We start from the raw sequence: 71,155 nt of genomic DNA on the forward strand, positions 1-71,155 counted from the left end.
TGATCCTTTCAGATCTTTTATGCATGGCTGTTTCACTCGCTATCACCCCTCCAACGACTTTGGGTCTTCGTTTGGATTATGCATGCCATTTCCAATCGTCAAGAGGTCGCCCCGCTCTCCCCCTGAGTTTCCCCACGTTTTGCCCTTGTTTTGAGGGACCAGCTTTTTCTCGAATTTGAAAATGCAGTAAAACGCAGGGGGAGGGCGAGGGCGACCTGACGGTCAGAAACGGCATGCCTAATCCAAACAGAGACCTGAAGTCGTCAGAGGGGTGACCGTGAGGGGAACAGCCACGCATAAAAGACCTCTATTGGCGGATTGAACCTGGGACCTTCTACATTCCAAGTACAGGCTCTGCCACTGCCCTGATTCATAAATTAATATTTGCTTCTAAGTAGGCCGATGGGCTGCACTTGGCTACGAGTCTTGCAGGCCAGGGGTGATGAGGCCTAAGTCTTCCTGGAGGATGTTGCCTTCCTGCAAATTCATAATGTGCATCTGCAGAGGGTAGCTGCTGATTTGATTGAAGGAAAGATGGGATGGCTGCTGTCAGTGAAGGCCAGAAGGCACCTGCCCTTTATGGGACCTTGAATCAAAGAAAGGTTGGGAGCTGGCTGGGGTCAGTCAGTTTGTGTAGGTGTGAGATGCCATTGCACTTTGCATGTGATCAGCGGTCCTCTGGTGATATATTCGTATGGCAATTGAACTTTGGTGGAGACTGCATTCCTCTTGTTGTAATGTTGTCCTGTGAGATGGAAGTACACTTTAGAACGTGCTCAGAGGCAGGCTGAGCAGACTTCTCTTGTTTCATCCAAGGCTGAGTCCAGGCAAGGAGAAATGGTTCTGGGGTGAAAATTTGGCTCTCGTTGTGGTTTCCTTACCTCGTGTGAGGTTTAAGTGTTGCAAATTTTGCGTATGTTCCTCAAATCTCCTTCCTGAGGCATTCGGAGGGTGACCCGATGCCTAATTCCACCCATCAACTGCATTCTCCCTGTCCTGATATCAACCCTCCATAAAAGTGGCACAAATGCACTCTGCACCTACCTGCTCAGAGTCATCCCAGTAGCATTTTACACTATTCCGACTATTTTATAATACTGTTTTACAGCCATATAATCACTCAGGAAATCCGTTGGTTCCTCTCCCTCCCCCTCCCCCCAGCCCTTTTTTCCCTTAATCTCTTCAGGTTTTTTTTTTTTGGGTCTGGTGGTTCAGTTGTAAAATCCTGGCCTGCCATATGGGAGTCACCAGTTCGATTCCTGGCCTGTACAATAAATAATAATAATTAAAAAATTAAAGGGGGCGATGGGTGGTTTCATTCGGATTTGCTCCCTGCTGTCCTGAGGTCACACGCATTGTGTGTGTTTCTCATTCAACAACGGCTTTGGGGAGAGGCTGTGGCTCAGTGGTAGAGCATCTGCTCAGCATGCAGAAGGTCCCAGGTTCAATCCCCGGCATCTCCAGTTTAGGCAAGTAGGTGATGTGAAAGACCTCTGCCTGAGACCCTGGAGAGCTGCTGCTGGTCTGAGTAGACAATCCTAACTTTGATGCAGAGCTGATCTTGTATCGAAACAAAACTTGATCAATTGACTTTGACGGACCAAGGGTCTGGTTCGGTATAAGGCAGCTTCGCGTGTCCGCACGTTCTACGATTACAGCTGGATTAACACAGTGTATGAAAATAATTCACAGCGGGTAGCCGTGTTAGTCTGCCTGCAGTAGTAGCAAAGGGCAAGAGTCCAGTATCACCTTAAAGACTAACACAAATATTTTCTGGTAGGGGATGAGCTTTCGTGAGCCACAGCTCACTTCTTCAGATCTGAAGAATGAAGAATCATATCGGAACAAGTGAGCTGTGGCTCACGAAAGCTCACACCCTGCCAGAAAACATTTGTGTTAGTCTTTAAGGTGCTACTGGACCCTTGCCCTTTGCTACTACAGTGTATGAAAAACACTGTAGAAACGTCCCGTCCCGATCTCGGCTTTAAATACCCCCCTCCCCACTTGCTTTCTGCACTCGCTCAGAGGCCCTGCGGCGCCCGGCGTGGCGAAGAAGCCCTGGCCCCCCCCACCCTCCTGATGTCAGCGCCGGGGGCGGGGGGGGGGCGTCTCCGGGCCGCCCAAATATAGCCCCGCCCGGCCTCTCCTGCGGCGCCGGAGCTGCAGTCAATGGGCAGCGGCGACGCGCGGCGAGGCGGCGGCGACGGCTCCTCCTCCTGCCGTGCCAGCGCCACTGGCGGGGCCCGCCTGGGAGGCGGCGGCGGCGGCGGCCTGAGAGCGGAGGCAGCGGCATGGTGGGCTGTGCGCGGCGGCGGGGGAGATGAGCCTGCCCGCCCGCCATGGGTACGGCCGTCTCCAAGCGCCGCGCCCTGCGTAACGAGGCGGTGGCGTCGGTGGCGGCCAAAGTCAGGTGAGGCGCGGCTCTTGGGGGGGGGGGGAATGCGGGTCTGGGGGGGGGAAGGGGGTGCGGGGGTGTGGGGGTCTGGCCGGAGGAGGGTCCCGGGCAGGGGGCGCGCCGGAGAGGGTTCGGGGGCGCCGGAGGAGCCGTGCGTAAAGGGCGAGTCCGGCGGGTGGGCGAGGGCGCGCGGGGGAAGAGGGCCGGCGGCTGGGGCGGGGGGGGGGAGTCCCGTCTCTTCCTCTCTCCCCCCCCCCGGGCGGGGTGGCGTGCGGAGGGGGCGAGCGTGCAAAGGGGATCGTGAGTGTGCAAGGCGGGGGGGGGGACCCGATCGTGCCCAGAAAGAACGCGGGGCGAGGGCGGAGGCGGAGGGTCTTGGGGAGCGCCTGGAGGGCGCGGGGAGCGGCGCGGCGGGGTGCCGCGTCCCGTGGCCGGCAGCAGTGTGGCGGCGTCCCTGGGCATGCCAGAGGCTGGGAACAAAGGACGGGGGTGGGGGGGCTTCACGTTTCGCACGTGCGTTTTCGGGAGGCATGTGCCTGCCCGCCGGCTGCTGGCGCCAGGGCGCGGGGCTCGCGGGGCTCCCGGGTCCCTGCGCCGAAGCGCGTCCCGGGCCGGGGTCCGCGTGGGAGGGCTGCTCGCGCCTTCACCCGGGCCGAGAAGCGCTGGCTGGCATCGGGCGCAAACGCCCGGTCGCTTGACCCTCCTTTAATCCCGGTTTCAGCCAGGATTGGACGCGCGCGTTTCACTTAATGTGCATTGGATCCTGGCTCCATCAGGGTTTAAAGGAGGATCAAGCGACCGGGCGTTTCCGCCCATCATTTCAGCGGGCGGCGCTGCTTCCCTTCTCTCTGCCGGGGGGGCGGAGGGGCAGCCCATCGTGGTGGAGTGGTTAGGGGCGGTGGGGCTGGAGAAGCGGCGTCGATTCCCCGCTCCTCAGCCGCGGAGGCTGACCTGGCGAAGCGGGTTGGGTGCCCCGCTCCTACGCACGAAGCCGGCTGGGTGACCTTGGGCAAGTCGCAGCTCTCTTAGAGCTCTCTCAGCCCCACCTACCTCGCAGGGTGTCTGTGGTGGGGAGGGGAGGTGCTTGTAAGCTGGTTTGAGCCTCCCTTAAGTGGTAGAGAAAGTCGGCATATAACAACCCAACTCTTCTTCTTCTTCTTCGTGTCCCGAATGGCAAGTCTAGCACGGTTCCCTCCCGACAGCATGGAGCCGTTCCCCGAGCATTGTGTCTTCCCAGTTTGCTTAACATGTATTGAGCCTGGATCGGGTGGGTGGGATGGATGGATGCTGCCACCACCCTCCCTGCTCTCCCGCCATTCCAGGGAGTTGTGCACGCTGCTCTGTATTTTTAGTCCGCTTTGCCCCAGGTCGAAATAGCATCTGACGTGAGGTGCGAACTGCGTGGCACGCTGCCCGGCCAGGGACCTTCGCTGGCCGAGGCCCAAAGAGCCCACGGCAGCTCCTGTGAACTTCCAGCTCCGGGAATGCAGCATGGGGCTGCGGGTGAGCCGAATGCGCAGTCGTGACACTTCCTAGGCAGAGAGCGGCAGCTGCTTTGGCTCCTGGATCTCGGGACCTCCTCTGCCGGTTTCCTGCAATCCACCTGCAAGGAGACCTCATCGCGTTCACCCACCAAAGGGTATATGTGTGTGTAGGTGGGAGGCGGCAGGGTCTCTCCCTCGCTGCTGCGTTCTGCACTTTCTTAGCACATGCTGCGTTGTATGCACCTACTGCCACCGTTGCTCAGCCGAACCAAAGGTATGGAGAAGGAGGAGTAAATCTGCAGGCGCAACAAAACAAAAAGAATGGCCAACTCTGCAGAGGGTGGTTTAGAAATGTAGATGTGGCCTTACCGGGAAGATGGACACCGTCAGAAATAAAACTCATCCTGGACAGGCGTAGGCTGCTTAAATTTGTGTTGTGACCTTTTAAAGAAATATATGAATGGATGAAAGGATGGGTTTTTTCCCCCTTTAAAAACAATAATAGGTTGGGTTTCTATAGGAATCCTACATAAATTCCAAAGGGGTAGATGTGTTACACCCTGACCTGGATGGCCCAGGCTAGCCTGATCTCATCAGATCTCAGAAGCTAAGCAGGGTCGGCCCTGGTTAGTATTTGGATGGGAGACCACCAAGGAATACCAGGGTTGCTGTTCAGAGGAAGGCACTGGCAAACCACCTCTGTTAGTCTCTTGCCATGAAAACCCCAAAAAGGGGTCGCCATAAGTTGGCTGCGACTTGACGGCACTTTACACACACACACAGATGTGTTACAGTGTAGTCCTAAATAGAGTTACACCTTTCTAAGCCCAATGGACTTAGAAACGCCTACAGTGTTTAGGACTGCACCGTTGGTCGGATGCAGCCAAAAGAATAAAGAATCTTTTGGAACCTTAAAGGCTAATGAATTTGTTATGGTAGACGCTTACATGAGTCAGAGCTCACTTCGTTAAATGCATGATGTAGGAGCCCTGTTACAGTAGGGTGTTGGACAAGATGGCCCTTGAGATGTCGTGATGCTAGGATGCTTTTTTTTAAAAAAAAAAGCACTGAATTGTAAGATCTTATGTTGATCGCAAACAGATGTAATCTCTCCCACTGTAAGAGCAGAATCCCTAATTTGTTCGTGCAAAGCAGGTCTCTGACGGCACTGGTTTTCATCAAGCATGGGAACTTGATTGAGAACGCAGAATTCTCCTGTTTAAATGTTTAAAAATCTAGCTCCACTGGATTCTTGCTCTTAGGCTTGAAAACGTGTGGAGGGTGCTTGGTGGAATCTCAGAGACCGCAGAGCAAATTAGACAAAATCAGCGCAGGATGAGCCAGATTTCCAGAATCTGCAGGGCAAATAGGAGACCCATAGCTCAGTGGTGGAGCAAATCCTTTCCATTTAGAAAGACCCAGGTTCAAATCCCAGGCATCTTTTAGTTAAAGGCTCTTGGGTTTTAGGAAAGACCTTTCTTTCTCTGCCTGAGACCCTGGGGAGTGCTTGCCAGTGAGGGGAGAGGAGACTGAGTTAGCAGGACTGCATAAAGGCACCTTGCAGTATCCAATGTTGACTTTTCGTGGTGCAGAATTTGACTTACCTTGGTGCAACATTAGGACATATTTATTTTAGTACAAGGTGTATGCTGGTTTTGACTTTGACAGCATTGTGCAAAATTGGGAAAAGTAAATGCGCACCTCTAAGGGAGCCAGCATGGTATAGTGGTTAAGAGTGGTGGTTTGGAGCGGTGGACTCTAATCTGGAGAACAGGGTTTGTTTTCCCACTCCACATGAGCGACGGAGGCTAATCTGGTGAACTGGATTTGTTTCCCCATTCCTCCACATGAAGTCTACTGGGTGACCTTGGGCTAGTCACAGCTCTCTTAGAACTCTTTCAGCCCCATCTACCTCACAGGGTGTCTGTTGTGGGGAGGGGAAGGGGATTGTAAGCCGGGTTGAGACTCCCTTAAGCGGTAGAGAAAGTCGGCATATAAAAACCACCTCTTTTTTTTCTTCTAAGCTGAGAGGAGCTGGGGAGCCCAAGGCCTGCAAAGGTGTGCTTGCATCATGAGGTAGCACATATGCAGAACCCTCTTGCTGGTAAATAGACCATACCAATTTCCCTATTTAGATGCAGGCAGTGCTGAAATTATGCAGGTGGTAGTACCATAAATGTGTGTGTCTTTCAGAAGGACCAGTAGAACGCTCAATAGAGTCCTGATCATCTTCCAAGAAACTGTTTTATCACTCTTTTATCACAGCTAACCCTACCTGCCCAAAGAAAGTAAACCGTGAGCAGGAAGGGTGTGTTTTTGATTCTCTGTGTCTTTGCCCACATTTGCCCATCCTGCGAAGCAGTCCAGTAGGGTTCTCTATGGGATGAGTGGTCATACACATGGATTTGTCCCTTGATGGCTGTAAATGAGCTGTTGCAAATCAAATGTTACCCACAGAGTTTTCACAGAATCTCAGGCAGAGCCGTCCCAGGGGTAGGTTTGTGCGTGCGAGACATGAGAGGATGACTTGCTGGTGTGAACAGGCCAGAGACCACAGAAAAAATGTTCATGAGACGTTTGTTCACCAGCTGCCTGATGTCAAGTAATTAAAAGGTAGAGAAATCAAAAGAGAGAAGGCAGGTGTGACCCATTGCCAGTTGCGGAGCAGTCAAGTAATGTTCACGCACAGTGAACAGGACACTGTGGGTTTGAGAAATATAAGAGGTAGTCGGAACCAAGACACGAAATTTGATCTGTAAAAATCTGTTGCGGAAGCAGAATCTGGATTGAGGCTCTACCACTGGGAAAGGAGAGTTATCTATTTTCCCACTGCCCCTAGTGCAATTCTTTTGACTGGGAGCCAGTGTGGTGTAGTGGTTTGGAGCGGTGGAGTCTGATCTGGAGAACCGGGTTTGATTCCCCCACTCCTCCACATCAGCGGCAGAGGCTAATTTGGGGAACTGGATTTGTTTCCCCACTCTTACACACGAAGCCAGCTGGGTGACCTTGAGCAAGTCATTCTCTCTCAGCCTCACCTACCTCAAAGGGTGTCTGTTGTGGGGAGGGGAAGGGAAGGTGATTGTAAGCTGGTTTGATTCTTCCTTAAGTGGCAGAGAAAGTCAGCATATAAAAAACAACTCTTCTTCTTCTTCTCTAATCGGGAGAACCGGGTTTGATTGCCCACTCCTCCAGATGTGCAGCGGACTCTAATCTGGTGAACCAGGTTGGTTTCCCCACTCCTCCACATGAAGCCAGCTGAGTGACCTTGGGCTAGTCACCGCTCTGTTAGAGCTCTCTCAGCCCCATGTACCTCACAGGGTGTCTGTTGTAGGGAGGGGAAGGGGATTGTAAACCGTTTTGATTACTCCTTAAGTGGTAGAGGAAGTTGGCATATAAAAACCAACTCTTCTTCTTCTAGATTTGCTCCCTCTTCACACCAGCTACATTAAGGAAATAGTAAAACCACCTATACTCTGCCTGTCCTTCACCCCCCCCCCCTTAGTGGGGCTTAAAACCATGGAGGGACCCTTTCCTAGAAGAAGAGTTGGATTTTCTATGCCGACTTTCTCTATCACTTAAGGAAGAATCAAAGTGGCTTACAATCACCTTCCCCTCCCCACGACAGCCACCCTGGGAGGTGGGTGGGGCTAAGAGAGTGTGACTAGCTCAAGGTCACCCAGCTGGCTTCATGTGTAGGAGTGAGGAAACCAACCCAGTTCACCAGATTAGCCTCTGCCGCTCATGTGGAAGAGCGGGGCATCGAACCTGGTTCTCCAGATGAGAGTCCACCGCTCCAAACCACCGCTGTTAACCACTACACCACGCTGGCTTTCCTAGTGTAGCAACAGCACAAGAGTGTTGTTGGTTGGGGGGGAGTTACTGCTTTCTTTCTACAGCAGTAGCCCTGGTCCTCATTGCTTCCCCTGTCAGTTGCTTTTTAGGGTCAAATTACTGATGGTCCCGTCATGGAATTCCAGCGTCCGAGGTAGTTGGCCCCCATGGCTGCTCCAAGGCAAAGCAGTGTTCCCTTGGACTTGAACTTTGTATATTTGTGGGGCTTGAACTGCATTTTTGAGTTGGCAGCAGAGTAGCAAGGTGTACTTCAAGTGTATGGAACGGAGTTGTTTTCAGGGATATTGACAGAGTTCAATACAGCACTGTTTCATAAATGGGTCCACAAGCGTACCCCGGGGGCAAGGGAATATTGTCTGACAATTGCAGCGGGATTAGGTGACCCTCCGCCAGAAGTGACGGGGAGCCACTTGCCTTTAGGGTGCCACCCCCCCAACAGACCATGGTGGGAGGTGGAATACCCAGGACAGCAGCCTAGGTGGCCTCTGTAGCCTGCAACCTGCACCAGGTCTCAGAAAAGGACAGAAACCTCCATGACACATACGCAGCTTGCCGCGCATGCTTTGAAAAGGTCTGGGAGGTGGTCGAGCAGGAAACGCTCTGCATCCCACCAAGGCAAGCAGGCAAAAAGAAGGGAATGAGTGAACACTTTCCTTTTCTGTTTCTAAGGGATGTCCGGTGCAGGGTGGGTGCTGGCAGAGGGAGGAGAGAAAGACTTGGGACTATGCAAAAATATTTTTAATCAGCATGTGGGTCTTGGGTTAATAAACTTGGAAATCCATTGCCGTGGAGTAATCCTGAGACAGGCAATCATTAATGCCCAGTGTCAGCTCAGTAACTGGTCCAAGGCAGCGTCTCCTCTTTTTCCCCCTGCCCCGCAGCCCGGGGCAGCTCCATCTCTCAGCGGGAAGGCAGCATTAGCTGACTGCTCAGAAGCACTTCTGGAAATCTCCGGGTTCGCTCAGTCGCTTGGTTTTCAGTCCCTGCATAGCTGATGGGAGCCCTTCCCAAGATGGTTAATTAAGTTCGGCACAGCTTTGCTTTGCCCTTGTAAACAACCAAATGGAGACGCACCGATAAATCATTTTTTGCCGAGGCAGGGAACGTTTCTGAATGCTGGGCCTTAGCTATAGGTTGCAGCTGCTTCTCAGTTGGAGCATTGGGTGCACCGAAAGGGGGGAGGGACAGAGGGCTTCCCAGGTTAATTTTGCACATACAAACAATTTGACGAGCCTTGCACGTTTACAAAAATCTGACTCTGAGACGTTTGTGTAGCCTCTGATTCAGTCAAGCCTGTATCAACTGCTTATTACCAGCGTAGTGTGGCGGTTAGCATGTTGGACTAGGATCTGAGAGACACGGGCTTGAACACCACTCTGCCTCAAAGTTTGCTGTAACCTTGGGCCAGTCACACACACTCAGCCTAACCTAAGTACAGGGTAGAAGAAGAAGAGTTGGTTTTTGTATGCCAACTTTCTCTACCACTTAAGGAAGAATCAAACAGGCTTACAATCACCTTCCCTTCCCCTCCCCACAACACACACCCTGTGAGGTAGGTGGGGCTGAGAGAGCTCTAAGAGAGCTGTGACTAGCCCAAGGTCGCCCAGCTGGCTTCATGTGTAGGTGTGGGGAAACCAACCCGGTTCACCAGATTAGCCTCCGCTGCTCATGTGGAGGAGTAGGGAATCGAACCCAGTTCTCCAGATTAGAGTCCACTTCTCCTAACCACCGCTCTTAACCACTACACCATGCTGGCTCTCACTGGTAGTTGTGAGGATAAAATGGAGACGAACACCACATGCCACCCTGAGCGCCTTAAAGGAAGGGCGGCATAAAAATGGACTAAATAAATAAGTGCATTAGTACATGTTTACGGAACTGTATGTATTAATGATTGAGTTAATATTAAAGTGTTTGAACCCTTTTGGGGGAGAAGGAATTAATCAGACATCTTCAGTTATGTTTCTTTTTTTAATGTGGTTAGCTCTGCAGGGAGAGGAGTGGGAGAGAAACAGGCAAAGGGACAGAAGAGTCAGTCGTGGGTCTCAGTGCATGTAGGTTATGAGCAGTTGCTGTTTCCAGCTTTGGTGGTGGAAAGTGACGTCAAGTCACACACACGCACACATAAACCTTTATTGGTATAATAATAGCATTATAGCATACATTAGCACAAGCACCATGAAGAAAATCATATTCTATCATAAACTGCTAAAATCAGTGCATAAATAAAATTGCTAAGTCTCTCCTTCTCGTATCACAAGTGATGCCATCCAAACCCTTTAATGTCGAATACACTGAAACTTAGCCACAGTTCTTATCCTATACCACATTCTCTTTCTCTCTCTTATCTTTATAACAATTGCAAGAAGCCCGGCCACCTGCCCAGTGACCTCCGGAATTCTATCCATTAATAAAAATTTAGTACTCATGTCTACTGAGTTTTCTTGGGCTTGTAGATGAGGATTAATTCATTTTGAACACTGTTGAGTATGGAGTGGACAGCGCAGAAGGATATGATGGACTGAATCTGGCTCTTTAAGCCTTTTCTCGCGTGGTGTTTTCTTATATCTGCCACTAGCCATAGCGGATGGAAATGTATTCAGCCTAGCCAACATAAAGGCTCTACGATGTTGGGGGAGAACTAAATTTGAGGTGCCATCAACTCACAGTCAGTTTATGGTGACCCCGTATGGTTTTCAAGGCAAGAGTAGTTTAGAGGTGGTTTGCCATTACCTGCCTCTGTTTTGGGATGCAGGAATTTCTTGGAGATCTCCTATCCTAATACTAACTAGGGCCAACTCTTCTTAGCTTTCAGGATCTTATGAGATTGGGTTAGCCTGGGCCATCCAAGTCAGGGGGGTTCTAGCTTTAGCCGTCTCTTGTATTCTTTAAGCTGTTAGCAGCAGTGGTTGAAAACCACTGTGACTTTATGTTTTGGTGCTTTGCATCCTTAGTTGGGAGACCACTGGATCCCTAAAGAGTCTCCAACTGAGGGGCCATGGTACAGTGACAGAGGTCTTAGGTTAAATCCCTGGCATCTCCATTTAAAGGATCTCAGGTAGAAGAACTAGGATGCCTGAAACCCTGAGGTACCACTGCCATTAGGATCAGACATTGCACTGAATAGAACTGGTCTGACTCAGGATAAGGCATCTTCTGTCCATGCTCTAAAATGGGGTGAATTGCTCCCCCCTCAGGCCATTTCAGCTCAGGAAAATGGTGCAGAGGGGAGGGAGGAACCTCTCTTCCCCCCATGTTGTGGTCCCAGGCCAAACCTGCACCCCCCCCACAGACTTTTACAGTGCTGTTCCCATCAGCAGCTAAGTGATGTGGGGTGAGTCGGGTTCAGGGAACCTGGATTTGACTTGTTAGAAAATGTAACTGTGTAGTTTGGCCCTGGGGGCTGTGGTTGAATGTATGTTTTGCATGCAGGAGGTCCCTGCTTCAGTCCCCGGCATGTCCAGTTAAAGGGATCTCAGGTAGCAGCTGCTGAGAGAGGCTCTGCCAAAGTCCTTGGAAAGTGTATGGCAATCAGAGAAGATAACACTGAGCTAGTGGATCAGTGCTCTGACTCTGTATAAGGAAGGATCTTTTAATTTCCACTGTTGATTCTTGACCCCCAGTCCCTTCGTTTGGGAGTTTTGGGTCTGCCACAGCAACATGTTTGGTGATTCATGTCTCTTCACATGAACACATGAAGCTGCCTCATACTGAATCAGAACCTTGGTCCGTCAAAGTCAGTATTGTCTACTCAGACCGGCAGCGACTTTCCAGGGTCTCAGGCAGAGGTCTTTCATATCACCTACTTGCCTAGTCCCTTTAAATGGAGATGGCGGGGATTAAACCTGGGGACCTTCTGCATGCCAAGCAGATGCTCTACCACTGAGTTACGGCTCTTCCTCACCCCTGCCAGCATTTCACTTCTAGAAATTTTTTTCCTTGTGGGGTTCCACCCTTGCATGGTGAAGGGGTTGAACTTGTAAAACGCTTTGTGGAAAAGGAAGGCTTAATTGATAGAAGAGATCTGAGAAGGTAGTTCTAGGCTGAAGTGGGCACCACAGCGTGATGGCTTCAGGGAGTTGGTGGTCTTCGAACCAGCAGAAGGACTGAAGGTCACAAGCAGGGATATTAGGACAGAGATAGACTGGGGTGGAGAAGAAATCCCCCACCTTGTCAAATTGGTAGGAACCCTATTTTGCCTTCCTCTTTGAAGCACATGGCTGGTCTCGCTTGTATCTCTGGCCTTTTATGCACGAGTTGTTCCCATCACAGGCACCCCCAACTACTTGTTTTAATTAGGCATATGTTTTCTGACCTTCAGAAGTCACCTCGCTGTCCTCTCTCGTTTTCCCTGCATTTTCTGGATGCTGTTTTACCCCGAGTTGAAAGTCTGCCTCGATCCCAAATCAAAAACCAGTACTGTTCATACTTGTCACTTCAATTTTTTCTCCCCACACTCATTCTCACTTCTCCCTCCCATGTGTGTGCTCCCTCATCCAACTCCTCCCCTCGAAGCCATTATGGAGTTCACTAGCAAGAAAATAATGCTGGAATACCATGAGGCTGCTCATTTGGTCAGTTTCACAGCGAGCGTGGGTCAGTTTCAGTTCTGGGCAGGGTGGAACAGAGTCAGCTGCCCTCCCCTTATGCGCTTCCTCTTATAGGCATGTAACCCTTTTTTCTGAGTGCGAGACTACTGATGGAACGATGAATGTCACAAATGACTATTCAAGTGTTTTATATTCTTATGACCCTACACTGGGGGGAAAGCCGACAGGAGCTGAGAAGCATCCGGTTCGGGCAAACTCAGTGTACATGGACAAAGGGAAAATTGCTTCAGATTGCCCACATGAGAATTACTTGGACATGAAAGGGAATGGGGAAAAATGATGGATAGCCACTTAAAGATGCCCAAAGGCACATGCCAGGCAAGTCGAAAGAGAGAAACAGTGTGGAGGTGTTTCTATGCTAATGCTAGAAGCCTCCAAGCAAAAATGGGGGAGTTAGAGTGCATGGTTTTAAGGGAAAACATAGATATAGTGAGCATTACAGAAACCTGGTGGAGGGGAGAGAACCAGTGGGATACAGTCATCCCTGGTTACAAACTGTATAGAAATGATAGGGAAGGGCGTATTGGAGGGGGTGTTGCTATGTATATCAAGGAAGGCATAGTGTCTAATAAGCTAGAGACCATAAAAAGGGCAGACTCGTCCACAGAATCCTTATGGGTAATGATTCTGGGCCCCAAAGGTGATTTAGTACTGGGGACGTTCTATCGGCCCCCTGACCAAATGGCTCAGGGTGATCTTGCGATGGAGAATGAAATTAGGGAAGCATGTAAAGGTAATGAAGTAGTAATAATGGGAGACTTCAACTTCCCTCATATTGATTGGATAAATGTATGCTCCAGTCAAGCCAAAGAGATAACATTTTTAGGCATCCTAAATGACTATGCCCTCGAACAGTTGGTCATAGACCCAACCAGAGGGGAGGCGATCCTGGATTTAATACTCTGTGGTGCTGCCAGGGGTGTGGATGTAGTTGAGCCAGTTGGCAATAGTGATCACAATGGCATCAAATTTAATTTATATGTAAGTGGGAAAGTGACTGGGATATCTCACACAATTACCTTTGACTTTAAAAAAGGGAACCTCTCTAAAATGAGAAAACTGGTAAAGAGGAAGTTGAAAGGAACAGTTAGGAGGGTTAAATCTCTTGAAAAGGCTTGGGGGTTACTCAAGTCCACATTACTAGAGGCTCAGTTAGCTTGTATACCGCAGGTCAGGAAAGGTAGTAATAAGTCCAAGAGGTCACCACCATGGCTAACGGGTAAGGTGAAGGAAGCAATTAGAGAAAAAAAGTCTTCCTTCAGAGACTGGAAGGTTTGCCCAAACGAGGCGAGCAGAAGCAAACACAAACTTGCACAAAGGAAATGCAAGCAGATAATTAGAGATGCAAAAAAAGATTTGGAGGGGCATATTGCTAAACACATCAAAACAAACAATAAGAAATTCTTTAAGTATATTAGGAGTAGGAAACCAGCTAGGGAAGCGGTTGGACCATTGGATGACAATGGGAGTAAAGGAACTCTAAGGGAGGATAAAGCGATTGCTGAAAAACTAAATGGATTCTTCTCATCTGTCTTCACTGTTGAAGATACAGGGCAGATTCCTTCTCCTGAACAGAGATTTTGGAGAGGGGAAAATAAGGAACTGAGGCAAATAGTGGTAACAAGGCAGGAAGTCCTAGAACGTCTCTAGACAAACTGCAAACTAACAAGTCACAGGGACCAGACGGTATTCATCCTAGAGTTCTTCAAGAACTCAAGTGGGAAATTGCTGAACTTCTAACAAAGATATGTAATATGTCCCTTTGATCAGCCTCTGTACCAGAGGACTGGAGAATGGCCAATGTAACACCCATTTATAAAAAAGGTTCCAGGGGGGACCCAGGAAATTACAGGCCAGTTAGCTTAACGTCTGTTCCGGGTAAATTAGTGAAAAGCATTATTAAAGATAGAATTGTCAAGCATATAGAAGGGCAAGGTCTGCTGGGCAAAACCCAACATGGCTTCTGTAAGGGTAGGTCCTGTCTCACTAACCTATTAGAGTATTTTGAAAGCGTCAATAAGCATGTGGACAGGAATGAGTCTGTGGATATTATGTATTTGGATTTCCAAAAAGCTTTTGACAAAGTCCCCCACCAAAGACTGCTAAGCAAACTTCATAGTCGCGGGATAAGAGGCCAAGTCCTCTTATGGATTGAGAGCTGGCTGAAAAATAGGAAGCAGAGAGTAGGAATCAATGGTCAGTTCTCACAATGGCGGGATGTGAGCAGTGGGGTGCCTCAGGGATCTGTGTTGGGACCGGTGCTTTTCAACCTGTTCATCAATGACCTGGAGTTGGGGTTAAACAGTGAAGTAGCCAAGTTTGCAGATAACACCAAATTATTTAGGGTGGTTAAAACAAAATTGGACTGTGGGGACTTCCGGTGGTGTGCTGGGACGAGTACGACGTTCCCTCAGGCTGTCCTGGGGGAAATCCAAGTTTGCGTTAATTTAGGGGTGATATATGCACCCCAATCCGACCCTTGCAAGTGGGTCGGACAGCAGGAATTCCCTGCAGCCCGCAAACGCAGTTTGACCTCCCAAAGACTCTGAGGGAGCTTTTTATAAGTCCCCCAGAGCTTTGGACGCCGGTCCTGCGAGGGCAATTAGGGAAAGGAATCGCCAAAACGCAACTTTGGCATAAGGCTCTACCCTCCACCATCTTAACACCAACATAAGGACTATTTTAAGAAAAGAACCTCACCTCTCGATGCCCAAGTGAGTACAAAGAACCCTTCGTCTTTTACTGGCATTACCGAATAACCGGGGGGTAGATGAAGATATTCCCAGTACCTCTGCTCCTCCCTTATCTCAATCGGGAAAGTTTGATTCGTAAATTCCATCAGGATTAGCAGCAGGAGCCTTATCAAATAGATCAGCTTAAACCAAAACAAAGAGTTGGAAGGACGCTTAGATGATGGACTAAAATTTCCACCAATGAGAAGCAACTTTGAGGGAAGGGGAGGGTGAATTTCTTCCTGATTCTCTGGTGAAAAAGAATTTCCTGCCACGTTAGCAGCAAGGGATTCATCAGACCGGAAGTCCCTCTATACCGCCCTCTCTATCATCTGAGTCACAACAACAGGAAGCAAGTCGTAGGACTGAATACACGTCGCACTTGAGTAACACAGAAACAATCCCTGAAGGAAACAACCATTGAGATGAGGCGGTAGAAGGTCCACGGCAAACTCAACTTCCGGAATACTTCCTGGTAGATCCGACCTAGAGCGTCCAGTAAAACTCGCTGGTATTTCAAAACTTTATTAAGCTTTTTTAAAGCCAAATTTGGCTCTTTTCAATCCGAAAAAATTATTAAGCTGATCATTGAACTACCCACTATTATTTATCACCTGAAGTGGTCTCCTGCCAGATGAACATCAAATTTAATTAAGCTATATATTCTGGAACCTCTCCCTGATCTGGCTAAATATATAGCCCTGCTTTTAAGAAATCAAAGGGAATTTTACAGAATTCAACCATGGAAAAAAAAGTACAGGATATGCTTGCTAAACATTCTGAGGCGACAATTAAACAATTACAACAGATTTCAACACAGATGGCTCAATTGATTTCAATGATGATGATTCTTGACCAATCATCACAGGTATGTAATCAGAAGTTGAATCTGGTTACAGAAGACATAAAAGCCTTGAAAATTCAAATGATGACTACAAATACAGACATACAAGCAATGGATCCTTCTGCCCAAAAAGTTACGGAAGAACACAAGGATATAAAGAAGAAGACAGAAGTTCAAGAAAGTAACCAGCCGGCGACAAAGAGATCAGACATACATGAAATGGACTTTTCATCTAAAAAAGTCATGGAAGGACGTGTGGATATAAGGAAGAAGAGAGCAGGTCAAGGAATACAGATTGAAGCCACGATGAAGATGAAGCCCAGAAAGAATTATTTTTGGATACGCACCTTGTCTGAGGAAATGAGAGAGAACAAAAAAATCCTGTTCCCATACCTGACTGGCTTATTTCAGTTACAGAAGGAAGTATTAGACCATGGTTAAAGGATTGACTTTAATATGATTGCTGGATTGGAAGGTTTTGACAGTGTGGATGGGTGGCATGGCTATTAATGAAGTAGTGGAATTAAGATTAAGACATCACTTTTGGATTATATAAATAAGTCCTCCTAATATAGATTATCAATTGATATAAAGGTATACTGGAATGGGTAGACTTTTGATATGGATCTGGGATATGATTTACACTGAAATAAGATTGATTATACAGGAAATATCCCCAAAATACTGGAAAGAATGTTGTTTAGTATGATTAAATTTATGTTATAATGGCTGCAATTTGATGCAGCCAAATGGAAAGGGACAAAGGTTTCAGAATAAAGGGATTAAATTATTTTAATGTTAGAACTGGTGGAGTTGGAGAAACTAGGGAAAAGGGGAGAATTGAAGGAATCATTGTGATAATGTATAAGATCTGGGAATAATAGAAGGTTACTTTTTATTCTGATCCAGAATGTAAAACTTTATAAAATATGCAACTTTAGAATGAAATTAATGCTAGGATCAGTACATGCTAACGAAGGATAATAATACTTTATTAAGAGGTAGATGGAGGTGATGGGGAAGTTGTTATACTTTTGTGTTTAATGGTAATTAAGACAACAATCAATATAATTGTGATTGTGATATTATTTTTACACTGTTGTCAAAATTATGGAGAATTTATAGTTTTAAAAAAATCAATAAAATTTATTTAAAAAAAAAATTGGACTGTGAAGAGCTCCAGAAGGATCTCTGCGTACTGGAAGAATGGGCATTAAAATGGCAAATGAGATTCAATGTGAGTAAGTGTAAAGTGATGCATATTGGGACAAAAAATCCCAACTTCACATATACACTGATGGGATCTGTGCTGGCAGCAACAGACCAAGAAAGGGATCTTGGGGTGGTAGTGGATAGCTCAATGAAGATGTCAACTCAGTGTGCGGCTGCTGTAAAAAAGGCAAATTCCATGCTGGCCATAATTAGACGAGGAATAGAGAATAAAACTGCTGATATCATACTGCCCTTGTACAAATCTATGGTGAGACCACACTTGGAATACTGTGTACAGTTCTGGTCACCACACCTAAAAAAGGATATTACAGAGCTTGAGAAGGTGCAGAAAAGAGCAACCAAAATGATTAGGGGACTAGAGCAACTGTCCTATGGGGAGCGGTTAAGACGCTTAGGGCTGTTTAGCTCGGAAAGAAGGCGGCTGAGGGGAGACATGATAGAGGTCTATAAAATTATGCATGGTTTGGAGAGAGTGGACAGGGAGAAGTTTTTCTCCCTCTCCCATAATACTAGAACACGGGGTCATCTGCTAAAGCTGGAGGGTGAGAGATTCAAAACAGATAGAAGGAAGTATTTTTTCACACAACGCATAGTTAAATGGTGGAACTCCCTGCCCCAGGATGTGGTGATGGCTGCCAGCTTGGAGGGCTTTAAGAAGGGAGTGGACATATTCATGGAGGAGAGGGGTATTCATGGCTGTTAGTTAGAATGGATACTAGTCATGCTGCATACCTATTCTCTCTAGAATCAGAGGAGCATGCCTATTATTTTGGGTGCGGTGGAACACAGGCAGGATGGTGCTGCTGCAGTCGTCTTGGTTGTGGCTTCCTAGAGGCACCTGGTTGGCCACTGTGTGAACAGACTGCTGGACTTGATGGGCCTTGGTCTGATCCAGCAGGGCCTTTCTTATGTTCTTATGAGTTACACAGAAACAAATTGTTCCGGGGGGGGGGGGGGTGTTGTCCGGGCCCTTCTCTGCTTTGGCTATAAAATGACCACTCGGTTCAGATCAAATGAAATAATGTGGGGCTGGTGACGTATTTAAAAAAACACCACAGCCAGTTACAAAGCGGTGTTTTCGTAGGTGGGGAGGGAAACCGACATGTGGTTCAGAAGCTCCTCATTTTCACTGGGCATGCATAATTGATCACAAGGTACTCCTGGAATTTCTTTGGGGTAAAAAGCCCCTGTGCATAGTGTTTTGAAAATTTGACTGCAAATACTGTGTAGTTAGAGAGCAGCAGATCCAGAGGAAACAGACCGTGCATAAAAGGCCTCATAGAGCAATTTGCTCTTCCGACTGCTTTCCTGCAGGGCATCTGCTCTGTGATTCAGGGCATATCATGATCTGAATTGTGTTGGTCACTATGTAGCGTGGCAGGAGTGTAGGTGGTTTTGGGAAGTAGGAATGAACTATACAAAGCCTTTTGACCCCTCCTAGCAAGAGCAGAAGAATATAATTAACATTTCTATGTGTGTCACTGTGTAGTGTCCTGACAACCAGGCATTGTGTGATTCTTTTTTTCTGTGCACCTAAGGCTGAGATTCTGTATTTACATTACGCATTGCCTCATCTTGCCCTGGATCATGAATGCTTCAGTGTGCAAATGCTCCATTTGTGGAAGCTATGTTGTTTTCCTTGATTTGAAAAGCACCTTCCATCAAAGGGCAGCTTCAGATCTCTTCGCTGTGCGTTTTAGTCGCTGTGTTTTAAGCACGGGAGCACTGTGCCTTTGAAACATTGCAGACTTCATAGGGTTGAAATGCATGGTTGAAACAACCCTCGCGCTGCTTCCGTGTCTCTGGAAGTGATAACTTTGTGCTCATCTTTCTCTCCCCTCCAAGCAATCTCCACTCTCAGATTGCATCAGTTGTACACAATGGGTGAGAAAACCCAATGCGTACCCGCTGCCTCCCTCCCAGTCTCCCTTCTTGGCTGCTGTTTCATCTGCTTTCATTTCCTTTGGGTGCTGCAATGCAAAGTGTGTTGCTTTCCCTTAGGCTCCGTTTTGTAAGCGGAATTGCCTCTGCCGCAGAAGTGCCTTCCGAAGCCTGAGTCTGGCTGGTCTGCGGAACGTCTCCCGCTTGCCAAATTAATGACTCTGTCATAATGAAAAGAGATGATTTCTGCCCAATTCCCCCTAGGGAACGTCTCTCCCCATCAGCCCCATTGTTGAAATTTTGACCAGTGTGGCTTTGTCTTGCTCCTGTGTTACTTCCCTGCATTTTCCTCTTGGGATTAAAAGCAGTTCTTTTTGGGAGGGATGCTTTAAAAAAAACAACTCAATATGCACACAGGCCGCCGCACCTTTTGAAGATGCCAGCAACTTTGCTCAAGTGCCCAAGAAAATGCAGGAAGGATGGCACCTGGAGCATCTATGTGGGATTGAAAAACAGCCAACGGAATGAGTTTTTGTTCAGATGGAAACTGATGAATGGACGGCCAGTTTTTTGTCTAAGCGAAGGACAAGACAGACTGTGGCTGTTATGTTGAGCTTTGCAAAATGTTTGCCTGAGCAAAACGTAAGGCGCCATGATTAGCATTGATGGAGTACTTTGGAGTCTATTGAGCTCACCGTGTACTTTCCAGGATCCTTATAACCACCTTGTGACTGTCGCGTATTGTAGACATTGCAGTAAAGCTTGTACTTAATGTTGCGGCTCTGACTTCCAATCTGAGAAAACTAGAAATGGCACACTAATTAGGACATCAGGACAGGCTTATGGACTGCTTGTGTTGTACGTGAAGGGAATGTGATCCTGAATGAAAGACGGTCCCCTTAAAAAAGGATTGCACACAGAGGTTTTTTATTACTCTGCATAGCTGTAACCTGTGTGCAACTGTACGATTGCTGCCTCTTTTTCTTCATGGCACATGTGGAAAAAATACTGGTTAGTGCTGAGCAAATCCCCCGCCTCTCTTTGTAAAATTGCTAAATATTATTATTGTGCTTCAGATTATTCAGAGCACTTCACATCCCCTGAAAACAGCCCCTTTAACCTGGATGGTTATGATCCCCATATAGTGTGGTGGTTGATGCTGAGAAAGTCGGATGAGAAGCATTCCCTTCCCTTCCTCACATCACAAAAAAGGCTCATAGAATGGTTGTGCAAACCAGGAAACAAGATTGCAGGCGCGGCCATACCTGTGGGGGAAGCATCTAAAGAGTTTGTTCCTGCATCCGTACCGTGTTTCACCCCTAATCTTGGCTGGTCTGATTGCTCCCCACTTGGTGAGTTTATGGCAGAGGTTTGACTTGAACAGGGGACTTCCTGGTTTACAGCCCATTTTCTTTGGCCCAAACTATACATTAAGTTTAACATGTGACCCCCCACCCATAGGACTGGCAGCAAGACACCATCTGCGAGTTCCTCTTGGGAACTCAATTCTAAAGTACTTAAGGGGCCTGATTTGGATTGGAACTGTAGCGGGGAGGGAGGAGGGGCTCCAGTCTCCCCCCCCCCACCTGTTCTGTATTCCTACTCTGCGGACTGCACAGGTTCATCACTGTGCTATTGTAGCTTTCCTTAAGAGTGTTCACAGCAAGCAGGTTTCTTGTCTGACCCTTTTCTCCTCCTGGTTGTTCCTTCCCATTCAAGATAATATAGCTTTCTGTGCATGTGAAAGGGCCTTTAGATAATACCGATCGGAGCCCGTATGCATGTATCCTTGGTTTTGGATCTGTTTTCTGTGATGCTCTCCAGAAACATGCTTTGGTCTTCTGCTACACCACACAATTGGGAAGGGCCAGCAGCAGTCTGAGTGGTTGTTACAGTTGGCTTCCTGCAGTGAGCATGAGATGTCCTGGGAGAGAAGTACCTTTCCTTCCTTTCCTGTCATCTGATAAAAGCTCTATGATGCATAGATCTTGAGCAGTGAATAGTTATTTTAGATCATTTATTACCCAACAGACAAAAGGAGTAAAAGAAGTTTTTCGGGGGGAGTCCTTATGGGCAAGTAGAGATGTAACCATAGGGATGAGACAAAAGTGATAAATGTAGTATATTCTAAAGTTAATATACAGTGGACACTCCAGGAGAATGTATGCAATGGTACCAATCTTGCCTAAAGAACAGGAGTGAATATTTAACAGTTTCCACAAAAAGAATAAGAGTAAATGGTTGACATTTTCGTTAACCAAAGCAATAATTATGGCTACTCCATAAAGAATTATAGGGGGAACTATTAGACTGAAAACTTGGGCAGCACCAGGATCATAATTCCCATCTCCATTTTGGGGGGAAAAGATGAATATGCCGCTAGCACAAATGCTTGTTTTATTCCTTAGCAACTGATACGATCTCTATTTCAAATCTGATGAAAAAAGCGTACTTAAATATGAAAAATCCTTTACTTGTTGGATTTATTCACTATTAAATGTCCAGGATTGAATTGTAGGATTTCTTTTTTTTAGAGAAGGCAACTACTTTAGATTTCTGGTGGTTTATTCTCAGGGCTTCCCTAGCACGATATTACAAAAAGGTTTTTAAAGATCTCTGACGACCAATTTCCATCGTAGATAATAGGATAATGCAGTCGTCTTGTTTGTAGCTTCCTAATGGCACCTGGTTGGCCACTGTGTGAACAGACTGCTGGACTTGATGGGCCTTGGTCTGATCTAGCAGGGCCTTTCTTATCTTCTTATGTTCTTAGGATAGTATCATCGGCAGAGAGTAAAACTGGCATATTACAATTGGCCAAACGAGGTGGGTGACAAGACTCATTAAAATGAGTCAAAAGATAATTCATATATAGATTAAATAAAAATGGGGCCAAGAGGCATCTTGTCTGACACCATTGTCAAAGTTTAATGATTCGGTCAACTCATCGCCATAACCACAGCAACCTTTTGACAATCATACAATACAGCAGCTTTTCCAAGAGTCTTTTTCTAGCAATAGTGTCAAAGGCCCCTTTCAAATTGATAAATCCTGCATAAAGACAGCTGGTATAACACTAAACAGTGATTCAGAGCTGAGCTGAACCCTATCTGTTCCTGGCCCAAAATGTCACCCTGTTCAAGCCAATCGATTAATATTCCCAATAAATATAAAGAATATAATTTACCCAAACGCGATAATATACTGATTCGTTGGAAACAGCTTGGGTTTAAACATTGACCCTTCTTAAAAATCAGAACTTTGTATGTCTCCAGGAATTTGGGATAACCCCAAACATGTTTATCTGTGAAAATACTGGAGCAAGGATCTCTGCCCACCAAGATGGATTTGATTTAAATAATGCATTTGTGATAAGACCTACTCCAGTGGAACTACTTCCCAAAGCAGAAGCAATGGATCAAACCTTCAACTTGAGAGAGGGTCACCTCAGCGAGCCAGTGTGGTTCAGTGGTTAAGAGCGGTGCTTTGGAGCGGTGGACTCTAATCTGAAGAACTGGGTTTGGTTCCCCACCCCTCCACATGAAGCCAGCTGGTGACCTTGGGCTAGTCATAGTTCTCTTCGAGCTCTTTCAGCCCCACCTACCTCACAGGGTGTCTGTTGTGGGGAGGGGAAGAGAAGGTGATTGTAAACCGGGTTGATTCTTCCTTAAGTGGTAGAGAAAGTCTGCATATAAAAACCAACTCTTCTTCCTCTCCTTCTTCCTCCTCCTCCCCCTCCTCCAAGCTGGGAAAGAAGAGAAGTACCCTTGCTTCTAGTTTTGCATTGGAACACAGGCAAAGACTGTCCAGACAGTGTCCTTCGTGCATGGTTTGGCAACTGGTGGTGTAGTGGTCAACCTCTGGCTACAGGTGCCTTGCTGCTGGCCAGCCTGTTTGTCCCCTGTCCTTCCTCTTTTCTGGACAAGGGAGCTGGAGGGCATGCATCTCTTTTCACTACTAGGCTATTTGGAGAGGAGAACAGGGGAGAATGCTCTATTTCTATCTGCATATATTCTTTGCTGTGTTCTTCTCTGGTTCTGTTTTCCCTGAGTGGGGCTGTGGCTCAGTGGTAGAGCATCTGCTTGGCATTCAGAAGGTCCTGAGTTCAATCCCCGGCATCTCCAGTTAAAGGGACTAAGAAAGTAGGTGATATGAAAGACATCACCCTGAGACCCTGGAGAGCCACTGCTGGTCGGAGTAGACAATACTGACTTTGATGGACCAAGGGTCTGATTCAGTATAAGGCAGCTTCATGTGTTCATGTGAGTACCCAAAGATTGGGTGGAGAAAGACTAAATGATATAGAGAAATGTATTTATTTTAAGGGTCTGATATCTATATTAAAAACATTAAAAGTCATATTAAAAGAAAGCACAATGGCTACTAATACAGGTTGATATTTACAAAGTGTGCGTACTGGAATCAACCAGATACTAGTTTATCTGGTTGCTACTAGTATGCACACTTTCTATGGGAGGCTAACATAGCCCAGAAAAGAGCAACTAGTATGTATTCCACGACAGTGGGCTCTTAAATTTGGTCAAATATATTGGGCACAGAGTCAAATTGGAATATAGCCCTAACATATGTATCTGGGCCCTTGTAATTCTGTTATAATACTGTTATTCATGTTGTATAATGTGTTTGTGTGCATTACAAGGGATTTTATTATACCACTGATGAAGGCCAGTGGGCCGAAACGCGTTTGGTTTGTGGTTAAAGTTTATCAACCTGTATTAGTTGCCATGGTGCTTTCTTTTAATATGACTTTTAATGTTTTTAATAAAGATATCAGCGCCTTAAAATAAACACATTTCTACATATTATTTAGTCTTTCTCCACCCAGCCAGCTTTTGTTTTTTAGGTTGGCTTTTTCTTTCCCCCTTTTTGTTTGTTGTCTGCTTTCCCTGATTCAGGGATGGGAATGATAGCGGAGACCCCTCCCCCCACAAAAGAAGTTGCGGAAACCACGGGATAAGAGGACAAGAGGGGAAGCATCTAGGGATTTGGCCCTTGTGTCCACATTGCGTTCCTGCCTTTGTTGACCTCGTTGCTCCCCACTGCCTTTATCTGGGGGAGAATGGAGCCATGCCAAGATATTCAATGTTGCCAGAGAGGCATTATTACTGGGGTCGGGGTGGGGGATCGGGCTTTCGACACAAGCAGGAGTCAGCCAGCTCCAAACAACTTTTAGCGAAGGAGTGGGTTGTGAAATGCTAATTAAAGGCTTATATTTCAAAGCCTCTTGGATGAGAAAACCCTCTCGGCAAGCGTGGCTTGGAGGTGACAGGCTCCAGGGTGCTGAGCTTCGAGATCTCGGGCCACCGCTGGGATTCTTCTAATTTACCTCCTCAATTAGCAGAGCCAACAGCAGCACCTGCAGATCGTGCATGCATGGCCGTAACAGGCTGCTTGCTAGAACCAAGGGAGGTCAGAAACAAAGACTTGTCTTGAGAGGGGAGATCAGACCCCGTGTGAGCAGAAAATTCTCAGGACATTTGTTCAGCCAGGCAGGCTGCAGCCACAACCTAGAACCGGGGTGGGGGCGGGGAGGCGGGGGTCGATGCATTCCACAAGCCTTATTTTAAAAATCAAAGCCTTAGCATCATTGAGCTGTCATGCTGAGTGTGTTTGCACAAAACGAACAGAGAAACTGCCTTTCTTTTGCAAAGGGAAAACTAATCGGAAGAGGGGTGAGCTGAAGCTTGTGATTCCTCCCATTCACCTCCGTGAGCAGAGTGAAATGGATCTTGCTAGTCAGTTTCACCTCTCCAGTGTGGTGTAGTGGTTAAGAGGGGGGTTTGGAGCGGAGGACTCTGATCTGGAGGGTTTGATTCCCCACTCCTCCACATGAGCGGCGGAGGCGCATCTGGTGAACTGGATTTGTTTCCCCACTCCTACACACGAAGCCAGCTGGGTTACCTTGGGCTAGTCACAGCTCTCTTAGAGCTCTCTCAGCCCCACCCACCTCACAGGGTGTCTGTTGTGGGGAGGGGAAGGGAAGGTGATTGTAAGCTGGTTTGAGTCTCCCTTAAGTGGTAGAGAAAGTCGGCATATAAAAACCAACTCTTCTTCCTCTTCCTCCTCCTCCCTATTAGCTGGGTAGCTATCCCTTTAGGGTTGTCTTTGGTGGGGGATCACTGAGGAAGACCAGGGGTGTTGTGCAAAGGAAGGCAGTGGCCAACCACCTCTGCTCCACTCGTGCCTGGAACACTCCATAGATTGGGTCTACATGAGTCAGTCATGAGAAGTGTGTGGGTTACCTCTTCCTCCTTTCATCATTTCCCCAATCACCCCCTCCACTTGGGCTGCTTTAAGTCCTGGTAGGGGAAAAAGACAGGCCAGATTACTGTGCATGTCTTCCCCCCGCCCCCACTGGGGCTAAAACTAGACCAAGGTGGCATGTTTGACTGAGGACATGGCACCAAGGGGAAAAGTTAACATCACTCTTCTCCACCGCCAGTTTACAATCCATATTGAGGGTACCCCAGGCGGCAGCTGTTAGAGCAGATTAGATGTCTGTTGTATTTATAGTGGAACTTCAACATGCTGGGTGGTTTTGCCCATTTCTGAAGTCTGTGTGATCCCTTTGCATGCATTGGGCTGAGCTGGGAAAATGTTTTGGAATCCTAATTGTCACCATTTACTTCTTTTTACAGCTTTGCCTAGAGAAAATTGCCGGCACCAAACATTTGGTTAATCAAGATTTTTGTTGCTTATTTAATCCTGTGTTAGGAGGTGGTTGACTCTCCCATTAAGAACATAATAAGAGTCTTGCTAGATCAGACCAATGGTCTATTAGGCCCAGCATCCTGTTTCATTTAGTGACCAAACCAGCTGCTCTGGGGCCCAGCAAACAGGGAATAGAGCCCAAGGCCTTCTCCTGATGTTGCCTCCTAGCACTGGGATTCAGAGGTTTACTGCCTCTGAATATGGAAGTTCCCTTTAGCTCCTTCTCTCTGACAGTCACTGGCTGGCAGTGACTGAGAAAAGGGCTGTGTGTGTTCCACGACCATTCTGGGGGGGCCCTCAGCAAAGCATGCTTGGTGCACCCCCTGAATCTGGAAGAGAAGGGATGTGCAAATTCTCCATGCGCCTAGTGAACGTTTGGGGGCAGAGGATTCCTTTCCTGGTCAGTGTGTGTGTGTTAGGGTTGCCAACCTCCAACTACGATAGCTGGAGATCTCCTGCTATTACAACTGATCTCCAGCCGATAGAGATCAGTTCCCCTGGAGAAAATGGCCGCTTTGGCAATTGGGCTCTATGGCATTGAAGTCCCTCCCCTTCCCAAAGCTTGCCCTCCTCAGGCTCTGCCCAAAAAAACCTCCCGCTGGTGGCAAAGAGGGACCTGGCAACTCTAGTGTGTGTGTATATGTATGTATGTGTATTCCCAGTGAATGTTCCTCCTGGCCAGCTGCTGGATGCTGCCCACAAGTGGAGTTACGATGCCACTTTTCATGTCATTGGCACCACAGTATTTGCATAAACATTCACGTCCCAGGGGCCCACGTATTTGAGGGACAATTTTTCCTGGTGTAGACCTGTGTGTGTATGAAGGTCCCCCCCAGGAATCTCTCCTAACCATCCCTTCTTATCAGGCAATATGGTTGGTGTCAGATTGGGCTTTTTCTGTAGTTAAAAAGATCAAGGTCCCTGTGCAAGCACCGGGTCATTCCTGACCCATGGTGTGGCGTCACATCCCGACGTTTACTAGGCAGACTATGTTTATAGGGTGGTTTGCCAGTGCCTTCCCCAGCCATCTTCCCTTTACCCCCAGCAAGCTGAGTACTCATTTTACCGACCTCAGAAGGATGGAAGTCTGAGTCAACCTTGAGCCGGCTACCTGAAACCGACATCCGTCGGGATCGAACTCAGATTGTGAGCAGAGCTTCTGACTGCAGTACTGCAGCTTACCACTCTGCACCACGGGGGGTCTTTTTCTGTAGTTACTCTCCCCCTTACCCAGGCTCCAGAGCAGCTTCCCTGAAGTAATATGCCAAATTCTGACCTGTCTGCTGTCATGCAGGGGCAATTCTCTGCGTGGGTCTCATTGCTTCTACAAATGCAGATGCACTTGCGATGGCAACAGAGCACCCACACCAATGTTTTCCTGGTATTTTCCTTGCACTTATGAAAACCCTGCAACCACCATTCCCTCTTTCACCGAAGAGCTTTTTGTAAAAATTGTAATTGCTATGGCATTATAGACGGGTATTGTCACAGTCTACTACTTCCCAGCGTTCTTTTTTTCAAACAAAAATAATAAAGTAAATCTCTAGAACTTTTTGTTGTGGAGTGAAAGCAGTGAGAAAATGAAAGCTGGCAACTACTACATTGTATAAATAGTCCATTATATTGCTATGGTGATCTAGCAATTACCATTTTTAACCCCCCCCCCAAAAAAAACCCTGGGTGGTGGGAGGAATAGCAGCTGTGACGCTGGGGTAAGGAAAATGATGCTGATGTGGGTGGGCCCCCAAAAATGTACACCTTCTCATCTACATGGCATTCAAAGACACCTTGGCTGTGATCTCTGCAAAAAGATCACACAAAACCAAGTTCAGGGAAAATGCTAGGAAAGTTGGGGGAGGGCGTAGATGATGAAGAAGAAGAGTTGGTTTTTATATGCCAACTTTCTCTACCACTTAAGGCAGAATCAAACCAGCTTACCTTCCCCTCCCCACGACAGACACACTGTGAGGTAGGTGGGGCTGAGAGAGTGTGACTAGCCCATGGTCACCCAGCTGGCTTCGTGTAGAGGGGTGGGGAAACAAATCCAATTCACCAGATTAGCCTCCACCACCCATGTGGAGGTGTGGGGAATCAAACCTGGTTCTCCAGATCAGAATCCACAGCTCCAAACCACCCCTCTTAACCACTACACCACGCTGGACAAATAGAGTACAGGGCCATGTGGATGCTCCTGAAAACTGCACTACTGTATGGAAACAGCCCCACTCGTCCTTTAGGGATATGTGCAAGTCCCAGATTACCAGAGGTCTTTGCTGACAGTACTAGATAGTGAGTGGGCATTGTTGTTTCTCTGAGTGGCAAAATTTGCCTCTTCTTGAGGTTTGTGGGGGTATGATGCCTTATTTATGGGTGAGGCTTTAAATGTTGATTCCTTTGAAATGTGGCATTGGAGGAGAGTTTTTTTGGATACCATGGGCTGCCAAAAAGACAAATCAGTGGGTTCTAGATCAAATCAAGCCTGAACTCTCTGTAGAAGCTCAAATGACTACACTGAGGCTATCATACTTTGGTCACATTATGAGAAGACAAGAGTCACTGGAAAAGATAATAATGCTAGGAAAAGTTGAAGGCAGCAGGAAAAGAGGAAGCCCCAACATAAGATGGATTGACTTTATAAAGCAAGCCACAACCCTCAGTTTGCAAGACCTGAGCAAGGTTGTTAACGATAGGAAGTTTTGGAGGTGATTAATTCATAGGGTCGGCATAAGTCAGAAGCAACTTGATGGCACTTAACACACATGCACTTTGAAATGTAATGGCTGTTTTTAACTTGGGCTGTTAGCCTCTTTGAACTTTGCTGGGGCAAGCATGATATAAACGTTTTAAATAAAATACATAAAAAGTAGAGTGAGAAGAAGAGAGCATGCACTCCTACAGCCGTATTTACGTGTGCACTACTGCTAGTTTTTAGCCGTTCTAATTTAACTGTTAATCTACCTACACACCCAACCCTCTAAAATCCTATGAATTGTAGCTTCATGTTAGTGCTAAGAATTCTCTTTGAGATCTCTACTTCTTCCTGTACACACACAAGTACAATACTCAGGGTTCTTTTTGGAGAAGGAAAGACTGTTAAACCAATGTTCATATGCCTCAAGAAAGACAAGAGAGTAGAATGTATGTGTGTGTTAAGTGCTGTCAAGTCGCTTCATGGCGACCCTATGAATCAATGTCCTCCAAAATGTCCTATCTTTGACTGCCTTGCTCAGATCTTGCAAACTGAGGGCTGTGGCTTCCTTTATCGAGCCAATCCATCTCTTGTTGGGTCTTCCTCTTTTCTTGCTGCCCTCAACTTTTCCTAGCATGACTGTCTTTTCTAGTGACTCTTGTAGGATGTATACACAGAAGAAAAATTAAAACTTGATCCTAGATTTTGTTGGAAGGGGGGGTTGTCCTGGGTCAGCAGAGGTTGAGACCTGCTGCATTACCCCATGCTGGATGAGTAGGAATGAAAAAGAATTTTGGAACAGGACATTCCTGGTGTGGCTGCTAACCTTTCTCCTTTCTCTGTTGTTCTTCTCTCTCTCCTTTTCCATGCGCTAACACTTGGCTGCATCAAGAGCGGCCAGGGCCTTTGGAGACTACCTGTCCCAAAACCATCCTGAAGGCAGGAATGGCTCAGGTAGGAGGCATCACAAATGCAGGGGCTTTTCATTTATGGGGTGGGCTGTTTTTGTGGGGGGCTGCTGTTCATATGATGCAGAAGGTCCCAGGTCCAATCCTTAGCATCACATGAACGCATGAACACATGAAGCTGCCTCATTCTGAATCAGACTCTTGGTCCATCAAAGTCAGTATTGTCTACTCATACCGGCAGCAGCTCTCCAGGGTCTCAGGCAGGGGTCTTTCACATCACCTGCTTGCCTAATCCCTTTAACTGGAGATGCCAGGGATTGAACCTGGGACCTTCTGCATGCCAAGCAGATGCTCTACCACTGAGCCATAGCCCTTCCCCCATCTCCAGTTAAAGGATCTCTAGTAAATAGGGGTTGAGAGAGATCTTTCTCTGCCTAGGACTCTGGAGAGCTACTGTCAGTCAGAGTAGACATTATTGGTTTACACAGACCAAAGGTCTGACGATATAAGGCATTCAAATGTGGTTTTTTTTTTTGCTGTTAAAAATACATTCTGGCATACTAAAATGACTTCTGCATCACTCACTGCATTCTTAGTGGAAGCTGTATATATGCAATCTACCTTATGCTAATATGTTTGATCTGCATAATATATGCACATGGTTGTATTTATGATGTGTGGTGTAATTCTGCAAAAGTGTAGCAAAAAGGCAGAATGGGGGGGATAATTTGGCTTCCTGAGGATGTGGGATTTTGGCAACAGGGGAGTATTGTTAAAGCAAATTTCTAGTCATTATAGTTGCACTTGCAAATATGTGCTTGCAAGTATCTGAGCAATGCCCGGGGAGGTCTCCAAGATTTTGAGTGGTTGGGTATGGAATTCCTTGCCCCTCTTTCTAACTAGCGAAAGCAGATGAGAAAAAGTGTGTGAATCTTCTCTGTTTGCATGATTGATACAGATCTCAGAATCCAGCCCGTTATCATTGCAGAAGCTGTTGCCTTTTGTGTAGCGTTTTCTGTTCAGTGCAAAGAGTTCTGATTGCATTTTTAAGATCACCTGTTGGCAGAATCCTACATGGGACCAGAAGACTCTCCAGAGATGCACCAGGCTGCCCAGAACAAGCGCCGGCTTTCGCTCATTTCCGATGGCAAGTTTGAAAGGAGCTTCTCGGAGGAGCGTGGTGAGAAGCTGACAGGAGAGGGCCCCAAGCCCCGGGTTTACACCATCTCCGGCGAGCGGCCCATGCTGTCCCAGCACCAGAGCGAGAGCATGGAGCTGGTGGTCATCAAAGGGCCTGAGGCCGAGGAGGAAGAGGAGGAGGAGTGCTCCCAGGGGCAGCCCCTGCAGAACGCTGGCAGCGCCCATAACATTAGCAGGCATTGCAAAGATGGCTGGACCAGCAACCGGCAGGACTCCAAGGAGTGTCCTGGCTGTGTCCAGTTGGCCCCTCCTTCACAGCATACCTTTGATCTTGAGCATCATCACCATCACCATCACCATCAGGCTGGCGAGACCGGCTGGCGCCGGAAAAAGTTGGAAAGGATGTACAGCATTGACCGTGTGTCAGGTGAGTGAAGAATCAATAAAAAGGGCTGCCGTTTTAGCTAGACCAAAGGACCGTCTACTCTAGACCTTCTTGCTGACTCCAAGAACGGGCAGCCAGATGCCCTTTGGAAGCTCATCCTCCATCGCTTATACCCGGCATCCAGTCCTTGGAGGTAGACTGCCACAGAACAAGTAGGTTCCTTGTAGTTATCATGGCTGACAGCTGCAGATAGACCTAGTTTTATGAGGGCGATCTGGCTGCGACATCTGTCACCCCATTGATCACCAGGGTTGATTCGGCTGATCTGGCTAGGCGGGTGTCCCCTGCCTCCCTCACCGCTCCATGTGCGTCCCTCCCGAAGCTGCGCGCTCGGTGGAAGAGGACGACCATCCCAGATAGAAGGAGTGTACCGTTCTTTGGTCAAGGGTATACGATAGCTGCGCTCCCCTGCTAGAACCTCCAAACAAATATGTATGTATGGCCTAGTTTCATCTATTCCTTTTAGAAATCCATCTGCATCCGTCGCAGTTAATTCCACAAGATAATTATGCATTGAGTGAAACATGTGTCTGAAGGAGTGAGCTGTGGCTCATGAAAGCTCATACCCTTCCAGAAATTGTGTTAGTCTTTAAGGCGCTACTGGACTCTTGCTCTTTTCTAACACGGCTATCCATCGTGGTGTCTCTTTGGTTTGCTGTTGGCTAGCTGCCAGTCATGGACTGTTTTTGTCATCATAACATTTTGTAATGTGTTTGTAATCCACTGCATTTGGACCCACCTAGGATGCATTTTGAGAGGCTGGTGGAATACATTTTCTTACTGAAACATAGGATCACAGAATGAAGTTGATCAGCAGTTGATTCAGGACAGACAAAAGAAGTAATTCTTCAGACAATGCACAGTTTGCTAGTAGAACTCACTGCCACAGGTACAGTGGTGGCTGAAACTTGAAATGGCTTTAGAGAGATGAGGAAAATTCATGGTGGGGGTGTCCCTTGAGAACTGGTAGTTGTGATGTCTAAATCACACCTCCAGGTTCAGAGGCAGGGTGTGTGTGTGCGTGTACGTGCAGCAACAGGGGTGTTTTCTCCGTGCTGTGGAAGGGCTGTGGCTCGGTGGTAGAGCCTTTGCTTTGCATCCAGAAGATCCCGAGTTCAATCCCTGGCATCTCAAGTTATAAAGGCCCAGGCAGTAGGTGATGTAAAGACCTCTACCTGAGACCCTGGAGAGCCACTGGCAGCTTGAGTAGATACTATACTGACCTTGATGGATTGATGGTCTGATAAGGCAGTTTCAGGTGTGTTTTCATGCTGTTCTGTAGGCCTTTGGAGGGAACTGGTGGCTGGGAAACAGGGTCAGCCATTGGTCTGATTCTGCAAGACACTTCTTATGTTCTTCCTAAGAAAGGTGAAAGAGTCCCGTGGCGCAGAGTGGTAAGCTGCAGTCCTGCAATCCAACCTTTTCTCACGACCTGAGTTCGATCCCAACGGAAGTTGGGTTCAGGTAGCCGGCTCAAGGTTGACTCAGCCTTCCATCCTTCCGAGGTTGGTAAAATGAGTACGCAGCTTACTGGGGATAAAGAAAAGATGACTGGGGAAGGCACTGGCAAACCACCCCGTAAACAAAGTCTGCCTAGAAAACTTTGGGATGTGACGTCACCCGATGGGTCAGGAATGATCCGGTGTTCGCACAGGGGACCTTTGCCTTTTTAAGAAAGATGAGTGCCCCTGCACCATTTTAATTGTTCTTCTTTGTACTTGCTTTGTCTCTGCTAGATCCCCTTTTAAGGATCCTTACGGTATTCTAAGCTGGTTCACGCCGGCCCTTAACCATTGTGCAAATACCTGGAAGGCAGCCTAATGGAGGCCCCAGCGTCTTCCTTGACAACGCATCCATTGTGCAGCGCTGTGTGTTCTGACACTGAATTTGTAATTCTGCCAACAGTGGCTCAGCCTGGCAGAGCAGGGGGTGAAATTGTCATCCTGTGTGGAATTGAACAGCTCGTTCTATCCTTGTGCTCTCTTAGGCATTGTCGGCTGAAAAAGTTCTGGCTAATTTTGGATTTAAAATTCAGGTGCTGCATCCAGGAGTCAAATCTATGCACACTCAGCAGTCCTGTTCCAAGTTTCTTAAAGAAGTCAAATTTATATTCAGGGTGAGAGAATATGCCAGCAGTGCCTATTGTGAAGTACCATTAAAAGATCTCTTTCCCCCTTCTCAGTGGCCTGAAACACCTTGCTAGCAGAATCTGAGTAAGATCTGTGCAGAGGGTGCGTCTCCCTTATGCTCCTTTGTGCTCGCAGGTACTTGGTCTAGGTGGAACCAGAGGCGCGAGCCCTTGGCCACAAGCCAAAGGGCTCTTGACTCTTAGCCCGTAGGTGGTGCCAACCTCCAGGGGGTGGCAGGAGATCTCCAGCTATTACAACTGATCGCCAACAGATAGAGATCAGTCAACCTGGAGAAAATGGCCGCTTTGGCAATTGGACTCTACGGCATTGAAGTCCCTCCGCAAACCCCGCCCTCCTCAGGCTCTGCCCCAAAATCCTTCCGCCAGTGGCGAAGAGGGACCTGGCAACCCTACCGTAGCTTGGAGTCTGAGGCCTGCATTGGCCCACCCAGTGAATTGGAATCCACCAAGGATGTGTTTAGTATATCTTTTGGTTGTTTGAATTGTATTTTGGTACTTTCTGTTAAAGCACTTTCTGAGATGGAATTTGAACCTGCTACTTCATGGCTCAGAGCCCACCCGTCTAACTACTCTGTTGCTTATCTAGCAATGGAGCGTCTGAATTGGTCCTCCTGCTGTTTGCCAGACCCATATCTGCAGGAAGGACTGCCAGTCTCCTGATCTGGTGCTTCATTATGTGGTTTTAAGTTGTCATTAGCAGTGGAAGAATATATTTCCAACTCACATGTCCTCAACTGGATCCTGAACTTCTGTGGGCTTTTTTAGTATGTGTGCCAGTTTGTGTGTTTCTGAAAGAATGCTCTTTTTTGTATTCTTTTGAACTGTATTCCTTGGGTTGGATCCTACCAGCTTTTCCACAGGGGCAAGACGAAGTGGAAGTAGAGGCAGGCTTCTCTCCTTCAACTCTGCCCTGCATGGCTTTTGTTCATGAGGGCTTTACGATCTCCCCAAAAAGCATTTTCAGGGGTCAAAAGGGGCTTCCTTTTCCCTCTTGTGCCAGTGGAAAAGCTGTTAGTGTCCAACCACTTGTATGAGTTCCTGTGGTTGGTTATCGGTCTCTGTAAAGATTTAAGCAGTACTCTGTATTTTTTTAGCAACAATTTTATCATGCCTTATGGGGAACACTTTTTTTAAAAAAATACTAGCTTCCATTCACACTGCATATATTATGTAAATTACATTAATATATTTGTTATAAATGTACAATGTATTCTGCATTTACTACCCATGGGGACTAGTGAAGGACACTGAAACGCCATACACACAAGCTGGCACACGCAGACTGGAAATCATGTTCAGTCATTTGGCTTCTGAGACTATATATTGTTGCTTGCAAAGTATAAAACCTATATTTGTAGTCACCAGGGCTAGATACTTAGGATGTAATCCAAGGACACTTTCCTAGGAGTAAGCACCACTGACAAATATGGGGCTTACTTCTAAGTAGATCCTAAGTACATGCTCCTTGAGTCCTGTACACAGTGGTGAATTCACAGCCTGTGTAGTGTGATTATTAAATACAGGCAGCCCTAGATATCTCATTCCACAAAGGTTCTGGCATGATGTCAAAAAGCTGATCTGGAAGCTATGTTGGGCTGAGAATGTAGATCAAAAGTGCACAAAACAGAATTTTTTTGGCCAAAGCAAAAAACAAATGGTGCAACTTTTTGCATTGCCTTGTTACTGCTTGCCATCAGGAAGTCAACTTTCTGCGAGTCTAACCAGGACTCTTGTCCACAGCTGTAGGAAACCTCTCTCTCTTTGAGTCAACTGCTGGGCAATAAAAAAGGAGCGTGTCTAAAATTTCTCCCAATATTTTAGTTCCAAGTTATCTGGTCGTTTTTTCTGCACTGGAAATGGTTCATTGGGAATTATCCATTGTTCCATTTATAAATTTCTGAATTTTATACTGAGCGCTGTGTGCACACAGCTTGCTACAGTGTTCAGTTCCTTCAATGCATTTGTGTATCTCCCCTTCCATTGTTACTGTTAAATAAACAACACTGAAACAACCAATGTTGATATGAGCGTTCACATAAATGCACGAAGATCCTTTTGTGCAATGTTTTATCAATACTTTGCAGGTGTCAGTAAAGCACCATTCCGAAAGAATCCTTATCCATTCACATACAGTCAAATCAGTATTGCCTTTGTGGTATTTTGTGGATGCACATGTGCACAAGTCATTAACACACAACAATACAAATGGATTGCAGGGACTCCAGGCTGTGACCAATTGTGCGTGTTCTGATTTCAGAAGTAATTCTGGAAGTTCTCCTAATTACTCTAGAAGGAGCACAACATGGGTCAGAGCAAACTACTGAAGCAATAAAAGGAATGGAATAGGCAAACTCTGGTCATCCACAAAACCTAGACGTTGAGATATCCGGCTGTTGCCAGTACAGAATTTAGAGTCACAATAACTCTGCAATATACTGGTACATAGAATTTAACCACTTTCATTGAGAAACCAGCATGGTGTAGTGGTTAGAATGTCAGACTAGGAGACCGGAGTTCTAATACCTACTTTGCCATGGAAACGTGCAGGGTGACCTTGGTTCCCCATCGGGGAGCAAAGCAAAGTGTAAATGTCTAAATAAATAAAATATCCTGCAGTGCCCTGGTCTAATGTGCTGAGTGCCAAAGACCAAACATAATCACCGTGTGGCTCACCAAGATTTTGATTGCTCTTCTGATTAGGGCTCCCTGTTTCTTTTCCCAGAGGTTCACTGATGTTTGTTTGTTTTTTTCATCTTCCAGAGGATGTCCCGATCAGGACCTGGTTTCCCAAAGAGAACCTGTTCACTTTCCAAACAGCTACAACAACTATGCAAGCGTAAGGAAGACCATGGTCAGGGAGGGAGGGGTCCCGCAAGCTGCTTTGGCAGCGAAAAGTCTACATGCTCAATTCCTTACCCAGTTTTGTCGTTATCTTAGTTGGTCTCTTTATATAATCCCATCCACATTCATGGCATTCACAGACCAGCATCACAAGAAAGACAGGTGCCAAGTTGTTTTCTGTTGCCCCAGAAGGTCGGACCAGAACCAACGGGTTGAAATTAAATCAAAAAAGTTTCCTTCTAGACATTAGGAGGAATGTTCTAACAGTTAGAGCGGTTCCTCCATGGAACAGGCTTCCTCGGGAGGTGGTAAACGCTCTTTCCCTGGAGGTTTTTAAGCAATGCTGACTATGACCTTAAGCAGATGATGAGAGGGAGGGCATCTTGGCCATCTTCTGGGCATGGAGTAGGGGTCACCGGGTGTGTGTGGGGGAGGTAGTTGTGAATTTCCTGCATTGTGCAGGGGGTTGGCCTAGATGACCCTGGTGCTGCCTTCCAACTCTATGATTCTATGATACTAGGTTGTTACCCCTCATTGTAAATTTCAACTGGGAGGGAGAGGCAAAGGGAGGATGAGCAAAGGGTAACAAGAATGAATGATTTCTGCCTTTTGTTAGTCGCTCCTGCTTTCCTACGAAATGTCCTTTGTTTTGGTTCTTCCCATTGGTTGAGCTGTGTTTTCTTGGCTCACAATGAGTGTGTTTCAACTCTAAGTGCTTCTGCGCTCTTTGGAAGTGGCAGTGGTCACCATTTCCTTGCATGGTAGCATCTGCGTGAATGTTTGCTGAATGGCACTATCTCCCCATATATTACATGCTAATTCCAACAGGAAAGCCACATGCCCATTAAGTTCTGTTTGCCAGAGGTTTGCCGCAATATGATTAAGGATGGCGTGTATTGTGTTTTGTGCTGTTGGTATAGTGATTCCCTGCTGCAGTTTTGACAGACCTGAAGTCAAATTCGGTCAGTGTTGGAAATATAATCCTTCCAAAATGTAGTGGTTTTTTCCCCCTTTTTAATTTTAAAATGGGTTGCTTCTGCAGAAAAAAAAATTGACCTCGCTTGGAAGAATTTCTTCACTAATACCTATCTTTTTCTCTCCTTCCTCCCTCTGCTTTTTTCGGGATCTTCAGCATCTCGTAAGTACAGCCATTATTGCTGCCTCCCCAAACATATCCCTGTATCACTTGTCTTTGGAGAAAACCCCCAGTTTCCACACTGTTTTGTTCATATGTAAATGCACCAAAATGAGTTAATTAGTGACAGTCTAGCTGAGCTTGTTTCATATCAGAGATCGTGGATCAAACCCAACTCACAACAAAGAGTCACAGCTTGTGCATCGAGCCAACCCTCTCTCTGCTTCCTCTTCTGACTCCTGACTCCCTTCTCCCCTCCTCTTCTTCACCAGCAGTCTATTCCAGGGAGATTGGGAGGAAAGAAACTGACAATCCTTCCCTCCGGCTTCTAGACTATTTGCTTTTTGGAGCAGTAGAAGGTGAACAATGGGAAGCTTCCCCCTTCCATATGCCACAGAGGGGGAGCATACCCAAATGAATGTGGCGAGATGTAGGGTCAACGTGTCCTTGGAATCTTTGAACCCCCTTTCCCCGTGTTTTGGCAAGATGCAGTCTCCTGGTTTTCCTTTCCCTAGGACCAATATGTGCCATACATTCAGCATCCTTGTCTGTTCTTTCAGCCTCTCTCCCGTCTTGTTTGTGAATCATTTTGTGGCCTGCGTCGCCTCCTCCTCCTCCTTTTCATCTTGAGAGGTTCACCTCTCGTCTAGTGGGAGCGCTTCCGCTCTCTGTCCTGTGTTATTTTTTTTCCCATGTTGTTTCCCAGTTTTGAAGCTGTTCTAGTTGGTTTAATGGCTTGAAACTGGTTTCCCAGGGCATTCAGGGGCTACGCAGAGAGGAAGAGGAGGAAGCGGGAAAATGATTCTGCAGCTCTGATCCAGAGGTAGGGGGGCATCTCTTCCTCGCACGGGTTCAATCCTTGCCTTGTTATTTGCATGGGCCACCTGCAGGGGGCACCAGCGCTACTTTTTTTTTTTAAGCTGATGGGTAAATTGATACAGATGCCCAGTATCCATGCCGGGAATCTTTTCAGAGAACATGCTGCGGGACATAAGTATGGCAGTTCCCGTATTCTTAGTGGGACACTGTCACAGTGGAGTTCTAAACCAAACTTGGGGAGAGCTTGATGCCAAATATCTGCTGAGACTCCAGCGTGTAGAACTTTATTTTTTGCTCTTCCTGTAAATAAATGGGTGGCTGAAAATAGAAATGCCTAAGCAATGTTTTCATACACCCATCAAGGTGAGAAAGAAATAAGTGTTTCCTTGGATTCAGTTAGTCAATGTGCATCTTCATGGGCTGAACCTATCCCTTCCAGAGCTATTTTATTTGTCCCCTGGCAACCTGACAGAATGTGTAACCCAGCTGCGGTAAAAAGTTTGTTCAGTTTCCTTCCAAAGAAGAAGGGGGGAAATGGTTTTTTGTGCTGTAGGAAACAGGTATCCCATAGTTTAATGTTGTGTCTGTATTTTGGGTTTGTTTCCCTGGCTACATGAAGGAAGGACAGATATGTAGGGCAGCAGTAGCAATCTGCTCCATACTGGTGAAGCCCTAGTGGGGTAGAGAACATCAGCTTTATTATGGGCCCTGGCCACTTGTGTGGTAGGCTGTCTGTGTGGCAAACATTCTTCGGAGACCTTGTGGCTCCAATAGTATGGAAGTCTATCATCCTTGCCCCAGAATGAAAATGTGTTCTTTCAAATTTGCCGTTACAATGGCTTTGGATTAAAAAGTGCCCTCGTTTGAACAGTAGATGCCTTCCTGTGAGCACAAAAATACCTAGCAACAACTGTGGTTTAGAGCCAGCCAAAGGCTTACCATTTGTGTAGCATTTCAGAAGTGTTTGGTGCTCTTCAGATACTTTTGTCTCCCTAATCCAAAAAGGTAAAGGTCCCCTGTGCAAGCACCAGGTCATTCCTGGCCCATGGGGTGACGTCACATCCTGACGTTTCCAAGGCAGACTTTGTTTACGGGGTGGTTTGCCAGAGCCTTCTCCTGTCATCTTCCCTTTACCCCCAGCAAGCTGGGTACTCATTTTACCAACCTCGGAAGGATGGAAGGCTGAGTCGACCTTGAGCCGGCTACCTGAACCCAACTTCCCTTGGGATTGAACTCAGGTCGTGAGCAGAGCTTGGACTGCAGTACTGCAGCTTACCACTCTGTGCCACGGGGCTCCTTCCCTAATCCAAAGCCGGTACTATTATCCACGTATTGCTGATACAGTGGCTGAAGCTGAAAGCTGTCTGCCTAAAGCATAAAGTGAGCAGGTTTGTGGCAGTGACAAGGTTTGAAGCAGCTCATGCCCCCTAAGTCGCCATTGTATTCCAACTCCTTTACAAAGAAAAAAGCCACACATTTTCCTGGGCTCTGACGAGCTTGGTTTTGTTGTGCAAGGTGGGGAATTATACTTCGGTTTTGGTTGAAAAAATAAAGGATGGAAAGCTATCTTGAAAGTTTCCCTTTAAGAAGGTTGTGAGGGAGTGCAGAGTTCCTCCAAATGATGTTAGTTCCATCTAGGGGAAGTTGACTCCTTTCTGAGCAGTTGTACTTAGGACGCAACCAGGAGGTTGTGGCGGTTCAGTCCTCACTGCTTTTGCCTTTCCAGCTGGGAGGGAGCGAGGCTGAGCGCATGCTACTGTGGGGGGCCGAGGAAGGGCTTAGCTACCCGCATCACCTCCTGAAGCCTGGCAGGGTCAGACCTTGTGAGTGGTTGAATCTGAAACCAGGCTGGCTGGCTGGTCTCTGCTGCCTGGCCTTGGCAGGATCCCAAACTGCAGTGCTACACTCTTCCCTCCTCTCCTGTATCCCAGATCCTTGCTTTGAACCTAGTGCATGTTTGATAGGAGATGTGAGCTTGAAACACATGCTGTCTCTCCCCCTCCCCTTCTGGTGCTAGGCTGGCCTGCTCAATCTCCTTGGCTCTGAAGAAGCGCTTGTGCCAAACTGCGCCTGGTACAGTCTACAGGAGCAAGCAAATGGGGTTATTGCAGCTGCGTTGTTAGGGTTGGGAGGGGGCATTGCTGAATGTGGCTGAGAAACTGGGTGGTGGCAGCTTGTTCTCGGAAGAATTTGAAGAGACCTTCAAGTGGCTACTCCCCAGGAATCCTGTGCAAAAGGGCTTTGTGAGGGTATCTAGATCAGGGGCGGGGAACTTTTTTTCCGCCAAGGGCCATTTGGATGTTTATAACATCATTCGAGGGCCATACAAAATTATCAACTTAAAAATTAGGGGTGAAATGAGGATACACTGGCTAAGAACTCTCCCCCACACACATTCTGGCTCCTCCATTGTCGCCACTTCCGCCCCCAGCCCTCTTGTAGTACAGAGGGAATACATTTCTCCACGGCCCTGGTGGGAAAGGGTTAACACGGTTTCTTGGGCGGTCCTAGCAGCTCCATAGCTAATGACTCTTCTGCAAGGGGAAAAAAGGTTCCTTTTCTCAGCTAAACAAACTCACATCCGCCTTGAATAGAGGCTATTCCTGTACGTGGGAGCGGGCGGATCGCCAATCTTAGATCCTTTTGAGCTAGAGATCTGCCAGGACTCATGAAGGGCCAGACCAAATGACTTCACGGGCCTTAAACGGCCCCCGGGCCTGATGTTCCCCACCCCTGATCTAGATGAAAAGGAACCAGGCAGATGGTGAGGCTTTTCCTTTGCACATGTCAGACGTTCCATGGAACGTCTCACTAGGCAGGTGAAAAGTCCAAGGTAGAGTTTTTTGTGTCTTGTATGAGCCCTTCTTCCTCCCCCAGTGCCCCCTAGTTGGGACCCACAGTTGATATCACATTGCTGTGCTCATATTCTTTGGTATCTTCCTTGCAGAGATGGGCAGAGTGCATGGCTCTCTGAAGGATGGAGGGGGGGGTTTTGGAAGAGGCAGCACAGTGAAGCTCTGCAGAAGATAGATGAGGGAATGGCTAAGAAAGACCTTTGAAATACCTGTTGCCCGGGCATGGGATTATGCATAGGGCCAAATGGGTCCAAGCGTGTTTCAGCCTGGCCCGGTCTGTTTGTGACTCATGCTGGACCCAGCAAGGGGCCCATGTGCATCTCTATGGTAACCAAGCCTAGCATGAATGTGGCGATAGTGGGCTATTGTGTTCTTTTGGAAGAATGGGCTGGTTTTGGTCTCAAATTACGTCTTTTCTGTGACTGACATCTGTTCTTTGAGCTTGGATTTTTTTAATGCTGCCACCCACGTGTGGTGAAGGGACTCCTGCGTTGTTATAGAGCCGTTAAATTAACTCAGTAACGTTCCTTCTCCTCCCTTAGGGACAAGGACTGTGGGGTGCCATTTTCTCTTCCGTTCACAGTTAGAGAGGTGGGGTTTGGATGGCTATTCTTCTGCATCTCACCGCTCAAAAGTTGTTGAGGTCCTTCATATTCTCACAAATCTTGGCTCTGAGAAGTAGTGGGGTGTCCTTGTTTCCCTTCTGTGGAAAATATCTTGGATGTTTCCTGCTTCAAAGGAGTCCCTTTTAAAATTGTGCGTTGTCAACATACTCATGTCCTCCTGTGGTTATCAGTTTACTTGGAAGAGTACCAGCCTTGTGGAACCTCATACCAAATGGACTTGTATCTCCTATCTTTTTTTCCCTTGTGTGTTTTGAGATTTGTGCCTCAGAATCCTTTGTGATGTTTGAAAGGATTTGGGGACGTCCTGTTTAGATGGACTATTTGAAGTCACATATGGCCCAAAACGTTTTAGTATATGAGGTAAAAAATCTGAATTATCCGCCCCCCCGTGATGAGCCCCCTTCCTCTTCAAAATCTTAAGACTGGCCCTACTTGGACTTGGAGTGGTACACTGAGCACACACCCCCCAATCCTGATGTATTAATCTCTGAGCAGAAAATATTGAAAGGGATATACATTTTTCCTTTTCTCACAGAAAATGTTGAGAGCGATATACGTTTTTCCTCTTCTCTCTCAACAACTAATAGATCCTGAACTTGCTTTTGTGCAGAGTTGTAACAAGTGGCCCAGTGATTATGGTGCCAGATAAAGAAATGCTGTCAAGAGTTACATCAGTGGTTTTTTTTTTTTAATTTATTTATTTACTTGCAAATTCTTTTTTCTTTTTTCTTTTGCAAGATGCCCTCACAAGGGCCACCAAGGGGGCTAACAATAAAAAAAAAACCATGATTAAATCACATTTTGAAACCATTAAAATCATTAAAACAAATTCAAAATAGAGTTAAAATATGTACAAATGCATAACAGTTAAAACATTGGTCAGGAAGGAGGGAATCATTGAGGATTCAAGAAAGTCTTCACTCACAGTTGTCTGATAGAGATAGATCAAGACATTTTGGTCCGTGAGCTCAAAAAACCAATCGGGGACAGGGTTAATAATAATTTTTTAATGAAATAATAAATAAGAATCGGCTACTGTATACTGAAACGTCCGAATCTGCCACTTGAGACTGCTTCTCCATGGTGAATGGTAGGCTCAGTCTTGGTATTAGGCTGTACTTTAACCACTACTTATTTTGAGGTGTCCGCCATTGAAATTAACTAATTTGTTAATTCAAGGAATACCTTCAACCTAAAATAATCAGCAAAGGGGTCACTCCAGAAAACCATTTCTGCTCTTGACAGAGGTGGTTATCTCAAGACTATGGCTTTAGGAGCAGCCCTCTGGACAGGTAGCATATAAAATATCTTTTAAAAACTTCTGAATCTTGAGTGTGTAAACAATCCCTCAGTGCTTGTAGGTTATCCGGGCTGTGTGACCTTCAGTGTTACTCCTCTGAAGATGCCTGCTACAGCTGCTGGCGAAATGTCAGGAAAGAAAATACCAAGACCACAGTTACACAGCCCGGATAACCTACAAGAACTGATGAACTCTGACCGTGAAAGCCTTCGACAATATTTTTAATCACCCAGTGATTGAATGGATCTCTCTTTTTTTCTTCCTCAAGTGGATGAAATACAGGCAAACTTTTCCCATTACTATTTCCTCGTTATTTACTGCTTTCCTTATTTAAAAAGAAGCCCAACAAAACAACAACAACAACAACAACATGTATATGTGTTCCACTACATCTGATTGTTTTGATGCGCAACCTGTACTCTGGACAAGAGGCCACAGTTAGAACAGAATATGGAGAAACGGAATGGTTTCCAATTGGCAAAGGTGTCAGACAAGGATGTATTTTATCTCCCTATCTCTTCAGTCTATATGCAGAACATATAATTAGGAAAGCAGGATTAGATTTAGATGAAGGTGGAGTGAAAATTGGAGGGAGGAACATAAATAATTTGAGATATGCTGATGACACTACATTATTGGCAGAAAATAGTGAAGATTTGAAACAACTACTGCTGAAAGTTAAAAGAGAAAGTGCCAAAGCAGGACTGCAGCTGAACATCAAGAAAACAAAAGTAATGACTACAGGAGAATTACACAACTTTAAGGTAGACAATGAGGAAATTGAAATTGTTCAAGACTTTCTATTCCTTGGCTCCACCATCAACCAAAAGGGAGACTGCAGCCAAGAAATTAGAAGGAGATTGAGACTGGGAAGGGCAGCCATGAAGGAGCTAGAAAAGATTTTGAAGTGTAAGGATGTGACTCTGGCCACCAAGACTAGATTAATTCATGCCATCGTATTCCCTATTACTATGTATGGGTGTGAAAGCTGGACAATGAAGAAAGCTGATAGGAAAAAAATAGATTCCTTTGAAATGTGGTGTTGGAGGAAAGTGTTGCGGATTCCGTGGACTGCCAAAAAAACAAATGAGTGGGTTATAGATCAAATCAAGCCTGAACTGACCCTAGAAGCTAAAATGACTAAACTGAGGCTGTTGTATTTTGGTCACGTCATGAGACGACAAGAGTCACTGGAAAAGACAGTCATGCTAGGAAAAGTTGAGGGCAGCAGGAAAAGAGGAAGACCCAACAAGAGATGGATTGACTCAATAAAGGAAGCCACAGCCTTCAATTTGCAAGATCTGAGCAAGGCTGTCAAAGATAGGACATTTTGGAGGACTATATATACACACACACACACACACACACACACACACACACACACACACACATTAAATTTACCAACACATAGAACATTACAGTAAAACTTCACTCAGCAGTAAAATTGAATATTAAAATCTGTTCCTGCAAAGGAAGTCTTAACCGTCTTTCTGGACTTTAACATTCAATATTTGTATAGTGATTTCAGTATTCAAAGCACTTCATATACATGATCTTATTTTAATTGTGGATTGATCTCAGTTTGTTCTCTTAGCCACTGTGCTACATCAACTCTGCCAGGGTTGGGCATCTGTGTGAGTCACAGGGAATGCCATGAGACCAGAACAGCTACTTGAGTGATCCCATTCCTTTTCTCCATCAGATCACAATCCTTCAGGGGAAAAAAAGATTTGGATCCCCAGATGTGGGGCAGTTTCGGACAGACAGATGCAGCAAGGGAGCCCTCTGGTGGTGGTGGTTGGCATGAACACGCTCACGAACCCCTCAAAGGCTCAGAAGGTAGCCGTCGTGTTGGTCTGCAGTAGAATGGCTAGATTCGAGTCCAGTAGCACCTTAGAGCCTAACAAGATTTTGGGAATATAAGCTTTCAAGAGCCAAAGCTCCCTTTGACTCTCGAAAGCTTGCTATCTGATGAAAGGAGCTTTGACTCTGAAAAGCTTATACTCCCAAAATCTTGTTGGTCTCTTAAGGTGCTACTGGACTTAAGTCTAGCACATCACAGGCTGCATCCACACCGCAACAATTTTCTGCTTAGCTCCTATTCCTTCTGTGAATGCAGAGTTGCTGACTGTGGCAATAGAGCAACCCCATGGCAGTTTTCAGTGCACCCTCCTTGCCTCGGATGTTCCTGTGGCTGCCATTTCCCCCTGCCCATGCCACCGGAGGGCTCGTTCCGGCCTCTAAAAAAAATGGTAATTGCCTTTTTTTTTTTTAGACCTCCAGTGGCATGGCAAAGGGTAGAAATGGTGAACACGGGTTGAAATGAGGGAAATGGCACCAATACTGGCAGGACCTTTTTAAAAAAAGCATAGCTTCCCATTCATGTGGTATGCAAGTACACTTGGTCTGTGGTCTTTATAGAAAGAGTGTACCAAGCCAAAGTAAAAGGGAAACCTGAAAACTGGACGATTACAGGATGATGACGTGTGGCGGCTCCGTCTGCCTCCCAAAAGAGCTCCGGTTTGGGTGACCAGCTGGAACAAAGCCTTAGTGTGAAAGGAACCACAGCCAAGTGGTGTGATTGTGGCTTTCTGTCTTAGAATGCCTGTGAAATGGATGGGGAACTGCGGTTGTGCTGATTGGCTCTAACATTAGCACAAGTGTCTTTATGAATGGTTGTCATCTGAGACATCCATTTAGGTTTGGAGTGTCTTTGATCAGGATCCTGGGCAGTTCCAGATGTTTCTGCTGGAGAGCTGGAGAAAAAAATTTCTGCTTTCCTGACTCTGCTTTCTGCAAACTCAGCCTGAATCAACTTGGATCTCCCCGTATTGACCTTATCTTCTTTGGGATGCCTGGTATTGACAGCTTTCTCTTTTTCACATTTCTTCCAGAAATTTCAGGAAACATCTGCGCATGGTGGGGAGCCGCCGCATGAAGGCACAGAGTGAGTGAGGGAACTGAGGAGGTGGGAGGCCATGCTGACCTATGTCCCAGGTCCCTGCATCCCCTAGACATTTGCTTTTGCCTTGCTTTGGATCAACCCATGTAGCAATTTAGCCTTCCTTTTCTGCCTGCTGGTATATCTCTAACAGAGTGGTTTAGAACATGAACTTTTGAGCCAGGGGTGTGTCTTCATTGGTCATAAAGCTGTAATAGTTGTTGTTTTTAATCTTTGTAGCATTTGCCGAGCGGCGAGAAAGGAGCTTCAGCCGGTCCTGGAGCGACCCGACTCCCATTAAGCCTGAAAACCTCAATGACTCCCGAGAAAGTATGTCCTGGTGATTGTGTCCTCATCCCCTAATTCAAACTAGCTGGCTTGATGTGGCCAATGTCAGAGGAAGAGATTTGGATAGACAGCATGTGTCATCCCCTTCAACGGGTGCTTAGGTTAGCCAGGGGCCTGTTCTCTCCAGTTTGCCATGGCAACTAAGCTTTCTGCATGCTGTGGTTAACATTGGTTGTTTGGGAGCAAGGAAAGACAGCGTGGTAGCATGCTGATCTGTGAAGAGTTGCAGGGGTTGGCCCACAACTGGCCCACAACTGTGGTTGTCCTCTGCAGGAAGTTCTCTGTGTGTGTTCATAATACACAGTACCTCTCTTAGAAGATGGTGTCTCTGCCCCCTTCGGATATTTTAGAAGCAGGTATAAGGCAGATATTTCCTTCCATGGCTGATAGTTTCTAGTGTTAGCTGCCGAGTGATAACAGGGGGGGGATCTCTTACCAAATAGAACTAGATATTAGGTGGGTTCTGAGGAGCAAGAGAGAGCTGAACCTCACATATGAAAAGGCAGAGCATGGTAAAGTGAAAGGGGTAGGTGGGAAAAGGGATGATGGAAGATGAACCAAGCAAGAGCTGTGGCATAGCATCAGAAGAGTCCTGCTGGATCAGACCAAAGATTCATGTGGTCCAGCATCCTGTTTCCTACTCTAGCCAATTAAATGCCCTAGGAGGCCTACCGGCAGGACCTAAAGGCCAAGGCCTTCCCTCTGCTTATCTTTTCAGAAGCTCATATTCAAACGTATACTGCCTCTGAATGTGGAGGTTTCATCCATCCCTCATGGACCTTGTTCCTTTTTAAAGCTATATATGTCAGTGGCTGTCACCACATCCCATGACGGCAAGTTCCACAAATTAACTATGCCAGTACATTGTAGTGTTGTAGTGGTTAACAGCGGTGGTTTGGAGTGGTGGACTCTTATCTGGAGAATCCAGGTTTGAGTCTCCTCTCCTCCACATGAGCGGCCCAGGCTAACCTGCTGAACTAGATTTGTTTCCCCACTCCTCCACATGAAGCCAGCTGGGTGACCTTGGGCTAGTCACAGCTCAATTAAGAGCTCTCTCAGCCCCGCCTACCTCACAGGTTGTCTGTTGTGGGGAGGGGAAGAGAAGGTGATTGTAAGCCAGTTTGATTCTTCCTTAAGTGGTAGAAAAGGTCAGCAGATAAGAACAACTCTCCTCCTCCTCCTCCTCCTCCTCCTCCTTGGTTATGGTTGCCAACTGCCTGTACAGAGCTGAAAGGGCCTGTTTGTTTTCTCCCAGGAACAAACCTGGGCCTGCCATGTCCTCCGAAAAGGCAGCAGCCGGTGGGTTCAACAGTAGGCAGCCTTGACTATCTACGGGGCAGCCTGGTTGCTGCCCCATTTTGACTAGTAAAGAGAGCACTAAGCACATAGGACCTGGATGGTCCAGGCTAGCCTGATCTTGTCAGATCTCAGAAGCTAAGCAGGGTCATCCCTGGTTAGTATTTGGATGGGAGACCACCAAGGAAGTCCAGGGTTGCTGTGCAGAGGAAGGCACTGGCAAACCACCTCTGTTAGTCTCTTGCCATGAAAACCCCCAAAAGGGGTTGCCATAAGTCGCTGCGACTTGACGGCACTTTACACACACATACAAGCACGTAGGTCCCTCCTTAAGGGTAGCTTAGGACTGGTGTGTGCTCGCTTAAGGCCCCTCATAATACTCCTATTGATTTGAACCCTGCAGGCCATGAGCTCCAGGACTCCTGCTGCGCACTTGATAAGAGCGTTGACTTGAACTGGGAAGCAGAGAAAGAGCTTGAAGCAGCAGCCTGCAGTGGGGAGGACTTCATCCCACCCAAAATCATGGTGAGTGATACATCCAAAATTCCAGGAGCCCCTTCACCCACTGCCCGAGGCCTCTGGACCAGTATGGTCTGGGGTGGGGAGGACAGGTGTATCCCTCTCACGCTCATTTTCTCAGTTGCAACCTTTTCCTTGCTCCATACAACTGAATGGGGCAAAAATCCCCATTCATGTATGGAGTATAGAACAAAGGTTGTCCTCAGAAGGAACTCTCCAAGAGGGGAGCACAGTAGTTTCCCCTGTGTTTGACATGAAGATTTTTACCAAAGCAGCGAAATAGCTTGAGCCAATTATGGTGATATGGCTGTAGCTTTTGCTGTATTAATACGGAGAAGCACTAGTTGGCTTTGGGCACGGACTGTTGTGAAACTGTGCAGCAGCAGCCCAGAGGTTGCCTGCTTTCTTCCTTGGAAACACAAATACATCGCACTCTCCAGCAGACCCTGCATGGGCAAAACCGCAATTGTGAATGTTTTGTTTGTTTAAAAAACACAATAAATTCAAAGGTTTGCCCCAAAGGCAGTCCAGCTTCTGTTCCAGGAAAAGCTGGATTGTGCCACTTCTAAATACATGTATGTTAATTCTACAAGTAGTGTTGATCACTGAAGCTTCCATGCCAACTACAGTTTTGCCAAGCATTGCATATTCTTCAAACTTACTTTTTCCCCCCCAGCCTTAATGGAGAGAAATTTGCTTTAATCCAGCAAAAAGCTGAAATGCAGAATTTGCATCACCACCACGTTCTGCACTTGTGTAGCACACTCATGGGATTCACAAAGCCAACTCTGGCGACAACCAAAGAAGTAAAAAAGAGCGGAGGGTGAACAGGAGTGTTTGGGGCATGAGGGATGTGCAGTACCCCTGCCTTGATATTATTTGGATGCTAAACCAATTATGTGGAAAGCCAGTGTAGCAAAGACTTGTAAAAGCCATTTACCTTCCATTAGTTATTTATTTTAGATATTTATACCTGTTTTCCCCAGGTTCTAGTCCAGCACTCTAACTACTACATCATGCTGGCTTCCGTTCCCACTCTTGTCTGATCTCTGCCCTTTTTCCAGTGGAGTTTCCCTACTTCAGGCTAACTGGAGTGGTTCCTGCCAAGGAAAGATTCCTTCTTATTTCTGGGGCCTGGCCTCCAGCATTTCAGCATGCCCTTTGATGTGTGCAAGTTTTTACTTTGGAATTGTCACACTCTTAAGTTAGTTGATGGGTAGGAAAATATTGCTAGCACATCTACAATAGCAAAAAAAAAGTCCTGCCCTTGGTGAATGATCTGTGGCCTGCACACGAGGTGCCTCAAGCACCCACAGTCGTCTGTGTTACTCGGCCCTATTATAATGCATTCTCTTCCCCCCTTCCTTCCTCTCTTCCAGCTCATTTCCTCCAAGGTGCCCAAAGCAGAATATGTTCCAACAATCATCCGCAGAGACGACCCATCCATCATACCCATTCTCTATGTAAGTTAGTCCAGAGCGGGTACTTTGAGGGTACTGTGCCCTCCCAACTGCCCAGGCTTGGGGAGGGAGACCATTCTTATGAATTTCTCTCTGGCATGGGGGCTGCTGGATGCTGATATAGTCACAGGTGCTATATGGCATATGTGCAAAGCCTGAAGGCACACAGGGAGCTTAGTGCCGATGTTGGCCCTTTTCCTTTATCTTGTGATCATCTCAACATACTGACTTCTGCTGAATCACTGGTCTGTGCATGAGTGGAAGCTGTACCCGTGCTTCTTGAAATATTTAACCAAATTAGTTGGGTGGGTGGCTGTGTTGCCCATCCCCATTGGAGATAGATCACAATGGGTAGCCGTGTTAGTCTGTCACTAGCAGTAGAAAAGAGCAAGAGTCCAGTAGCACCTAAAAGACTAACAAAATTTCTGGCAGGGTACTGAGCTTTCGTGAGCCACAGCTCACTTCTTCAGATACAGCTAGAATGTGATTCCATCTAGATGCATAACTCCAAGGAACACATGGAAGTGGCAGTGGAGGTGATGCTGAGTCTGCAAATGCACCCTTTCAAGCTGCTCTGAGTGTCAAGGGGAGAGAGGAGTGGGTGGACTAGTTGAGCTAGCCTCAGAAACTGCAGCTCCTTGCCTGGCAAATATTAAGCAGCAGTAACAACAGTGGGTGTGGATTTGCTCCTCTACTGACCCATGTTTCAGGCTCAGAATAGTACTCCATACCAGCTTTTGCTTCTTCCCCTGTGCTTCAGGGAGGAGTTGCCTTGTAGTTCAGCTCTCCCCCCCTCCAGAGAAACTCAAAAAGCCAGTGGGTTTGCAGCCCTTTAGTACAATATAAGCTGTAGCTGTTATGAATTTGTGGACATTTTAGACAGGGGAGGATAATACAGAAAACAATGTAAAATCGGGGTGGGGTTAACAGTGTATTTTACACCCTTCTGAGCTCATTGATTTCAGTGGATTTTCGAGGGGTGTAAGGTGATCATTTTATCTGCCCTTTTGCAGGAGGCTGAAGTTGGTTCCCAGCTCGTTTTGGGGTGCACAGCTTTTAAATTGTCCTCAATATCGTGCAAAAACTAGGAGACATGAATAAGGAAATGGGAACCAACTTCAACCTGTTATGGACGGATCATTTCTTCCATATCAAACCTCCTCCCTTTTGCCTAGTAGTTTGACTCTTGGGAGTGGTTAAAAAAGCCAGTCTCTTGCATTTTAAGAGTTGAAACAGCATGATCCAGTACTACTTGTGAATAGTTACAATGCGAAGAGGGACAAAAAGTAATTGTTTTCTTCAGTAATCTATACTCTTTATTGTACATTGGTATTCTTTATTGTACATGTAATAAAAACTTTTATACTGCTGTCTTTTGTTAGGATGGGTCTTTTGGGGCGGCATCTTAGATTTATGGTCCTCTTTCTTTCAAGTAAATACAGTAGACAAATTGTGGAAGTTTAACCATGCTTTTCCTTTTCCTTTTCAGGATCACGAGCACGCTACTTTTGATGACATTTTGGGTATGTGAGCATTTGGCAGTGAAGAAGGAAGGGAATGGGGCAGAGGTGGTTTGAGGGGGGCTTGGTACCTCTCGAACCTGGGGTTGGAGTCACTAGGAACACCCTCGTAGAAAATGTGTGGGTCGTGGTGGGGGAACACAAGGATGGTAGTGTCAGCAGCAGCTCCTTGAGCCTTTAGTGGCTGTAAAGACGGATCGGCAGGGATGCCTTTGATTGGCAGGAATGCCTCTGTCAGCCTCCTTTTGTACCTCCAGCCGGCCAAAATGATAGTAGGGCCACTTATTTTTATTTAGTACATTTTTACCCACCCCCACCCTTCCTCTAAGGAGCTCAGGGTGTGGAGTGCATGGTTCTCTCCCTTCCTGCATTTTATCCTCACAATAACCCAATGGGGTAGGCTGCTCTAATAGAGAGTGACTGGCCCAAGGTAACCCAGTGATTTCCATGGCAGAGTGGGATTTCAGCACTCCAATCGCTGTGTCATTGGGGAGGGGCTTTGGCTCAGTGGTAGAGCATCTGCTTGGCATGCAGAAGGTCCCAGGTTCAATCCCCAGCATCTCCAGTTAAAGAGACTAGGCAAGTAGGTGATGTGAAAGACCTCAACCTGAGACCCTGGAGAGCCACTGCCGGTCTGAGTAGACAGTACTGACTTTGATGGACCAAGGGTCTGATTCAGTATATAGCAGCTTCATGTGTTCATATGTCATGCTGGTTCTCGCTTGTTATGGGCTCTCCCACCCCCCACCCCCCGGTAAATAATTCTGACCTTCTTTCAGCTTTTCTTCCTAGCTCTCCCCAGTGGCATTTAATGCCATCTGAAGAGCGTGTGGTAAATGTACACAGACACCGTTCCACTTGTTTCCCACTTTCTTGCACTTACAGAGTGGCAGAGCTTTGGGCCCACTCCAAATGTCAGACCCACCTCCAGGATTGTGAGCCAGGTGCCCCTTAACTTAGAAGAAGGGTTCACAAATTGCTCACTGTTTCTCAGTTTCTTTGGGGCCCCGCATCAAGTGAAAATGGGGACAGGCTCAGGGTAGTGGGCCTTCGTGTCATCTTGGCCAATGCCTTCCTTTTCCACTTTGGGGCTCACATTCCCCCCTCCCCCTTATTCTTTTGCAGAGGAAATTGAGAAGAAGTTGAATATCTATCGGAAAGGCTGCAAAATTTGGAAGTTGCTGATTTTCTGTCAGGTATGTAAGTGCCTCTTGGAAGGCCATCTGTTCTTTGTTTTCTGGAGCAGTGAATCTACTGGCCTCAGCCTCCTGCAGCTGTGATATTTGAGCACACCCTCCCTAAAGGATTGTTAAAGTGGCAAATAGTGACGGATTGTTCTCATAATCCGCTTCTTTCTTCACCCCACTGCAGTTTATGAGGAGTCAGGCTTCACTGAACACCACCGCCTTTTAAGTCTGGGCCCTCTCCCTAGCAACAGCCAGCACCAGATTCCCTGGTGTAGATTTGAGGGTCATTTGTGCATGGCTGTTTCACCGTCACCCCTCCAATGACTTTGGGTCTTTTTTTTAATTATGCATGCTGTTTCCAGTCGTCAGAGGTCGCCTCGCTCTCCCCCCACGTTTCCCCATGTTTTCAGGAACCTGTTTTATCTCAAATTTGAAACATGGGGAAATGCAGGGGGAGACCGATTTGGATTTCCTTACTTTGCAAGCAAATCCAACTAATACTTTGCCCTGTGTGCCATAAAAGAGGCAGAGGTGGCAGTGGGGGGTAATGTGACTCAGATGGCCCCGGGGGGGGCGTGGTTGGCCAAATTATGCTGCCACAGCCCAGAGTGGCTGCACTCTTGGGGGAATTGTTTGCCTGATTGCTGCAGATTCTACCTTTTTCCTCTTGCAGGGTGGCCCAGGTCACTTGTACCTTCTGAAGAACAAAGTCGCCACTTTTGCAAAAGTGGAAAAGGAGGAAGACATGATCTAGTGAGTGAGAGGCTTCCGTGGTTTTTTTTTTAAAGGGTGTATGGCTCTGGCATGGTGCCTTATGAGAGGCTGAGGTTCAGTGGAAGAGCATATGTTTTACATGTCAGAAGTCCCAGATTCAATCCTCCATATCTGAAGGATCTTGGGTATCAGACAGCTGAAGGATCTTGGGTATCAGATGTTGTGCAAGTTCGTTCTCTGCCTGAGATCCTAGAAAGCAGGACAATAATCAGACAAATGGACCAGTGGTCTGATTCAGTATAAGGCAGTGTTATATAGTAATATAATCCTTTTGCTCTTGTAATGCAGAGGGAATAGAGAGGAAATGGGTATGGATGGTAGGATTTGTCCCATGTCAGGATCTGCATTAGGTCTCAACTAAAGAGTAGTAGCCTACCTTACAGGGCTGTTGTAATATTACATCAAGGTAATGTAAGTGAGGTGATTTGAAAATTAAAAGCACCTTCTAAATGGTTTAATGCTCTTTAAATAAATATTTCTTTTTCAAAACTCCCTTTGGAGCCATCAGCCAGTGCTCTATAGATTGACTTTTTTCTTTGTACTATGTTCCTTGGGTGAACTGTCTTCCCCCATTGTGATTTGTATTCCTTGTCTTGTGGCAATTTGGCCTTCTGCCCATTTACAGGTTGCCCTTGGCGAACCCAGCCTGTACTGAAGTTAATAAATTTTTCAGAGAGTCCTCTTAAGTTCTCTTCAGTTGCCCATACCTTCAGGGGAATGCCAGATTCATGTTTTTTTTTACCATTTCCCCTGCTGCCGTACACTCAAAACCAATGTACTCGCCTCCAAGTAAAAGCATATGAACAGCCCTCACCAATGCCAGAATTTGATGGAGGGGCATGTGGTGGTAGCTGACCATCCTGACGGTGTACTTCCCGCACCATTTCTTTTAAAATCTTTGCCCCTCCACAGGGTTCACGTCTTACACCCAATCCACAGAATCTTCTTCCCGCCATAAATCTATTTGTCTTTAAGGTATCACAAGAATCTATAACCTTTATCAGCTGATCTGTATTTGATTTGATCAGCTGATCTGTATTGGATAGGGTAATACCCCTTCCTATGTAGGCACCACTGTCTACAACTATTTTGGGGAGTCTGAATGTCTGCTGAGGGCTGATGGGAATGGGTGCCATGTCTGCCTTCCATCAGTGTGCACCCCATATGCTCAGGCCACATGGAAAGGTTAGGGTTGCCTCGTCCCTCTTTTGCTACTGGTGGGAGGTTTTTGGGGGCGGAGCCTGAGGAGGGCAGGGTTTGGGGAGAGGACTTCAGTGCCATAGAGTCCAGTTGCCAAAGCTGCCATTTTCTCCATCTCTATCAGCTGGAGATCAGTTGTAATAGCAGATGTCCAGCTAGCACCTGGAGGTTGGCAACCCTAGGAGAGGGGCATTGAGACTTCGTTTTTGTTAGGGCTGTTAGAGCATTCTGCCATCTTGTTCTTCAGTTTCTGGAAGCGGCTGGGCCATCTGATGAGCAAACTGAACCCCGAGCCAAATGTCATTCACATCATGGGGTGCTACGTGCTCGGAAACCATAATGGAGAGAAGGTGAGGATCTACTTCCATTCTCCATATTCCTCTCTCCCCCCATCTCATAGGGAGGGAGCAGGAGCTGATTATTTCTCCCAGTAGAGGAGCTGTTTAAGCCAGCAGTTGTATTCGGATCTTGATAAAGCCTAGTTCTGTTCTCCATGCCATTTGGTGGGGGGGGGCTCCTCATGTTCTTGCACAGTTCTGGCTGATTTCCTGCCTTCCTGAGACTTCCTGAGAGCCAGTGTGGAGTAGTGGTGAAGAACGGTGGTTTGGAGCGGTAGACTCTGATGTAGAGAACCAGATTTGATTCCCCACATGAGTGGCGGACTCTAATCTGGTGAACTGGGTTGGTTTCCCCACTCCTACACATGAAGCCAGCTGGGTGACCTTGAGCTAGTCACAGCTTTCTTCGAACTCTCTCAGCCCCACCTACCTCACAAGGTATCTGTTGTGGGGAAGGGAAGGTGATTGTAAGCCAGTTTGATTCTTCCTTAAGTGGTAGAGAAAGTTGGCATATAAAAACCAACTCCTCCTCCTAATCTGTTGTCCTCCACCACTGATGATGGGGATGTGCTCAGGGCTGTGCTTAAATGAGAAGCTAACTGATTCAAAGGGGTGCCCGCAGTCCTCATGAGGAGGAAATGCATGTGCGCAGGAAATTTATGGAAACTGGAACAATGGGGTATGACTAAAACGCAACAGCCTATAGACGTAGAATCCTGATGTGGGTCTTGAGAGATTGCATGGGAGCACTTCTAGTACCCATTTTCCTTTTTTGGGGAAGGGGCTGTGGCTCAGTGGTAGAGCCTCTGCTTGGCATGCAGAAGGTCCCAGGTTCAATCCCCAGCATCTCCATTTAAAGGGACTAGGCAAGACTGGCTTTGACTCTGCTCCCTCCTCCTTTATGCATTGTGACCTTGGGCTGTTTATCTGAGCTGAGAGGCGGTCCTTGGCTGGTGTGTGCCTTGCTTTACATACTACCTTGCAGGCTATGCACATCCTGTGAGACATCTGAGTCTTACCATATCAGGAGATCCATCCTCATCTCCATTTTTGCCCTTTTGCTGGTGCACCTGCCCCATTGTCTAAGCCTTGGAACCTCTGTCACAGCTGGTGAGCTCCTAATGGTTGCAAGTAGCTCCGTCAGCTGTTCTGCGAAATTATGTATCTCAATGTCCACCCCCATGATAACAGATGATACTCGGGTGGTGACTCTGGAATGTCTTTGTATTTCAGCTTTTCCAAAACCTGAAGAATTTAATGAGTCCCTGTCGAGTTACCTTTGAATCTCCACTAGAGCTCTCTGCTCAAGGTAAGTGCTTTGTTAATTGTTTGAAAAGTTAGATTGTGCTTTATGTACTGCAGCAGGTGTGTCAATATTGAATGCAGTACGAAGTGTGAGTATGAAGGGAAGGTGCACAAATTCCTCGGAGATGCATGCTGCAATTTGATGCATCTTGTGGCATTTGTATGCTGCAGTTCTGCAGATGGACATCTCAATTCTGACTGGTTTATAGCAGTGATCATCAGTTTGCCTACAGTGCCCTTCAAAGTGCAAATCACCACATTGGTTTGGGTAACTTACTCAGAGGCAGCTGCGTCCCAGTTGTCCCAGTCTGCTTCAATCCCCCTTGCCAGGAAAAAAAAATTAAGGCAAGATTATGGGTTTGAATATGTCAAATTGATTTTATTTTCCTAAAGGGGTCTGCAATACTCCTTTTGTTCCAAGACTACTTTTCTTGGAGCAAAAGCAGATATTTGATATCATCAAAAGAAATTTCTATCAGTCTCAATTTTTTATAGAGATAATAGATAGTAAGGACAGTCGGGATGGCATTGTTGGTGGTTAAATTACAGTCAGCAGTCTTGATGTTGAAAACCATACGGGGTCTCCATTAATCGCCTGCGATTTGTCGGCACTTCCCATCACCACTTGTGATGAGACTGTCTTGTGTGAGGCCTGGGGTAATTCCACCCCATCCCTAAAGAGCCAGAGATAGTAAGATACAACTCTTTACCAGGGTGCCGGGGAGGGAGATTTGAGGTAGGAGGGCATTCATTCATGAAAACCTGCAGCCTGATCGTCATTCCAAAACCATGGTTAACTGCTGCATCTTGCATTGGCCATCCCTGTTCTCCCCCCCCCCCCCGCCAAAGTTGCAGGTTTTGCATTTTTTTGCACAGACTTAACTTGACTTTTTCTGCATTCTGATTCCAGGGAAGCAAATGATCGAAACTTATTTTGATTTCCGCCTTTATCGCCTTTGGAAGACACGCCAGCACTCCAAACTGCTGGATTATGACGACATCTTATGAGGGCAGTGAGAAATCGCCCGAAAGTGGTTGGGTTCAGCGGAGTCCAAGTGGCTGAGCTTCGTGCTGAGAGACCTTTTCCACAGGCACAGGGGAGGCCTTTGGAGCCCCTTGGTGGTGGCGGGGCCACCGCGGAGCTAGAGGGGGACGTTGCCGGGACGTCGAGAGCTTTGGAGAGGATGGCCTGCTACCTCAGGCGTGCAGACCAGCACGTATGTCTGTTGGAGGGAGCGCTGTGGAACGGGCCAGGGTGGAACTGAGCTGATTTACTTCACAAAGGGCCAAACTCATCTGCAGGTCCTTTTTCAAAGACACTTCAAGCTCAGGTTTTCTTAACGACAAGAACTAAAAATGACAATCTTTTTCTTTGCGCTACTTAATAAAGGGGGAACATCTGTGTGCAGCATCCTCCTCTTTTTCATGCGCAGCTGCCTCTCTTTTGGAGGCGAGGAACGCCATATTCAACCCCGCGTGCTTTGAACTGCAAGGTGTCCAAAACCTTCGCGTTGATCAGAGAAAATTCAGACTTTAAAAATCTTGCTCATTTTAATAGGGGGAAAAAAATAAGTGCAATTTTTATATGAATAGAGGGAATATTTAATTAGCTATCGACGTAAACACACATCAGTACTCAATAGATGAAATATTTTTGGTCTGCTTGAAAATATATTTGAAATAGTAATATATCTTCTGTAGACATATATATGTGTGTGTGTGCGCGCGCGTGTGTGTGTATATAGATATAGATATATATATACATGTAATCACCAGCAGGATTGGTTTTTCAAGTGCTAATTCGCAGACCTGCATGTCTGCAGTTTTGATTTGGATTCCAATCTAGCTTGGGAGGACACTTTAACTGTAGGTTCCCTTAAGGAGATTGTTCCTATGTTGAAAAAGAACAACCCACATTCTTATCTGCTGCTTGGCAAAACTAGGGTTTTGTCCAACATTTTTAGTTTAGAAATATGGCGACATAGCCTAGAGGAATATCAGTCTGTTTCCATGAATATATATAACAACCAACTAGAAGTGAATAGCCATGTTAACAGACTTGCTCACTGGTCTTGATCTTGCTGGGGGGGGTTTTGAGAGGGGAGAGGGGAATCTGAAAGATGGATTTTAATTCTTTGGCTGCTGTAGGAACCTGGGTACGTCAGTCATGGCAGCTCCATTTCAGAGGGAAAGTCCTCTGTGTGTAGCATCGAAGTACAATGAAGAGGCACAGATAGGAAAATTTTCCACTGATCTATTCAGTGGAATTCGCCAGTGATATTTGTCCATTCCAGACAAAGCAAGTGTGCTGTTGTGGTCTGTGCGCGATTGTAGTTGGATGATCCAGATCTGTGCTTAACGCTTTTTGAGGAAATATTTTGAGATAGGTACACTGGGCGGGTTGTTTTGTTCTGTTTTGTAGTCACCTTCCTCTTCAGGCGACATGAATATCCATGGAGGCTGTGCTCTCCAAGACAGGTGTAATCTTCTTTGTTGGTTGGGGTGGGATTTACTGTTTGTTCTTGACAAAAAGAAGTAAAATGTTTGGGAGACAAATCTGGAGGTTTCCCTGTATTCTTAGTGTTCTGAGAAGATAGTGAAGTGAAAGCAAGTATACATTATGAATCTTCCTTGTGTTAAAAGTGACAGTCCCACTATAGCAAAATCCATAGCACGGTCCCTTCATTGTAGTGATGCTTTGCATACTTTCTTGCTATTTGTACCATTGATAGCCAAACCACCAGCACTGATGGCTGAACACCAACTCTTTTATTGTCTGCTTCTGTGCTACAAATCTTGCCTGAGCATCTGAATCAGAGAGTGGGCTAAGAATTACAATGCGATTCAAGATCTGGCATACTTAAATAGTTACTGCTAAAATTTAACATTTCATAGTTTACAATGTTCTAAAATTCTAAAATTTTGAAGGACACTTTTCAAAAATGATTTTTTTTGCCCGTTGTTGTCAAACCTGTTAGACTGTCTCGTTTCAGAATTAACCTCCAAGTTTCCAGTTCTTTGCATTGTGTCTTTCTCATCAGCCCTTAAATCCAACAGCGTTCTTCATTTGATGAGTTGTATAGATTTCTTGATAGGTGGATATACATTTTTGCCAGGCGGTCATTTGAAATAATGATAGGAGATCATAATTCTCTTGGCAATGAGCTTATTATGTAAAGCTAATGCCTCCCCATGGAAGGTTTTTGGTAGTTGCTGTCTGTTGCGGGAAGCAGAGGGAGCCAATTTTTATTGTAGGCTCAGCTGAGCAAAGAATTGTACAGAAGATTTTTTTTAAAGAAAGTGATCAAGCGATATGGTCTCCTCTAACCTGCACCACTGGGGAAATGCCAGATATGTTCTGCCATGACCCAAGATTGCTTCAAAGGAGTGAGGTGGTGGACTGATATGTTTCGAGGGCATCTTGATACATGATGTTTTTCATATGTCAAGGCAATCTCCATGTACATAAAAGCATAAACACAACCAGATTTGCAGTACCATTGATGTGTGTTTTGTAGGGTTGCACATCTCCAGGTAGTAGCTGGAGAGCTCCTGCTATTACAACTGATCTCCAGCCGATAGAGATCAGTTCACCTGGAGAAAATGGCTGCTTTGGCAATTGGAGTCCCTCTCCTCCCCAAACCCCACCCTCCTCAGGCTACGCCCCAAATACCTCCCGCCAATTGTGAAGAGGGACCTGGCAACCCTAGTATTTTGCCATGTGACTGCTCTCCAGTCTATGTATCTGTAGCAAACTAAGCACTTGAGCCACACTTAGAATGAACATGTAAGAACTGTGAGATTAGAGGTCTGTCAGTGGCTGCCCAGTTGCCCCAGCAGGGAAGGTGTTAGAAACTGCCTCTGAACATGGAGGCCCTATTCTTAGTAATCATGGTTTGCAAAAAAAAAAAAAAAAAAAAAAAGGACCCTACCTTCTATACATCTGTTTTGGTGCTTAGGGGTTGTTTGTTTGTAAATACCTTTTTGCTAGCAGCCATTACAGACATCTTGGGACAATGCCAATTACCCATTGTAGTCTCTATTTTCTTAGATTCCCTCAGTGTAGGAAAAGATTACATTTGAAGTAGTAATATTGAATGGTTTGGGGGTGTGCGCAAATGACTCAAAGGAGCCCTTAGATGTGGCCCTTCGATGCTGCCCTTTGTGTGCATTGTAAAATTATATAATTGGAAGGGCTTCAGCCAGAGTTGATTTCCCCCCCTCAAAACCTCTAAGGCAAGGGGATGTCCATGACCTCCTTGGTCAACCTTGTTCCGTGCATGAACTGCTGCGCTTCAAGTCAGCAAATGTTTCCTCCATGTTTTGAACCAGATCTACCTCCCAGTAATTTTAAAGCCATTGGTCCTTGTGTTCTTCTCAGTGGGCAGTTGCTCTCCTTCTTTCTGGCTTTCTGTGAGATGACTGTCGGGACCTTCCCTACGAGGTGACCTCAAAGGGTACAGCTAAAGCACTTCTGTTGGGCCCTTATGCCCTGCCAGCTCCTGAATGGGGAAAAGAGGCTTACCTCATTGTTAGCTGCTGCAGTCCTCGATTTTTAGGAGGCACCTAATCATCTGTGTTTTCCTCCTACGTGCCCCCCCAGTGGTTCTTCCTTGCCCAGCCCTGGGTGTGTTCCCAAGGCCTGACTCTTCGGTCAGTTGGGGAGGGGGCACTGATGCCTTTCAATTACCCCCTGTTGAGGCTCCCTTAGCCGCTCTCTGTCTTTCTGCTGTTAAGGTGATGATTACGGCCAGCTTCGATATAAATTCAAAATGACTTGCAACACATGTGGAACCCATAAAACAAAAGATGTTACAGCATCCCTTGCCAGTAAGGTTTTTTTTTAAATACACCAAGTAGCTGAAAAGCACATTCAGACACATGCTGGCAAGTCAAAATCTCTCCTCGGAGCCTTCCCTGCTTAGAAGTCTTGTAAAAGCTTCCCTGCTTAAAATCAATTTATAAGATGAAAAGGGGCAAGCCAGAAACCATCCTTGGAGCCTCATAAAAGTTTCCCAAAGTCTAGCATATTTTGGGCTTCCTAGGCAGGGACGATGCCACAAAGGACACCTCCTTCCTGTTCTCCACACAATACAGGAAGGCAGCGCAGGGCCTCCTCTGAAGATCCGCCATAGGGCTCATACAAGGAGAAGTGCTTCCTGGATAGGTTACGTTTTCTTTTCCTGAGATGCTGACATTTCAGTCCCCAATGATGTGAACCCGGTAGAATTGCCATAGTCCCATGGCTTTTGGCATTTGTAATAATATGCCCTCCGGAGTGATCAAACACGATAGGTGCTCTGGGGCTAACATAAATGCCTCCCACCATTCTCCTGGGTTGGCTTTGGTGCATTTTTTGCCAGTGATGGTCACACTTGAGCAACCAGGCTTGCTCAGAATATTCTCTTGGCAAGGTGCAGGGAAAACCCCTTGAATTTGCAGAACTGCCTTGAACACAACGCATGAAAGCTGCCTTATACTGAAGCAGACCCTTGGTCCATCGAAGTCAGTATTACCTACTCAGACTGGCAGCGGCTCTCCAGGGTCTCAGGCAGAGGTCTTTCACATCATCTACTTGCCTAGTCCCTTTAACTGGAGATGCTGGGGATTGAACCTGGGACCTTCTGCGTGCCAAGCAGAGGCTCTACCACTGAGCCATGGTCCCTCCCCAACACAATGATGTCCTTGCGCAGCTCAGGAAAGAAGATCAGAATAGCTCTGAAAAATTATGAGCATCTTTTAGACCCAAGGAACTGCCTAGCATAAGAGTCAGGTTGCCCATCTAGCCCAACATGGTCTGTTCTGCGTGCCGTCAGCTCTGCATGGTCCAGAGCAGAGAACACTTTCCTGGCTTTGCTACGTGAGATAACCAGATATGCCGGAGATTGAACCCAGGATCTTCATGCAAAGCATGTGTACTCTGTCAGAGCTGTGGCCCTTTTTAAAACACCAGCTCAAACTATACACAACAGACCATGTTCTTTCCAGTGCCACACCGAGGTGGGATTCTAAATCTCCAGTCCAGGGAGCCTCAGGAATAACAAAATGCCAGCCCGTTCATTAATAATCTCCAGAAGATTGTGTTTTTAAGTTTCTGGCTGCCAGTGAGGAGAGGGATGACAATCACTGCATGTAGGTTCAGTTGTACACTCCACATAATGAAGTTATGGATTTTGAAACTTTGAGTCTCTTGATTCTGCTGAAAACATGTGTGTGTTTTTAAATGAGATTTGCTTTGATTATATAAGGTAATTTATGCCTTCTCCTAAGCTTTTCATGATTGCAAGCTGCTCTTGTTTGTTTCTGACCAGGCTGCATAATTTATACCCTTATTAGGCTAAAGATCCGTGGGAAGTGCCCTTATACTAATGTTGCATTGGGGTCAACCCATTCCTCTAGGGGAATATAAAAGCAATAACACATTGGGGTCTCCTAGTAGCCCCATTCTTTTGACCTTTCCTCCTTCCCTGCATATCTAACTGTGAAGGGTTTTTTTCGTGCATAACCATCTTTATCCCCAAGAGGATTACCTTTTCCTATTTAGTGTTGATCACACAGGTCCCAATGCAATTAGAGTCCTAAGTTTAGGGCAGGTAGAAAGTATAGATTTGACCCAAATCATAGAGTTTTGGATGCATGGATGGTGAAGCCTTAGGGTATAGTTACAGATGTAGTGTTGTTTGGGGTGTAATGGGAGTGATCATGCAGGTCTAAGCATCCATAAATTCTCCCCAAAAGGTCTATAGAGTAGGACTGAGGCCTGGGATGCAAAGAAGTGTGCATGTTTCATAAACCTTGATGTAAAACCCAACAAGTTTATTTAGTAAAATGGGCTAGATGCATCCAATGTGTTTGCATAATCAGAAGGTATGATCAACCCAAAGAAGTGGTCGTAACAGCTGATTTGTTGCTCCTGTGAGGGAAGGACTCCTCGTCACTCAGTTAGGTTAATGTTGTTTCAAACTGAAGCTTGGATAATTGGCATCCTGTCTTGGATGCTTCTAGGAGGATCTTCCTTGAAGCAGTCCTACAGAAACGGGAAGCGCAAACTCCAGATTCTTTGAATCCGAATTTCCAGTTGTGCCAGAGTGAGAGTTTTAGGAAGTCATGGTTGGGGCCCTTGATCCTGGAGTCCTTTTTGCGGTTTGGATCCTGGGCAGCTTGGTAGCTTCTGACTATCCTTTTGGTGAAAGCCACAGGCTGTGATTCATTGAAGGGACATACGCTAGCAGGAACACAGTGTGTGAATGTGAAGATTTGTTTGCTCCTTTCAACACAGCTGTTTCCACTGCAGTAAAGGAAAGCCTTTTCTCAAGCTACATGGTGGCTTGTATCTTCCGCAGTTGGGAACTTCTGCAAATGGCAAAGTCCTGGCTGTATGTGCAGTACTCTCCCCCTTCTTTAGATAGCAACCACCAGCCTCAGGAGGTCAGGTGAGTTATTTGGAACATATGAATTGCCTTGCTGGGTGGGTGACGCCAAAGTTTTGCCTTGCTTTCTTGTTCCATTTTGCGATCCCTGGAAACATCTGTCTGGCCATGTTTTGTAAAGAGCATTCTGGCCTGTGGCAAAGCAAAGCAGTTCCCCGAGTCCCCAAGTCTCTCCCTCTAAGAGATGTCAGAAGTCATGTTGTCAAAGACTGAACTTGCTGGCTCATCTCCCAGAAGGAGGTCTTTTTGTCTGCCATTACAAGCTGGGTCTATCCATCTATTGCTTCTCTGTATTCAAGGATCATTTTCCAAACAAATGGACGTTTCTAGGTTTTAAGAAGTGATTTAATAAAAAGAAACCTTGAGGATGACAGAGAATTGATTCTTGTTCTTCTTTTCTCTAGCCGCACGGCTTTTCCCTTGTTCATCTGTCCTGTACCTTGTCCCCATTCTTAAGGGATTTTATGATGGTAGAACAAAAGCAGGTCCCTGGTTGGTTCATTGGGGACTGTAACGTCTTTGTGTTTGTGATTCTGGTGTTACTCTCTCTGCACAACACTCACCTCATTGAGGCTGTCCTAAAAACACACAATCTGTCAGCTGATGAGTGTTCTGATGAGGCTTCCTTGTCCTTTTGCTACAGCCCACTTCACCATCAATTCCTACACTTGTGTCCTCTCAGGTTTTTTTTTTAATACTCCTGAACAGTTGGAATGTTCATAACTATTCCACAGCACTCCAGCGGCTTAGCGAGTGGCTAAGGACATATTGCAGGCAATGGTTTGGATCCAGACTAAATTTCCCACTCACACAAAGCCCTTTTTTCAGTGGAACAGAACATTCCTGTCTTCCCCCCATCTTTCAGCAGCACAGTGATCTCCCTGAAATGCTGCTCCTGGAGTTAGGGGACCCTGAGCAACAGCACGAGAGGCAAATTGGGGGTCTACAGCAGGAAGAGGCAATTGGTGGGATTTGTCTCTCCCCTCCAGTTAGCAACCCAGTAACTATGGAATCCTAGTTTCTAATCTGCGTTCACCTATGTTCCCCATCACCACCCAGTTTTGCGATAAGAAGAAAAAGAGTTGGTATTTATATGCCAACTTTCTCTACCACTTAAGGGAGACTCAAACCGGCTTACAATCACCTTCCCTTCCCCTCCCCACAACAGACACCCTGTGAGGTGGGTGAGGCTGAGAGAGTGTGACTAGCCCAAGATCGCCCAGCTGGCTTCGTGTGTAAGAGTGGGGAAACAAATCCAGTTCGCCAGATTAGCCTCCGCCCCTCATGTGGAGGAGTGAGGAATCAAAGCCGGTTCTCCAGATCAGAATCCACCACTCCAAACCACCGCTCTTAACCATGACACCATGCTGGCTGGATCAGAATCCACTGCTCTTAACCACTACACCATGCTGGCTATGGATTTGCAGAGAATAGTGCTATTGCCAATTTACCCTTTATCTGTTGGTAGAGGGTAAATTGGCAATAGCACAATTCTCTGCAAATCCATAGTTTCCTTATCACCTGGTATCTCTCTGTGCCCAAGAGCAGAGGCCTTAAAAAGATTATCCCAAACTGCTTGTTCTTTGAAAGCAGGTATAGAGTAGGACAAGCATAATTCATAGTGCCATTTGTAAGCTTTCAAAATCACATATACAGCATTGTGACGTTTTACTGCCCTTGTGAATTTTTCATACCTTTGTAGCTCAATTTTAAGAGAACCAACCTGAACGTTATAAAGGTAAGCTCTTTCCAGACTACGCCATGAACATTTATTTGAGTCCATGCCCCAAAAAAATACATTTTTCTCTGTGGCATCACCTCACAAGGCACCAGGAAGCTGAGTTTGTGCAGAATAAGGACAAGACAATTATGAGAGTTAGATGTGTAACAAAAATTGGAATGAGTTTTACAAGAATGGTTTCTCGATACCTCACTCTGGGTGGAGTCCCTCACCAGGCCAAGAATAGAAAACTACAGTTTTCCTGTTCAGCTCTGATAAAGACTTTTGTAAAGTAAGAAGAAGCAAAACTTGGCTGTTCTAAGAAACCTCCCTGAAGTGAAAGTTGTGTCGATACAAATGCACCTTAACTAACAGGAAGTTGTCTAAACTCTGGTTTAGAAAGACGTCACCTCATTTGCTAGCAAATTACCATGATGCGGTGCTCCTTCACTTGCAAATTAAATATTTTCCTTTCCGCTGGTCCCTGCTTACCTAAATGGCTGAGGCTATTAGTTAATAATTAATATTTTATATAGACAGCACTCTGACATTGGCCAAGGCAGTTTCCCAATCAAAATATAGATAACGTTAAAGCCAGCAAACTGCTTCTTTGAAAGAATTTGGCCTAGGGGATCGGACGAAATTTAAGATTTCAGGAGTGTGAAATCCTTTCTTACAGTTTTTGGAATGATAGACTTAATCTGAATATATAAAATTCTAAGTCTGTGAAAGAATTTCACTGATGCGCTCAAAAAGAATAGCCCATATATAAAATTGTTAAATTTTCAAGTTTACATTGGGCCACATTTTTCTTAAAGTAATGGCAACATGTTTTCATATTGATTAAATTATGGGATATTAACATTTTGTTTTACATACAATTTAAATTTGAAAAGCAATAAAAACTGAAACAATAAAGGCACAAACAGCATCAAAACAATGCAACAACAAGCACGTGGTATAAAAGCATAGAACAACATGAAGTCTAAAATAGTGTGAAACAGCATAAAACCATTGACTCTGGCTGTATTCAAATGTCACCCCTAAACTCAATCAGAGGTCTGTTGGCATCCCACACCAATAGTGCATCTGGTGTGCTCATAGGCAACGCTGGATCCTCCCAGATCCCTCCAGATCTAACACCCAGAACTTGTTTGCAACACTTCCATGTTTGATCAAGCTAGCATTCACCATGATGGCATCTGAATGAGGCTCCTCAGCAAACTGGAATTAGTTCCTTACAAATCAAGATTCCAAACTGGGATTTAACGGAGGTTTATGTCACAGCATATTGGTAGTTTGGTCAAAGCAAGAAAGGGTTCAATCAAACTGCACACGGAGAGAGATTTGAGGGGGACAGATGCTGTATTTATGCCCAGGATCAACAGTCCTTGGTTCGATCAGACCTTGTGAAGTCTGCATGCAGCCGGTGTAATCCACCATCAAACAGAATAAGCATAATTTAAAGGTAAAGGTCCCCTGTGCAAGCACCGGGTCATTCCTGACCCATGGGGTGACGTCACATCCCGACGTTTCCTAGGCAGACTTTGTTTACGGGGTGGTTTGCCAGGGCCTTCCCCAGTCATCTTCCCTTTACCCCCAGCAAGCTGGGTACTCATTTTACCGACCTCGGAAGGATGGAAGGCTGAGTCAACCTTGAGCTGGCTACCTGAAACCGACTTCCGTGGGGATCGAACTCAGGTCGTGAGCAGAGCTTGGACTGCAGTACTGCAGTTTACCAATCTGCGCCACAGGGCTCTTAAGCATAATTTAAGAGGGCCTTAAAAATGACTAGGAGAATAGAAACAGATTTAATCTGGTCCCAAAAAGTTGATGGATGTTTATGAGGAGGGCATTCCAAAGATGAGGTGCCAGCACAGAAAAGGACCTGTCCACTTCAGAAGGTCAAGGACACTGGAGCAGGACCTCAGAAGGAGGATATGTCTGTTGGATGTATTTACACTTTTCTTTGTGGACAGATTTTATTACCACAAAGTAGAGACGACGTCAGGTTTAAGAAGCAAGGGGGGGGGGAAAGCTTTTTATTTTGCCAGGCAAAGAAGAGACATTTCAGCCCTTTTTGGGACTTTAAAAATGAAAGTCTCTTAACAAAACCCCGCCCTCCATGTCTTATATATACTCCTCCAGAGTTCTTTGTTCTCAAGAAACATCCTTCTTTATAAGTCCATTCCCCTGTGATGTCATCATCTTGTGATACCTGCCTATGATCTCACTTCGTGGTCACATGTTGTTTTTTTATACCATCCAGATACGAAAAATCACCTGCTTTGTTCAGTTTAAGTTAGACAAGACTATTTTCTACTGACTTATATAAATAACCACAGCTTACAAATATGATAGAAAAATAACATTTTTCTAATATGCTAGAATTAAATTAATTAAAATCTTACACATCCCACATGTCCTCTCTTCCTACAATATAGGGGTACTAGTATTGGCCTGCCTTGCATGTCTGTGAGGGTTATGCTGTGAAGCTCTCAACTAGCTCCATAAAAATGCAAATAGCAGATATGTTGGCGTACAGTTTATTTATTTAAGCATTTATATGCCTTTCTTTGACTATCAAGGCATTTTTACAAATGTTAAAGCAAATACAGCCACAACCAGCAGCAGTAAAATCCTAATAAAAATGTCAGCACTTTCTGCCCAAAGGAGAAGTTTCTCGGCAGGGTGTGTAAAAACTTGTGATGAGTTTGAATTGCCCAGCTCTTCTGTTTCAACCCCAAATGACCTTCAATTTTATTTCTCTCTTGTGCAAATGCCCTGACCTAGATGGCCCAGGCTAGCCTGCACTCATCAGATCTCAGAAACAAAGCAGTTATAGTACTTGGATGGGAGACCACCAAGGAAATGCAGGTTCGCTATGCAGAGGAAGGCAATGGCAAACCACCTCTGTTCATCTCTTGCCTTGAAAACCCTACGGGGTCACCATAAGTGGGTTGCGACTTGACGGTGATTTGCACACATTTACTGATGGGGAAGAAGAAGAAGAGTTATTTTTTATAGGCCGATTTTCTCTACCACTTAAGGGAGAATCAAACCGGCTTACAATCACCTTCCCCTCCCCACAACAGACACCCTGTGAGGTAGGTGAGGCTGAGAGAGCTCTAAGAGAACTGTGACTAGCCCAAGGTCACCCAGCTGGCTTCATGTGTCGGAGTGGGGAAACCAACCCGGTTCACCAGATTAGCCTCTGCCGCTCATGTGGAGGACAGTTAGAGCAGTTCCTCAGTGGAACAGGCTTCTTCGGGAGGTGGTAAGTGCTCCTTCCCTGGAGGTTTTTAAGCAGAGGCTAAATGGCCATCTGTCAGCAATGCTGATTCTATGACCTTAGGCAGTTCATGAGAGGGAGGGCATCTTGGCCATCTTCTGGGCATGGAGTAGGGGTCACTGGGGGTGTGGGGGAGGTAGTTGTGAATTTCCTGCATTGTGCAGGGGGTTGGACTAGATGACCCTGGTGGTCCCTTCCAATTCTATGATTCTATGAGTGGTGAAGCAAACCCGGTTCTCCAGTTTAGAGACCGCCACTCCAAACCACTGCTATTAATCCCTATACCAGGGGTGGGGAATGTCAGGCCTGGGGGCCGTTTAAGGCCCACGAAATCATTTGGTCTGGCCCTTCGTGGGTCCTGGCAGATCTCTAGCTCAGAAGGATCTAAGATTGGCGATCTGCACCCTCCTGAGGACAGGAATAGCCTCTACTCAAGGCAGATGTGAGTTTATTTTGCTGAGAAAAGCAACCTTTTCCCCCCCTTGCAGAAGAGTTGTTAGCTAAGGAGCTGCTAGGACCGCCCAAGAAACTGTGTTAACCCTTTCCCACCCAGGCCGTGGAGAAATGTATTGGCTGGCTAATTTTTAAGTTAATAATTTTGTATGGCCCGCAAATAATGTTATAAATATCCAAATGGCCCTTGGCAGAAAAAAGGTTCCCCACCCCTGCACTATACCATGCTGGCTCTGGGGAAAGCAAATTACTGGGGCTGGGAAAAGGAAATTGCCCTATTGCTGCTGTGTCATATCGACAGCGGCAGCAGCCATGGGGAAACTGCATAAGCCTCTCCCCATGTGGAAACTGCCTCCACCTTCAGGGTTATCTGTGTGAGGCAGGCAAAAGGCCTCCCTGGGCTAGAAATCAGGGTGAGGGAGGTTGACTTTCCATCCTTACCTCAGGCCGGAGTTGTTATTCCTGCTAGGTAGGTAAGTTCTTTAGTTGCAGGGGAATTGCTCGCTGGCACAGCCGCGTCAAGGACGTTGGCAGCTGTCACTCAGCCAGTTCCCTCTGCACATTTGCATCCGCACCAGGAGGTCTTCCGCCCCACTCCTCTCAAGCCCGTTTAATGTTTAAACATTTACAGCAATATCTAAATTGTACACAAATCCTTATTGCGTAATTGTTTAACATTTTACCTTGCTAGGATAGGGCCACCAAAATCCTTTCGTCTGGACCTTAGGCGAGAGGTGGTCTCCATGGGTTTGTCCTTTGGCGCTGACGAATCTCCAGCGGAAAGTCCATGCCCTTTGCCCTGGAAAAGAATTACGTTTCCAGGTATTTGAGAATCTCGCCTACATGCCTTTCGTGGGTATGGTTGGCATGACGAGGGTTCTCACCCTCTTGACCTTTTGAGATTTTATCCCCTATTTCCTGCTGCAATTTCGGAGCACGAATGACACAACAAGCAGTTTTAATACTCAGTCCTTCCCTTGTAGAAATTATCAATATTGTAATTGAGCAGGGATCCCAACTATATCATCCATGCCCCTCTTAGCAAATCTGGTGTCCATAAGCAGCATTTTTGGAGGGTCTTTGGAACGTACTCTGTAGGGGCTCTGTCCTTTCCCACTCATGTCTTTCAAGGGTGTTAAAACGTGCATGTATTATTTTTTTGCACACCCACCTCATCTGGCTTGGCAAAAGGCATATCAAGTTTTGTTTCCAGGTATCCACACCCAGTTCAGGGCCAGCTAGAGGCCCCATAGGGCCTTGGCCAAGATGTCTTCCAGAGCCCCCTCTCCCTCACCTAGTGCACTGCTGTGCTTCCTCTGCTGCCCTTGCACAAACACACAACTAAGCACCCTGCTGATTTCTCTAGGATCGGTGAGGCCAGGCTAGAGAACCAGCGAGCGGCTGCTCCACTCTTCTATTGCACCTCTGATGAAGAAGTGGAAGACCACCCTAGAAACTGCTGGGGCGATCGCCCCGTTTTCCAGAGGGAAAGGTGCTAAGGGGAGGCAGTAGAGTGTGGCCCTCTTGCTACCTCCCCCGACATCCCTCCCATCAGGACATGGGAAATCATCCCGGAGGCCCTTGTGCCACTCTTCTGTTTCCTGATGGGAGCAGAGGGGGCAAATATCTCTTGCCAGCAGTGGGCCATGAGCCTTAACAGGGGAAGGGCCGTAGCTCAGTGGTAGAGCATCTGCTTGGCATGCAGAAGGCCCCAGGTTCAATCTCTGGCATCTCTAGTCAAAGGGACTAGGCAAGTAGGTGATATGAAAGACCTCTGCCTGAGACCCTGGAGAGCCGCTGTCGGTCTGCATAGACAGTACTGACTTTGATGGACCAAGGGTCTGATTCAGTATAAGGCAGCTTCATGTGTTCATGTGCACCTCACTAGCCCCTGAATGTAGCTCTGGATGGCAGCATATTGGAATGTAAGCATCAGCCATGAATATCTCCCCAGTCACATCCCTTTCGCACACATCTCAGATGATAAATAGCCTTGCACTTGGGTAAATGAAGGTTAATAGATACTTCCCCGTTGATATGTGGCAAGGCACACCTCTGAATGATCCTTTATAGTTAGGCACCAGGTTCTAAAAACAAACACCCAAAATGGTTACCTTTTTCAGGGTGAAAGCCTGAAGAGGAAAAAAATGTGTGAAATGAATAGGAAGTATTTGTGCATGTTTCTCTTCTCCACCCCCATCACACATCTTTCAGTGCCTTTATGTAAATTCAGTGGAGTGATAGAATTACTGGGTGTTGAGGTCCCTGTCAAGTTTTTAAAAGAATGCCAAATGCACTTGGCAGGCTTAGCACTGAAATCTCACTCTCATGGTAAGATCCTGGTGCATGATATATGTGTTCTGTCTTATCTGTCTGTCAAATATACTCTACCCCGCAAAAGATTTCTGTGTAAACAAACCTGGCCAATTCATAATACCTATGAATCTCTGTGGAATGTAAACGTTTTCTTGAGTGTGACGGGGCCTTTCTTAGGTGTGGAGTGTGGAATGACTATCTGTGGAGTTGGCATGTCAGGTGGGTTATTATTACTTTTTTGCCATCACGTCACAGCTGACTTACGGTGACCCCTTAGGGTTTTCAAAGCAAGAGACATTCAGAGGTGGTTTGCTATTGCCTGCCTCTGCGTCGCAACCCTGGTGTTCCTTGGTTGTCTCCCTTCCAAATACTAGCCAGGGCCAACC

The 71,155-nt window shown here is 46.3% G+C and overlaps 1 protein-coding gene across 4 annotated transcripts; it reads left to right on the plus strand.

The window, feature by feature from the left end:
• Positions 1 to 2,297: 2,297 nt before the first annotated feature.
• Positions 2,298 to 57,042, plus strand: NSMF (NMDA receptor synaptonuclear signaling and neuronal migration factor). 4 transcript variants are annotated; one of them, XM_056860062.1, is made up of 16 exons: positions 2,298 to 2,410; positions 29,345 to 29,406; positions 30,412 to 30,927; positions 35,855 to 35,930; positions 37,068 to 37,073; positions 37,825 to 37,893; positions 45,565 to 45,617; positions 45,852 to 45,941; positions 47,659 to 47,780; positions 49,154 to 49,237; positions 50,724 to 50,757; positions 51,880 to 51,950; positions 52,615 to 52,694; positions 54,163 to 54,265; positions 55,487 to 55,562; positions 56,469 to 57,042. In XM_056860062.1, the coding sequence occupies exons 1-16, from the start codon at positions 2,340 to 2,342 to the stop codon at positions 56,564 to 56,566; spliced, it is 1,611 nt and encodes a 536-aa protein (XP_056716040.1). In that variant the 5' UTR covers positions 2,298 to 2,339; the 3' UTR covers positions 56,567 to 57,042. The 4 variants fall into 4 exon arrangements, with proteins under 4 accessions (XP_056716040.1, XP_056716037.1, XP_056716038.1 ...); XM_056860059.1 differs by lacking the exons at positions 37,068 to 37,073; positions 37,825 to 37,893; XM_056860060.1 differs by lacking the exons at positions 37,068 to 37,073; positions 37,825 to 37,893; positions 45,852 to 45,941.
• Positions 57,043 to 71,155: the final 14,113 nt, after the last annotated feature.

Source organism: Euleptes europaea, chromosome 14 (genome assembly GCF_029931775.1).
Source record: "Euleptes europaea isolate rEulEur1 chromosome 14, rEulEur1.hap1, whole genome shotgun sequence".
Classification (NCBI taxonomy): domain Eukaryota; kingdom Metazoa; phylum Chordata; class Lepidosauria; order Squamata; family Sphaerodactylidae; genus Euleptes; species Euleptes europaea.

What these genes read in the sequence shown, in the direction of transcription:
- NSMF (XM_056860062.1), top strand. Translation starts at nt 2,340, where the DNA reads ATGGGTACGGCCGTCTCCAAGCGCCGCGCCCTGCGTAACGAGGCGGTG. An exon ending in TACTTTTGATGACATTTTGG is followed by an intron (nt 50,758 to 51,879) that starts GTATGTGAGCAT and finishes ATTCTTTTGCAG; the next exon opens with AGGAAATTGAGAAGAAGTTG. An exon ending in GAAACCATAATGGAGAGAAG is followed by an intron (nt 54,266 to 55,486) that starts GTGAGGATCTAC and finishes TTTGTATTTCAG; the next exon opens with CTTTTCCAAAACCTGAAGAA.